The sequence below is a fragment of the Heloderma suspectum genome, chromosome 4, assembly GCF_057233095.1.
Source record: "Heloderma suspectum isolate Gila_16-S chromosome 4, 16-S_ref, whole genome shotgun sequence".
Classification (NCBI taxonomy): Eukaryota; Metazoa; Chordata; class Lepidosauria; order Squamata; family Helodermatidae; genus Heloderma; species Heloderma suspectum.
The window spans coordinates 139,262,617-139,320,571 of record NC_139461.1 but is presented as its reverse complement, the minus strand read 5'-3'; the positions used below and the strand labels follow the sequence as shown (position 1 = coordinate 139,320,571).

General features: G+C 46.6%; 1 protein-coding gene and 2 long non-coding RNA genes across 5 annotated transcripts; all 3 read right to left on the bottom strand.

Annotated features, from left to right (window-relative positions):
• Positions 1 to 868: 868 nt before the first annotated feature.
• On the bottom strand, positions 869 to 22,161 carry LOC146347451 (uncharacterized). 2 transcript variants are annotated; one of them, XR_014790307.1, is made up of 4 exons: positions 21,673 to 22,161; positions 18,107 to 18,198; positions 3,181 to 3,307; positions 1,030 to 2,303 (listed from the first exon to the last, which is right to left on the bottom strand). It is a non-coding gene; the product is annotated as an uncharacterized LOC146347451 (long non-coding RNA). The 2 variants fall into 2 exon arrangements; XR_014790306.1 differs by lacking the exon at positions 18,107 to 18,198 and having other exon boundaries at positions 869 to 2,303; positions 21,673 to 22,136.
• A 5,720-nt stretch (positions 22,162 to 27,881) lies between these two features.
• Positions 27,882 to 34,360, bottom strand: IRX1 (iroquois homeobox 1). 2 transcript variants are annotated; one of them, XM_084850668.1, is made up of 4 exons: positions 33,659 to 34,360; positions 29,800 to 30,808; positions 28,679 to 28,751; positions 27,882 to 28,340 (listed from the first exon to the last, which is right to left on the bottom strand). In XM_084850668.1, exons 1-4 carry the CDS (start codon positions 33,938 to 33,940, stop codon positions 28,310 to 28,312), a joined length of 1,395 nt encoding a protein of 464 aa, XP_084706794.1. In that variant the 5' UTR covers positions 33,941 to 34,360; the 3' UTR covers positions 27,882 to 28,309. The 2 variants fall into 2 exon arrangements, with proteins under 2 accessions (XP_084706794.1, XP_084706795.1); XM_084850669.1 differs by lacking the exon at positions 33,659 to 34,360 and adding an exon at positions 32,812 to 33,495 and having other exon boundaries at positions 27,922 to 28,340.
• Positions 34,361 to 36,290: 1,930 nt separating this feature from the next.
• LOC146347449 (uncharacterized) lies at positions 36,291 to 38,767 on the bottom strand. Its single transcript, XR_014790305.1, has 3 exons — positions 38,358 to 38,767; positions 36,627 to 36,779; positions 36,291 to 36,516 (listed from the first exon to the last, which is right to left on the bottom strand). It is a non-coding gene; the product is annotated as an uncharacterized LOC146347449 (long non-coding RNA).
• Between the last annotated feature and the right edge of the window lie 19,188 nt (positions 38,768 to 57,955).

The following is a 57,955-nucleotide window of genomic DNA, read 5'->3' as shown; positions in this document are numbered from 1 at the left end:
GGTGTTCTAGAAGACTCCAAGGAGTCTATTGCAGCCGTCCCTGACCTGGAATGAGTTGGACTACAACTCCCATCAGCCCCAGCTGGCATGGCAGTGGGGAAAGCTGGTCTGTTCATTTGCAAAAATGTTACATAGCACTGCCTTGTGATCTGTGCCCTTGTGATGACTTGTGTGTGTTTCCACCTGAGCCTGTTCCTAGATGTCTGACTCCACAGCATATATCCAGTTGGAGCAGCTATTCAGCGTAGCTCAACTACGGAGGGCAGCCAGGCACTCTCTGGAGAGAATGTCAGGGCTGGAGCACCTTGCTCCTAAATGCGGGCTGGGTGCATTGGTGACCCTGGCTCCTCCAGGCCTGGAGAGCAAAGGGCTTGCACAGCTTCCAAGGTGATCAGATGACTCCACAATGCAGTCACAGAGATGAGATCCCACTGGCTCAAGGGCGTTCTTGACTTCATGGAATATTTGCCCACCAAATAAGAGGCAGTTGACAGGTGTCCCAACCTGAAGTGGGACTTAAGATGCCCTTAATTTTAAGTACAGGGTGAAAATGGAACACATTGCTCTGGGATGTTTAGAGGCATCTAAAATAAAGTTGGATACATTCTTAAAGGATTAGGAATACTGGAATAGTGAATTGTGTGAAGTGCAAAGTTGGGTCAGGTAACTTTCAAGTTCCCTTTTGGCTTTTGTGCTGCTAGAACAGGGGACGAGCAATATGTGGCCCCTGTGATGTTGCTGCAGTGCAACACCCATCACCCGTAGCCTCCAATGATGACGGATGATGGGAGTGCAGTCCAACAACATCTGGAGGGATACAAGATGCCCACCTGTGCTCTAAAATTAATTTTTGTTCCCTTTTCTTTATATGCTACTGTTCTTCCAAAATTAGCCCCAAAAGCAGCCACAAAAGCATTCAGGATTAGGGCTGGATGAAACTGTCAGTTCTGATTTCTCTCAGTTTCTTGTTTTTCCAATCTTAAACTTGATTCATCTCAAACTTTGAGGGTTGTTTTTTTTTTTTTTTTTAAGTTTGCATAAAAATGCCTGCCTGAGGACTGAGATCTGTTAGAGGGGCCCTCCTCTGCATCTCACCAGTGCAAGACATACATTATGATGGGATGTGGGAAAGGGCCTTCTCTGCTGTGGCACCCCAGTTGTGGAATGCCCTCCCCTTGAAGGCCCAATTGGTGCAGACTTTGGTCTAATTTCGGCACCAAGTAAAAACATGGCTTTTTACCAAAGCCTTTAAGGTCTAAAAATACATTCCCTAAAGTAGCACACTGTTTTAACTGTGTTATTATTTTAGATTTTAATTGATATTAGTTTGTTTAATGGTTTAATATGTTTTAGGTGTTTAAATTATTTATTGTTTTATAGTGCTTAAATTGATTTTATCTGTACGCAGCTGTGAGATCTTAATGATATAGAGTGGGATAGAAATGTTTTAAATAAATAAATAAATATTTTTTGTGTGCAGGTTTCTCCTCATACATGCATTTTTGTATGCATTTTTGCCTAATGTACACTTTAGGTTGAAAGCAATTTCCCCAACATAATGCATGTTTTAATGTTCTGTTTGCATAGTGATTCAAAGGTATGAGATTAGGTACATTCGCATTATAATGTAAACTGAACAAATTTCTCCCTCGTCCCTAAACAAGATATACCATACAAATAACACTTTAAAATCCCAGGCATCTAATTCCCCCAGGTCTAAAGGTGCATTATCAGGATGCCCATGAGTTTCCCAGCCTGAACATACTAGCTTTTCATTCAGCTGGAAGTTTCTTGGTAGGCTTTCCACTATTGTTTGAGTCCTGAAAATAGCAGAGAATGGCTTTGCTGAGAGAGACTGGTGTCTGTCTCATGGTACACATTCTTGATTATTGAAATGAGGAACTTGGATGCCTCCTCAAAGTGAGGATGGGAGTTGGGGAGCAATAAAAAAGTTGTTCTGATTTTGTAGTGACCTGAACTTAGAATTCCACATTAAAACGGAGACATGAAAATTTTGGTTGAGAGATAAAAGCCAGCCCAGAGAGAACCTGACCACATGCCGGATGATATTAGTGGCAGATGGGACTGTCAGAAGTGTGATGGCATTTCCTCTGAATGTGCGCGTGTGTGCTTCAACTTTGATGTGAGCATGATTAGCAAGGAAACTATGCTTTGTTCCCTTGCCTTCACATGGACTCAATATCAGCAGTTATCGCTTACTTGTATTTTTTGAAAATAAAATATTATGCTCTCTCTCCAGTTCATGCGTAGATGCATCACACAATGTGGCTTTTTTGTTGAACCTTTAAAAAAGAAACACAAAACAGTCAATCAATGGGCTGAATACAGAGCCCGAAGTGCTAAAAATAAGTCTCCCCCTCCCCGGCTTTCTTCTTAATCCAGATCTTTACATTTTCTCTGGTTTTCTTCTTTAAATCTGAGTACCACTTTTTTTCATAAGTGACTTAACATCAGTCCCCTTCTTGCCCCCAGACACCCATGAAATCACTGCAAATGCCACTTTATTGCAAAATGACTGCAGCTTTATTAAGCAGCAGGATTTACAGGCAATAACACAATCAATATTACATTAATATATCACATTATTACAGAAAGCTCCTAAAAGGCCTGCCTCTGGCCTGAAATATACATGGAATCATTGTTTCCACTGACAGAATTTAAGCAGAAATGAATGTAAATGGTTCAAAACATTTCTTCTCTCCCTCCCCCATCAAACCGGAGAGTCTAAGCAATGCTTTCCTTCCAGGTTTTGTCTGAATTATAAGGGCAAAGTTCTCTCCATTCCTATATCGCATGCATCGTTGTCCCTATATTGCATGCATATAGGGATTATTATTGCATTAGCTACCCTAATGTCACATGGAGAAGGAACAGGCAAAACATTCTCTGGCCATGATTGGCTAAACTGCTCAGATCCTAGAGCAGGCAGAAGGGCCCAGAAACTGAGCAGACATGGGGCTAAGAACAGAGCAAGCTCAGGGAAGCAGTAAAGCCCAGGATGGCCACTTATGAATCACCAAAGAAGAGGAAATGCATCACCCCGAAAGAGGACCAAAGATGGCACCAATTTGCATAGCATCTGCATATGCTAACTTATTTGTACAGATGCAAATTGAGAAATAATCTTTATAATTTCAATAGATATACAGCATATCTCACCATAGCATAGAGGACTGTGCCCAGGTAGCCTGTGTGCCTTGCTCAGTCTGCTCTCCAGGTGCTGTTGACAGGCAACGTCCTCCTGATGGTTCCTTACGGTTCAAACAGGACTTTGGACTGGACAGCCCTTCAAATAGAGGATGCTTTCAAAAAGGAGGACAGTCCTCTGGCAGCCTTTCAAATAGAGGACTGCCCTTGCATAAGAGGACACATGGCCACCCTAAGCCCAGAAGGGTTGGAACAAGGAGGGGTCCAGTAGCAGGGGCATTGCTAGGCACTTTCGGGGCTCAGGCCCATAGGACACAAATCTCCATGTGCTAATTTATATTTATTTATGTAAATTTAGAAATAATTACTAGGACTTTAGTTTTCACAGGAGGCTAAGCCAGATAATTAATTTCTGAAATAATCTCAAATAAAATAAATTCTCCAGTTCTTTACCCCCTGAGCCAGATCATCTTAAACCAAGAGGAAAGTTTTTTTCCCCATGCTTAATCGCCATGTAGGGGAAGATTGGGGGCAGGGGAGGGGGCTGCAGGATGTGGGAAAGGGAGAGTTAATCTTTCCCTCCCCAATTACAATCCCCCTTGAAAATTGTCCCCTACATGGCAATTAAGCTGAGAAAACAATCTTCCATTGCTATCAATGGACACTCAGGGCTCTGTGGAATAGATTCAGGGCCCTGGGGAAAAGATTTGGGGCCAGGCCTTGCAATGCCCCTCTCCAATAGAATGAAGGCAAGAAAAGAAGAATAGTGGGAGGCGCCTGAGAGGAGAAGGAAAATCAGAAGCGAGAAAGAGGAGAATGGAGATTGAGGAGAGATGCACGTGGGCAGAGCGGGAGTGGTAAGGAAGACTGAAGATTACATGTTCGATGTATCCAATGAGAGTCCTATTCAGAGCACACCCATGGAAATGAGTGGGACTTCAGTTAGACTAACGTTGGATACAACCCATTGATTTGTAGGAACTAGGCAAATTGTTTAGGAAAATATGCTGTGAATGGTGGCCCTCTGTCTCTAGGGATCCCACTACATTTTGGGTGGTGGTGGTAATGTTTTATTTTTCAAAAGAAAATACAGAAACACACCCATATTGATTCAAAATCCCTCCCCAATGCTCCCACCTCTTATGAAGTTAACAATTGCAATGCACTTCTACTGCATTAAGGAAACACAGCCAATGCAACCCAGAACTACTTACTTGGGGTGTTTCTACATTAAGCAACCCCCCCCCACACACACACACACACAAAACCCCACATCCTTTCTGGAGCTTCCTGCTTTCGGTCTCTTTGCAGGATTAGGAAGGGCTTCTTTGCATGGCAGCTACATGGTTTGAACTGAGGGAGTGCCTCCCTCCCTCTCTCCCTGGCATGTGTGCAAAGCAGGGGGGGGGAGTCTTGTTTTCGTAGCTGAACTTCTGCTGTACTGTTTTCTCGCAGCCCCCAGGGAACCTCTGACTTACTTCTGAGTAGACATCAAATGTAAGATTGCACTGTAAGTCTGCAACCCTCGGCACACTTACTTGGGAGTAAGCCCCACTGAACTCACTAGGGTGCTCTGAAACAACAGAGGACGTTGCTTTTGAGCTTGGTGGGGTGGTGGATCAGATGTGTCTCCCTTCGTTGCAGGGAGGCATTTTACCCTCTTCTCCCTCCAACTGAGAGATGTGGAGGCAGGAGACGCAATCGGCAGGCAATTCTTGCCCTCGCTGCTGTCAAATCTCATCCTGACCACGCCCCCAACAACTGAAAACAAATACGCACATCAGGCAGACACAACGGTTTCTTCTGCTACTGGAGAATTTCCTAGGGAGGTCATGGCGCTCCTGTTCCATGGGCTGGGAAAAATACCACATTTTTTGCTTTGGGGGAAAACATGATATAGGCTGGAGGAAATGGCAGGAGACAGCCTGGAGGGTAACAGCGTCATCTAAAGAGTCCACAAACTTCCAAGACATTTCAATAGCAGGATAAAAGCTCCGTGTGATGAACCCATTGGTGTCACATCCCTGCTTTTCTTTAACACACCACAACCAACAGGGTGTCCCAAGCCATGAAAGGCTTTATAGGTAAAAAACAACACTTTGTTAGGGATGTCAGAGAATTCTGCCACGGATCTCGGTGAGACCAAATGCCAGTGCATTCAGCCCCCCAAAATCCATGGTGGAACGAAGCCCCCCTGCCCCCCCACCCTGCGAAAGGCACACAAAACAGGACACCTACCTGGTGCCGTTTGCGCTGCTTTGCGAATGGTGGCCGCAACTGCGGCCACCATTTGCTTCTTCATTATAGCCGTGATAGGCTATGTAAATACTTATGTAGCCTATCACGGCTAATGCAGGGATGCCATTTGCGTCCCTGCGGAAGCCGTGATAGGCTGCATAAGTATTTACGTAGCCTATCACAGCAAAAAAAAAGGAACGCAAATGGTGGCAGCTACAGCAGAATCGGCAAATGGCGGCCACTACACCATTTGCACCCCTCTACGTAAATATTTACATAGCATATCACGGCCAAAAAAAAAGGGAATGCAAATGGTGGCCGCCGTAGCGCCGCCATTTGCGTTCGCTGTTTGTTTTTTTGCCGTGATAGGCTACATAAATATTTACGTAGTCTATCATGGCAAAATACAGGGATGCAAATGGCGGCGGCTATGGCAGCCACCGTTTGTATCCCTGTGCAGGTTGCCCAGCGGCCGGATGTCCGGCTGCGGGCGGCCCCGGCCAATGGCTCTGCGGAATCGCCATGGAGTGGAGCCGGCCAGAGAGAATTTCAGGGGGAGGGACGGAGCGCCTCTCCCCCACCGCGAATGTCACCCTTCGAAAAGATAAGTGACTTTTGTACATCCCTCGTACTGAGTCCAGAAATGGACTGGGAACCAGTGCAGCTGACAAAGTGTTGTCATTGTTTCTTCCACCTTCACTTGAAGGCCACAGTTATAATTCTCTTTAATAGGATAGGAACAATAAGACCAATCCACCTGGAAGTTCTCCTTCTTAGGCTTCAATAAATCTTCCATCGGACTTTTGCAAGACAACTTTCTGGTGGATTGGGCCCAATCTAAATAAGCCATCAGAACCATCCAATGCCACATCTTTCTGCATTCTAAATATACATGTTTCATTCCTACAATAATTGTGCCAGGCAATTTTTAATGATCAATTATTAATAGTGATATCATTAGATTAATAAGTTTGCATTAAGGAGATTTGCCTGGAGTCAAAGCTGGAGTATAGAAGGATGAAGACGAATGATAAAGAATGATAAAGAAGAGGACGGCTGGTGTATTTGGGTGCTGTGAGGAGAGATTTTACTAACTTTGGTCTTTTCCAGATGGAATCAAGGGAGCATATCTAAACCCAGGAGCTGGGTTGGGGCTCCTTGCAGCTCTTCTTTATTGACTGAGGAGTTGGTTCACGCTTGACATCTTTGCGCTTGATTCCTGAACTTGGACCTGGTTCACACATGAATGTTCAACACTTGGCAACTGTAGAATCCAGTGATGTCTTGCATGTGTGAACAGACTGAAGAACTTTTGTGTCTTACATCACTTCAGAGACACAATGTTCTTCAACAGAGCCAGTTCATGCATCATGCTATGCTTTCAGTGGTGGTCATCTAGTGTACTGCAATCAAGTATCAGGAACCTGGGTGATGTAGATGCACATGTGAATTGGCCCTGTGTGACTGGCAGCTGACTGTGTGAACTAATTCCATTGAAAATAATTGTGTCTGAGGTGCTCTGAAAGATCGATCCTTGGTGTTCTATCTGTGATGGTAGTTTTCTTACGCAATTTCCATGGGGCTTGCGCAGAAGATCTTCCTGGTAGACTGCAGCCTTCTAAATGTTGCTGTTCTTCTAAAGACATGTCTCTGGGGCAGATTCATGCCTTGAAATGTGGGTCTGCTCATATTAGCTGTAAAGTTAGGGATGGGTCCAGTTAAAAGCACAAAAGAGGTTCATGAGCAGAGGGTGCTGCCCCCCACGCCACCCTCCCCGTCCCATCCAGGTGACCAGGGTGACCAGCCAGAAGGGTGATTAATAAATTTAATAATAATAATTTAATAATAATAATCCCCCCAGCCCTTCCTCTCACCTGCTTTTATCCTAGATGTGCTCACTTCTGGATTCAGAGCCTGGTTTGAGGGGACATTAACTTGGGGTCTATCTGTATGGGGGGGGCAAAGCAGCAGGTGAGAGGAGGGTTTAGTGCACCTGCCTCCTTTTTTGTTTTGCTTTCATCCCCCAGGATATAATCAGGTCAGAGCCACTTTTAAAGACACGGGTCTATTACTGTCAAGTATCCCTCAGCTCCCGAACACCTTCGTGGCTGTGCAGATGTCTTTGTTTCTTTTGTTTTGCAGTGGGCTTTTGCTAGATCTCCGCCTTCCCCAACCTGATGGCCTCCATGCTGGCTAGGAAGGATAGGACTCACAGCCCAACACATCTGGAGAGCAAGGCTGGGGAAGGCTGCTGTAACAATTGCTTTAACAAGCAAGGGCTTGTTTTCAGTGGCACCATAAAGAATCAATATTGATGCTGATGTGCTGCCATTAGCACTTGCCACAAAGCAAAACATCTGGAGGAAATCTGCACCAATGCAATTAATTTACTTCTGTTATTATTGTTATTATCATCATCACCAGGAAGGGGTGTCTTAATGAAGCCCACTGGAGCCAGTGATTCAGATTGTGAAGGCTGTTTGGCTGGTTTAGGAGGTATCCCAATACTAAAGCCAGAACTACACCCTACATTCAATGGGTAGCTGGTGCCAAAAGCAGGAATTACACATTTAATTTCTTCCCCCTCCCATAACATCCAGGGGCAGGTAGGGGAAAGCACAAACCATGAGTCATGATGTCAGGACATGGGTAAGCTGTCCTAGACGTTACAGAGGGAGAGAGTGGAATCAAAATGTATCGTTGCCATTTTCAGTGGCAGCCATACGTTTAATGTAACTTGTCATTCCAGCCAAATTGGAAGGCTTGTTGAAGAGAATTATCCAAACTGAAAGAACACATAACTGAAGGGGGTTCCTCCACCAGAATTGGGCACAGTTTCCATACATTTTCTAACAAATCTGTACAACAACCCTGTAAGGTAAGACATTAGTATTTCCATGTTAAAGATTGAGGGGAGATTTGCTGAGGCTGAGAATAGCAGCTTGACTGTGGTGAGCTAGTATACTTATAATCTGTGATTGAAGTGAGATATGGCTTTGCAAGATCCTGGCTTACAACTCATACTCTTAGTCACTATGCCAGCTCAGGAATTCTGATACCAGAATACATTGTTCTAGATGACCTTTAAGGTCCCCTCCAAGCAAGCATGAAATTAGATTTTTTGTGGTGAGAGTACACTGGAAAGTGACCATCATAATGTAATGCAAAGCAGCAAAAACTTAAGTACAAGTAGAGTAAGGGTACAATCCTATGCATGTTTAGACAGAAAAAAAGGCCTACAACTCTCAGCATTCCCCAGGCAGCATGGCTGGCTAAGGGAATGCTGGGGGTTGTAGGCCTCTTTTCTGTCTAAACATGCATAGGATTGCACCCTAATATGCTTAAGGAATCTAACCTATTAAATAATTTTTCATAAAATTAAGTTTTTACATTAATAATTTTTAATGTGCCAAGTGTCCAAGAGCATGTCAATCATCCCATTGCCTTTGTTCCCCATTGGCCAGAATGCTAGAAGCCCAAAGCAGGTTACTTCTTGCAGAACCATCAGGTGCAATACTCTCTGCACATTTTCCCTTCTATCTCCATCATGAAAAGGAGTAGAGATCTCCCATTTTAAACAAGAACTGAACATTTTTGGAAAGTAGCAATGACAAAATGACAACATTAACCAGTTTTATTGGGATCGGAATAGGATGCCAGACAAGTCATCGGTTGTGTGAAAGCTTACCAGGGTTCAGCCCCGGCATCTGTTTTTAATGCCAGGACTCAACCCCCAAATCTAGGAAATATGACCTGATTCAAGTGCGCTTGAGCAGGCACAGAGTACATTTCCATCACCACCGGGGGGTAACCACACAAAGGGATTTCCAGGTGCAGTTTCTGGGCAGACTTGAACCCTGGTGTCTCTTTGTCTAGAAATAAAGCACCAATGCCAGGTAACAATAGGCTTACAGAGAACTGGGCCTGGTTTGCATATTACTGGAATAAAAAGTTGAGTGACATGGGACAATCTTGGTTACAGTTAGTTGCTGTAAAACAACATTTTAAGATGGAAAAAATGCATAAAAGAAAATGGGGTCGAATATCAGGGGGCCACATGCATGCTCTGCTCTGCCCTGCTCCTCCCCCGCCCCCTGCCCCACCACACACACACTGGCCCTGTCTCCACTTGAAACCTATCGCTGGCATTCTTGAGCATTTGCGAGAGTGGCGGCTGAGGTGAGCATCCCAGTGGCCTGGTGATAATCCACCCATCACAGCCTTCCTGGCTCAGGACCATCTGCCAGGGAGGGGACCAAGAAACTGTCAGAAAGCAAACACCGCCAATGCAAGGAGTTGATTAAGGCAACTTCGCCTGACTCTTTGCTTACGGTTGCGAAAGCAGGAATGTTTCAGCATTACTGTTTCCAAAAGATTAATAAAGATGTTCAGGAGGCTGAAGTGCTGGGAGATTTGTTTAATTATTCCCCACAGTCTTGGCCCAGCAATCTGCTGACATTTCGCCCCGACCTTGCAAATCCTCAGCAAATATTAATATATCAACTCAAACAGGGGCTCTTGTTTTATTGGTTCACGGAGCTCAGAAAGATTCGCCACAGCAGTGAAAAAATAATGTGCAGAACTGAGGGTGAACGGCTCCTTTGATATCACCTTCTGCTGCACACATGTGCTAGGAGCATCAACAAAATGGAAATACCGCTCCTTTGCCACAGCTGTGGAGTGACACTTCAGATGCCGCGGCTTTCCTTTGTGCAGACCGCTGGAACGGGCCCAGAAACCACGGTGGCAAGAGATTAGAAAACACATAAACACAGAGAGACAGGAAGAAATTACATTTGATTATCTGACACGGTAGAAAATTTTTAACAACGGGCAAGTTCTCCTCTTGCAGCTGAAGCATCTTGGCCTAGAGCAATCAGGAGAACTGAGAGCTGGGTTCACACACATGCACAGTCCTTGCTCACATCGAGCGATAACTTGCAAGTGTGAATGAGCCATCTCGGATTAACTGCCACAGACAGAATTTTCATATCACACCCAGCGTCATCACCAATTAATGACAGCGCCGTGAACAGATTATATACCTGAGATCGCACCTTCATATTGCCTGATGCTGACTCCTCAAGCACAACGTGTTTCAACAGAGACATGTCACACTTTCAACTGAACACCATTCAGCTCACCCCTGCATGGTCCTTGCTCCTTGGCTGCCGCATCAGGTGAGGACTCTTGCATGTAAAGGAGCCATCACAAATTAAGAACATAACTGTTGATTTGCTGGATTAGGTGAAAGGTCCATCTAGTCCAGCATTTCGGTTCCAAAAGCTGCCAGCTAGGTGCCTATGGGAAGGCCCTGTTGTTTGTCTCTAGCATCTGGTATTCAAATATATACTGCTTCTGTACATGGAAGTTCCATTGAACTGTCACGGCTAATGGCTGTTGGTATACTTATCCTCCATGCACTTGTCTATGAATATGGATCACCACAGATATGTGATATTCTCCAATGTCAACTCAAATACAAAAGAAGTTCACACGTTCAGATGGGAGTCACCAAGAGCTGGCCCACACAAGTGTGATAAGGTAAGTATCACTTAATAACTCACAGCTGAATTAGGGAAGTTTTTTTTTATTATCACATTACATCCGTTAATTGGCTTATCTTGTGCCAGGTTGTTTGTGTTATCAGAGGCCAGTTTTGTGAGCAGCCACTGTTAACAAAGTGATTAGCACTGTTAGTACTTTCTGCATTTAATTTCCTTCTGGCCTCACTGTTTACAATCTCCCCCCACCCCCCAACACACACACCACATATAGGGTTGGATCCAGGATCTGCCTTCTACAAGAGGAGAGACTTTGCTCACAGAAGGTCCCCCCTCACATCCCCATTCAGCAGGGTCTCCAGACACTCCGTGTAGTATTTCCAGGGGGCTGGAGGGGCTGCTGTGGGAAAGGTGAGGCGGGGAAGTCCACTTTCATCGGCATTGTTGATCCAGCATAAATCTGAATCTAACCCACTCTGTATATGAAATTGCAACTCTCAATAATATTTCATCCATCTGATGAGGTGGACTATAGTCCACAGAAGCTTACGCCAGAACAAACTGATCAGTCTTCAGTTAGTCACAAGACCCTGGGTTGTTTTTGCTGCGATAGACTACCCCTCTGAAAGTTATACGAAGAATGTGACTTGGTGTGATGCGAGGCAGTATTGATTGGTGTCTCATGCAGGTCAGACATGCAGGTCACCCACAGATTGTGTTCATCACTTGGTGATCACAGATGATGTGTGAATGAAACACCACAGATGGAACTTCTGTATCTCCCCCAAATACCATGTTCCATTCACACACTTAGCTACAAGTCATCAAGCAATGAGAAAATAAGTGATGTATATGCATATATGAACCACCCGCAACTGTTAGCTTAATCAAATGAGGCCAAGTGTGCTTCTGTGTGAACCCAGGCCTAAAGTTTCTCTAGGTTCCTTTGTTTTCTTTCTTGCCGTTTCTCTCCTGTGCAGAAACTTCTGCTTCCCTCCCGCTCCCTTTTGGATCTTGCCCATCTTTGACACATTTTAGGTATCTGTCAAAACACAAAAGCTGCTTGTGCATGCAAACCCCTTCCCTCACTTTCACTCCCTCCCCACACGCACATTTCAACCTAATCACTAACTCACCCCAGACCACGTGGCAGAGGGTGGGGTGGCCTTCCTGAGCTGCCATTTTTGGCATTCAGCTGCTGCACTGAGCTGTGGAGTTAATGTGTGATTAATTTGATTCATAAACATGTTAATCACTTCATTGTGTGAGTTGGTTAGCATTCTCCACAGCTAGCACCTTTCTTAAAACTTATCTCTCCCCGCCCACCTGCCCTCTCACTCTCCCCCACCATCCCTCCCTCTCCCACTTCCTCCCTCTCTCTCTCTCTCTCTCTCTCTCTCTCTCTCTCTCACACACACACACACACACACACTCACACACACCCCTCTCAAACATAGTTAATATTTTTTCAACATTTTTTCTCTAACTTGTCCTTAAGCCAAGGCTTAAATTGTGCCGCTGTTGACATGATGGTTGAGCCCTGGAATCTGTTTTCAGTGCCAGCAGCCTCATCCTGGAACATATTAATCAGTTGTCTGTTTATTTGTTTATACTGCACCATCAGTGAACATGGTATCTTACGAAGTTACATAGGCCACATGGCCAGATCCCCACTTGCAAAGAGCTTACATTACAATCTAAAATAGACAGTGGAGAAAATGGGGGGGGGGAAGAGAGAGACAGAGACAGAAAGACAGAGAATAAAAGGGGGGACATATATGGGCAAATGCTGCTATACATACTTCAAACATGGTTAGAGTTGAGAAGGAGGATACGCCAAAGGCGGATGAGAAAGGTAGGTTTTGAAGGAAGGAGGGGAGGTGGTACCACATACATGTTCTGGAGGGCAGTTCCACATATAGGGGGCAGCAGAGAAGAAAGGGCATAATGGTGAACCTAGATTAAAGTGCACCAAGTTAAAGTGCAGAGTGCATTCTGTGTGCCACTAAATGACTGTTCTTCCATACATCAAGGATCCAGTGGGGGGTGGAGTGGGGGCTGAGCTTTTTAGATAGAGTTCTGTAAAACAGAAATTAAGCAACAAGCACTGTGGAGGAAAGTGAATAGAAGAAAAGGAATAGAAACCTTACCTAACTACAGCCTCTGGGCTTAAAGTGGCCCGTTTCTTTCAAATGCCCTTGTATTCAAAGATGATGGTAGGTAGCTAGCTCATTAGCTTCTAATGCTTTATAAACAGGACTGTTTATAAAGCATTAGAAAAATTAACAGAGGATGGACGGCTCTTTCCATTACTGTAAGCCATGACAGGTAAATAAAACCTCCATAGACAGAGGTAGTTAACCTCTGAATACCAGTTGCTGGGAACAAGTAGCCAGAGAAGGTCATCACCTTTATGCTGGACTGGATGGACTTTGGTCCAACTGAGCAAGGCAAGTGTGTGTGTGTGTGTGTGTGTGTGTGCGAGAGAGAGAGAGAGAGAGCGGAGAGAGAGAGAGAGCGGAGAGGGGGGGAGTTGCTCTTGAAAATATTGGTATACTTAGACCTATTACAATCAGTGGGACAAGTTAGTCATGACTAACTTAAGTCCTACTGATTGCAATGGGTCTACTCTGAGTATGACTATGCCAGGATCCAACCCATAATTGCCTTCCTGGATCAGACCAAGGCCCGTCTAGTCCAGCATTTGCTTTCTAACAAGTGGCCAGTACAATGCCCCTGGGAAGCCCACAAAGGAACAACCCACCCCTTCAACTTCCCTTCTCTTGCCCTCCCACCCTCATCTCCCCAGCAATTGGTATTCAGAGGTATACTGCTTTTGAATATGGAGGTTCCATTTAGCTTCCATGGCTAATCATTATTGATAAGACACCACGAATTTGTCTAATGCATTTTTAAACCAATCTAAGAGCTTTTCTACAGGAGGCTGTTAATGCGCTATATCTACTTTTGGTTTTGTTGCAGAATTGAGATCCGAGCATTTCATGAGGTAAGGAGCATTTCCTTTCCTGCTTTCCCCCTATATAACCTCTAGATGGCACTGTGGTATAGTGGAATAGAAAATATGCAAGAGAAAATTGTGCTTTCTTTTGCCTTCACAATTAAATGTGGCATTTTCCATGCTCTAAAAAATCTTGCTGAAAGTGCTGGCTAGACACAGAGGTGAAACTGGAGGGTCACAACCTGTCTAAATAACCTGTTAACAACCATGAGTAGGGAATGACCAGCACAGGAAAAATGCCTCGTGTAGAAAGGCCTTAAGTCAATCTCCATCACCGCATCTTGTGGCAGTGAACTCCACCGGCAAATGTCATGCCCAGCTTTTGTTTATGTCAGTGCTGAACTATTGCTGGTCAATTTCTTTGGGTAACTTGAAATTCTAGTAGTAGGAAGGAAGAACGATATCCCTCTTTCCAAATCCTCTCTTTTTTTCCTCTCCAAATCTGGGTGGGGAGGGGAGGAGAGAGGAGGAGGAGAAGCAGCAGCAGCAGCTTAAAAGGATCTCCTCTGCCCTCCAAAGGTTGTTGTGCCTGCTCCTGGACTATGTCATCTCCCCAGCCAACGCAACTCCTGAAAATGGATAAATGGATTTAGAGCACAATTCTGTGCATGCTTAGACAGGAAAAAAAAGCCATGATACCTGGGGCACGCTGGGAATTGTAGGACTTTTTTCTGTCTAAGCATGCATTGGATTGTGCCCTTAGTGGATGAGAGACCCCCACGGCATCTTCGAAAGCAGTGCCCCCAGGGCTGGGGAGGGAGGAGCGCATCTGTCTAAGCTGGGCCACCTGACAAGGGGCGTGACTGCTCCTGCCACTGCCAGCGAGGACAGCAATAAACTCGCCCCGACCACCGCTGTGGTTTTGCGGCTTTTGTTTGGGAGGCAGCCCAGGGAAATGGCTGTGGCCAAGGCTGCAGACAAAGGCAAGAGGGCTGTGTGGGGTCAAACACTCCGAGACCACCACCCGCCCCAATCCTGAGCAAACAAGTTTAACTTCCGGCAAAAGTAAAATTGGGTGGGTGACTACTACCATCCCCCACTCATGATCATCTGGTATCCTCGAAGTACTTAGTTTTTTTACAAGGTTAAAAAAAAAACCCTAAGCGTCCCAAGGACCTTACAATCTAAACCTTAGATTCTAAGGGTACGATTCAGCCACATTACAATCTAAGGATATGATCCAGTCCAATTAAATATGCCCCATTGATTAAGGCATTTGCTTAACTCTCCGATTGAAATCAATGAGGTGTGGAAGGGCTTAATTGGGTATGGATCGTGCCATACATTTGGGAAAGGGAGACAACTGCTCAAATGCAGTTACACCTGGTACTTCTCTGATAGTGCAATCCTATAGGTGTCTACTCAAACATAAGTCTCATATCAGTTCATTCTCAGGTAGTGAGTATAGGACGGCAGCAGCCTGAATCAATATTCATAGATGAGTCAAGTCTATCCAAATCCTGATACTTTAACCCCTCACCCCCACCCCCACACACTGTCATTTTATTTACAGGAAGGTATGGTTGAGTCTGTAAAGTTTTACACTAGCTGAGTCTTCATTTAATCTCAAGGCTGATCCTTGTGTTTTCTGTCTCCCGGGATCTTCTGATGATGATTTCTGCCATCATGGCAGGTTTTGTGGGGTCCTTAAGAGGCATCCAAAGCCAGCTAAGTACCTGGCGTACTGAAAGCCTGCTTCCCAGGGGGCGTGCACGAGGACATCGCACTTGTGAACTCAACATTAAAATTAGTCCAACGGTGAATGCCTGTTCATGCAGTATCACCAAGAAGGAAGGACTCAAAACACCAATGAAGCCATCGTCCTGCTGCAATGACAAACTGGAGGGAGGGATCGGCCCTCATTCCACAGGGGGTTGGCTGTTGAGGTATGTTGACGAGGACTTAACCTGTGTAAAAGAACAGCAACGAGTCTCTTGCCATGAGAGGTGAAATCTCACACCCTTTTACATGGCGTTAATCAATCTGGAATTACCACTAACACCTTTTCTGTAAATCCTGGGCATTGATATCCATTACATTCACCACTTCACATATCAACAGACAAGTAGTGAAATAATGAGCAGGCAAAATTCACCCATTACTACTTTTTATTTCCCCCACCTCCCTCTCTCATACACACGTGTGTGTAGAAAAAGTTGGGACACTTAATCTGTGATAATTATGATTAAATAAATAAGCTCTCAGTCAAGTCTCATTGAGGCCACTGTAACTTACTTCCAAGTAAATATGCATAGGATCCAGCTGCACATAAATGTATTGGGGTTTCAGAGAACCAGAGAGCATAAAAACAATAGAAACGCCACATACATTAGAATACTCTGTTGTTAGTCTGTCTAATCACATGCTATATTATGATTGAGAATCAGAAGACAGACAGTGGGATTTGGATGGATATAACAGACAGATGCCACCTGAGTTGGGCAAAGAACTGTTTCTCTTACAACCGGATCCTGCCTTGGAAGTTTATATGGAAGTAAGCCCTACTAAGTCCAATAAGACTTATTCCCTTGTAGATGTGACAATGCATGCACACTTGCTTGGAAGAATGCAACGCTGGAGAAAATGGGACTTATTTTGAGTAAACATGCATAGGTATGGATGATTAAATTCGACCACCCCACAGGGTTGTTGTTTTGACAGAACCAAAATCAGGATTGCAAAGCACTTTGCAAGCAGAAGGCCCATATAGCTGAAGGAAATTTAAGGGATTCTTGTAAAGGTTGGGGGAAGGGAACAAAGGCTCCAGCAACCAAACCTGCAGCCCAGACCTCTTCATTGTCATCACCACCACCATCTTTTCTGTATAGTGCTTAAAACAAAGTAAGCACTTCACAGAAATCAAAAAAGAGTTTTCTTACTCAGAAATTAGTCCCCTTGGTTTCCATAGGACCCACTCCCAACGTCCCAAGTAGGTGTACAGAGGTGCAGCCCTAAGGATCCATTTGGGTCAAGGTGCTTGCTCTCCTCCCCTTTAGGAGTTCTATGGCTGGAGAAGTTTGAAGTGGTGTGTGTGTGTGTGTGTGTGTGTGAGAGAGAGAGAGAGAGAGAGAGAGACAGACAGACAGACAGACAGACAGACCTCTTCATCATTTCAGAGTCTAGGCTCCCTTCAGGTAGTATCCAACGTTAGTCTTATGAAGAGTAGACCCAATGAAATGAATGGGACTTACGTCAGTCATGACTAACTTAAGTCCCATTCATTTCAATGGGTTTACTCTATGTAGCACTAACATTGGATGCTGCCCTTTGTTATGCAGATGCCTTCCAGGCTACCTCCCTTCAGTCTGGGAGTCCTGCAGGTAAGGCAGAAGAAGCCTTCACCATCCATTCCAATGATGTCAGTAGCACAGTTACGCTAACCAGTAAAAGCTTCTGGACTTGGCCAAACTCTTGGCTTAGTCTGAAGCAGGGATGGGTGAACCCCCCAACATCCAGGGGGGTCTTCCACAGGGAAATCCAGGCCACTTGGGCCCCTGTGGATTTCCCTGGAGCCCTGGTGTATCCACTGGATTTTGTGGGGTGGCTCTCCAGCATTATAAAAGGTGTACAGCCATAATTGACATATTTTACACCATTTGCAGCCGTAAAGCACTTCTACGTAAGTTGCAGCCATAAGCTGCAATATACATAGAAGTAGGTGCTTTACAGCCACAAATGGCGTAAAATAAGCCAATTATGGCTGCAATTTTCCCACGATGGGGTAATGGCAGCCGCAGTTAGCCTATTCTGCCTTTTATAGTGCTGAAGAGCTGCCCCGTGGTAAATCCGAAGGAGTCAGAGGTGAGTGGAGCCAGTCCATTGCGGACTCTGCAGGTTCGATTCTTGGGAATCCAGCCTTATTGGAGTCTGCAGTAGATTTCTCCAGCATCCCTAGTCTGAAGTGATCCTCTCAAGGTTGGTTCATAGATGCATGTATACACCTGATGACTGACAACTGAATACATGAACCACCTCCACTGAAAAGTGGCAACTTAGAGGTGACATGAGGGTTCCATCTGCACTAGCATTGATGATGCGATTCACACATGTACCTCCATGTGATGTTGCAGTCATCACCATCACATCAATCTCAACTGGATTAGCAATTGAGCTCAGGATATGTGAACGGAGCCTTGTCTGGTGGTGTAGTGGTCAATTCTGAAGTGGAGGAGCTTACCGTGACAGCCCCCATAGCCACACACCCAAGGACAGTCCACCAGGAGATATGTAGTCACGCTGCCAGGAGACACGTATTTATGTCCTGCTTTTCTATTATTAATATTAAAAGGAGATAACACTTGTAAAAATCTCCATCATAAAACACAAACTACTAATAACATTTCACAATTAAGTTTAACTTCTGTAAACCACCCAGAGAGCTTCAGCTATGGGGCAGTATAGACATGTAATAAATAAATCAGGGATGCTTTGACTTAGATTCCTGCATTGAGCAGGGGGTTGGACTTGATGGTCTTATAGGCCCCTTCCAACCCTACTATTCGATGATTCTATGATAATAAATAAATAATATTTTTTTTTTAAAAAAAGGACATGGCTGCAACCCTTCCATGGTTACTTCGTAGCAATGGATAAATATATCAATTTTGGTTTCTCTCAGTTTCTCATTTTTCCATTCTTAAGTTCAGTTTGTCCCTCATGTTAGGATTTTTTTAAAAGTTTTTTTTAAGTTTTTTTTTATAAGTTTGTATAAAAATCTGTACACATTCTGTGTACATTTCTCCTAAATATGTGCTTTCTTGGGCACACAGTTTTGCCTAACATACACATTTCTGCAGGCAGTTTTCCTAATATACTGCATTTTAATGTTATTTTTACGAATATATGCATTTCTGTGTTAACTTTCCACTAATATACACAATTTTGTATGCAATTTTTGGATCAGAGGACTCCATTGCAAAATTTGGAGAAGTGCAAATGTTCAAGTACAACAGAGTTTTGGTTCGCATAATGGTCCCAAAATGCAAAATTTTACAGAAGTTTGCAATAAAATCCAAACAAAATGAATTTCTCCTGCATCCCTATTTACCTGGGATGATGTCATCACTCATAATCTGAAAAAATCCCAGGGCTGCACTCCCCTGCATTCTCCCTCCATTACACCACTGCATACCACACCTAAAAATACAGTTACAGTGGGAAGCTTTCCTGCCCACCCCTTAAAAACCTGGACTTTAAAAAGTAGGATATATGGGTGGGGCCTTCCTCCCCCCTCCCGCAACAAAAGCTTTGCTGTGTAGAAACTGGGATGTAAGGGTAGGAGACGGAGTAGGAGCCCTCCTTTAACCCTCACCCCTACACACTTGATGCTCTCAGTAGCCTGCCTGTAGCAAACCAGGCAGCAGCCATCACTGGCAAGCGTCTGTCTTTCCTTCTTTGTCTCTCTTCCTTCCTTCCTTTTGTACCAACCTCAATTGTTACCCTTCAATAATGCAATATCCAGGGCATCTGGAGGGGAGTGGGATGTAGGGATGTATGGATTGTGTAAAAGCCATTCCTTCTGTGTTTTGCAGATGGTCAGGCGCCTTTCATTCTGCCATCCATCCCTGGACAGAATTCGTCTTTTTCTGAATTTGCACAAATGTGCACAAAAATTACATGTGCAGAAATGCACAAATCCCCCCAAATGTGCATTTCCGTGCTTTAGCCTGTGTGTGTGTGTGTGTGGGGGGGGAATGTGAATTCTTTGCCTTTTTTAATTTTGTGAATTTTTCTACAACAAAATGTGCACAAAATTCCCAAAAGATAGAAAACTGGTCTGCAAATCTGTGGAATCCTCCTGACAGGGGGACAGGCTGGTCCACTGCAGAATTTGCAGGTCGAATTCATGACAATCCAGACTCCTTCAGTTCCATGGCAGATTTCTCCAACACCTCTAGTGGGATGGTGTCAGACGGAGGCAGCCACCAAAAATGATATCTGCTGTCATTGGGCAATGTAAACTTCTCTCACCCCAAACAGGGTGCCAAATGGGCACAAATGAAAAACAATGAACCCACTTGGGAGTTACTGACAGCATTCATGGTGCAGCAAATGAACACGGATAACACCCTCATGTGGCCCCAGACCCAAGTGGAATCAGTGCACACATTCAGGTGCCAGCTGAAAAGTGATGGACAACCGTGTGTGATCCAGCCCTGGGTTCCTAGCCAGTCAGGTGATGATATGATGATGACAACACAGACCAAACGAACACCACTGCAGACAAAATCTCCGCAGCGCATTTTCAAAACATTTCAGCTGAAATGAAGTGATGGCGTGGATCACCCCGACCACTGCTGTGCTGAGCAGGGGTGGCTTTATGGAGAGAAAATAAGGCTGATGGGGGAAGAGGGTGAGGGAGAGAAAAGGAGATAATGGGTCAAGCTGTTCCTGATCCTGTTGTGTGTGCGCATTTCGAATGCTTTGATGCAAAACTGGGCATTTCCCTTGATTCAAACCACAGGTGGGCAAGTTGTGGCCCTCCAGAGGTTGTGGCCTACAGCTCCCATCATATCTCACCATTGGCTGTGCTGGTAGGACTGTGATGGCTTTGTAGGCCAAAGCTCCTGGAGGCCCACAAGTTGCCCACCCCTGAGCTAAACAGTATCAGTCATCGGCTTTCTTTGCCCAGCCTCCAGGAGCTAACAAGATTTGCACCCATAAATAGATGTGCACAGGGCACAGGCCTAAAAGACTTTCATGCCAGTCTTATTTGCTGCGCTGGGAGCTACATACGTGAAAGGTGCTAAGTTGCATGGTATAGCTTTAAATGGATTCACATTCTGACGTGCATTCACATACACATCCCCATCTACATTTCATAGAGCTTTAGAAGACCGTCATGGTGTGTAGAGAAAAAAGTATCTGCCTCTCTCACAACAGGAGAACTGATGCACATGTGTGTTGCTCAGAGAAATTGACTAGGGGTAGATAAAGGGCAGACACAATGGAATATAATTCTTCACACAAGCTGTGAGTAAATTAAGGTACAATCCTCTGCATATGTAGACAGAAAAAAGTCCTACAACTACCAGCAGTGCTGGCTGGGGAATGCTGGGCGTTGTTTAGACAGAAAAAAAAAAGTCCTACATGTATAGGATTGCACCGTTATGGAATGTGCTGCCCCCAATATGTGGTTTCAAAAGCTTTAAATGCAAATGATACAAATCCTTGATTTATCTGTTGGCATGACAGATAATGGAACCCCCATGTTTAGATGCAGCATATCTCTTGAATACCAATTATTGGGGTGTGGCCAGTGAAAAGAGGATGTGTCTTGTGAGTTTCTGACTGGACACTATTGGAAAGAGAATGCGGAAGGACCATGGTCTACTCCACCCAGCAGTTCTCCTGCTCTTACTTGGTGGATTTATGGCACCTTAACACCAGAGAAGAGGGCATATATGTTCCCCCCTCCTTCTCCCCACTCCCAGCAGTCTTATGTACACTCTCTTTGTGAGAGTCTCTCATCCAACAAGGACGATTGAAACTTTATAGCGCATGATTCATAGGCCGGATCTGTTCTTGGAGCCAGGGGGGCGCGTATTACATTCATCAGTGTCAGGCCGCTAAAAGAGAGACGTGCATATGAATTCTCCATATTGCAGAGGAGAGATAAATGCACTTGGGAACCAGCGGATCCGACGGCGTGGAAAACAAAAATAAAAATAAAGCAAATGTGATCACGGCACGGACACCCCCCAGACGAGTCATCTGAGCGGCTGAACTCTCGCGCACCCTTACCTGGGAGCAAGTCCCGTTGAACTCGGTGGGCCTTACTTTCAAGTAAACTCAGCAGGATTTACTTCCCAGTATCGGATCGATTTCTCCGGTTACATCTTACTGTGTCTCTCCTCGCGAAGAGGAACAACCAGCCGCCTCGCCCAAGCAAATCTCTCGCTCTCCCGAGCACCTTCCCGGGCAGCCGAGCAAAAATAAAACCGCAAGGCGAGACGAGAGAGGCCAGGCAGGCAGACTGAGAGGCTGACCAGGGTTAATTCGGAGCGGCGGCGGCGGCGCGCCTGGCCCGTTTCGAAGTAGCCGAAGTTCTCCCAGCAAAGAGCCATAAATAAGCAAATGGGAGCAGCTGTTCTGTCGGCAAAAGTAAACGCCACAGAGGCATTTCTCTGTTTAATCTGGGAACTGCTCGTTCTTTCTGGAAGCGAGGATTACACGCGCCTCTCTTTCCTAGCCTACTGGAGGAAATGGTTTCCCATAGAATTGCTCTATCTCAGACAGATAGAGTTTAAACAAAGGGAAGGCGAACTCAAGGCACCGCCCCGCCCCCATGATTCAGGATTCACTGGCACCCATTGCTAAACGCATATGCTTGAAACGAAGCGGAAGGGGTCTTTCCCCTGTTCATCGTTTGCTTATAGCCCCCGCCCTCACTGGTTTAAATGTAGATAATAAGTTCCTGGGGGGCAGGGACTTTATGGGTGCTATAAATTGAAGGTACGCTGCTAAATTTGCTGCTACCAATATAAAATACTACCACTAAATAATAATAATAATAATAATAATAAATGCCATTAAATTCCGAAAAAAGCAAAGGTAGGCTCACTGACCATCAGAAAAATTCCAAAATCCATGTTGCTGTATTACCTTTATTAGGCCAACCAAAAGATATCACACACATACACACACCTAAATTGTGCAAGCTTTCGAGATCCCCAGATCTCTTCTTCAGGCTAGATGTTATAAAAGGCAGGTTAGAAGGGGAGGGAAAGGGGAAAACATAACTAGATTGTGTAGTCACATTGTCTGCCAAGTAAATATGTGTAGGGTTAAGGCAGACAACTTACCTACACTTAAGGCACAATCCTATGCATGTTTAGACAGAAAAAAGTCCTACAACTCCCGGCATCCCCTAGCCGGGGGATGCTGGGAGTTGTAAGACTTTTTTCTGCCTGAACATCTATAGGATTGCCGCCTTCACTGCAAGACGCACCGTGAGTGTCGCTTCGAAGTATCGTGAGAAACGAGCCCACGCCCGTCTTGCTCAGTCGGTCCTGTCTACACTGACCAGCAGCAGCTGTCCTTTTGGACAAGGAACTTCCCCAGTTCTACCTGGACATTCCAGGGAGGGAACCTGGGACTTTCTGCACATGCTCTGTCGCTGAGCCACAGCACACACACCCCGCCCCCGCATGCAGGGGATGAACGCTCATCTGGGAGTAAACAATATGAGGCTTGCTTCGGACTAAATGCATTTAGAATCGCGCTCCAAGAACCGGTTGCATGTTAACGCCTGCCAGCCTCTTTCCTTGGGGAGAGTTCCCTTGTTTTGCCCCTACGTGCAAGAGTGTAGCAGACAGTGACCCTCCTTAGAATCTTTTTTTAAAAGCGAACTAATAAAGGGGGTTGTTGAATGGGGGGGGGGATTGAACATATTAAAGCAAGGAGAAAAAAAATGTTTATTGAGCTGCCGGTGGGTTTACAAGAGGAGGTGCTTGGGGCTTTTGTGAATGGCCCTTTCCATCCTCGATGGAATTGAATGGAAGTTTTTCACTAGATCAGCCTTCCGCACCTGGTGCCTTCCAGATTGGTTGGGCTACAGCTCCCATCGTGGCTGGCTGCGGGAGATGGGAGTTGTAGTCAAACCCATCTGGAGGGCGCCAGGTTGGGGAAGGCTGCACGAGAGACCTCAAACGGCTGACGAAGGGACCGGTTGGTCCAGTCGACTGTTCCCTTCTGCACGTTGCCTCAAATGGAGGCGCGCGCCTTACATTTGTCTGCACGGATCTCTCTACGTTTTGCTGTTTCTGTGTTTTGTTTTATATGGAAGGGGGTACTGGCTTGCAAAGGCATTTCCCGAGGAATCCAGGACCACCTCAAGTTTTCCCGGAATTACTGCCGAAGGTGACCTGGCTGGAGAGAAACGGAGCGAATACGATCCAGCCGAAGTTGAGTGCTTGCAGCCCACAGCAGGGTCATTCGGAAGTAACTCTCGCTCGGTTGAATGGGGCTTACTCCGAAGTAAACATGCATAGGGTCGTGGCCCGGAAGCCCCGTGAAGTTCAGCTTGTGGTGAGGAGGAGACGCATCTAATGTTAGCACTACTTAGAGCAGATCCATTGAAACGAATGGGACTTAAGTGAGGCTAACATTGGATAGCGCCCATTGGGCATCATACACCCCGAGAGAGACGCACATGCTTAAATCTCTCCCACTGAAATCAGTTCAGCCAACTTAACTTTGGCTGAACTGTTCCCTAAGAACATTCTTCCTCGAAACGTTCAGATGAACATGTTTGTCCTACTCCCCAAGGGCGGGCTTTACGAAGGTACGTAAAGGTAAAATACAACGTCTCCATCGGAATTCTCTCCCTAGATGCCCAAGTCAAAAGTGGAGATGGCGCTTTCCCCCAGTCGGAGGTGTCCGCCCCCCTCCCATGCCTGGCTGGATCTCAGTTCCGGTGGGGGCTTCTAAGCAAGCAGCGTAAGCCCAGGCTGGGCGGGTTTGTCCCCCTTGAAATTAGGGGGCGGGGGGAGAGGCAGGCGCGCTTCCCTCTGGATCGCCCCCTTCGTTCGCCGCTCTCCGGCGCAAAGACGTCCCCGAACGAAGGCCGGGCTGAACCAAGCGCCCCGCACGAGCAACCGCACAGGCGGACAACGAGGAAGCTTCTCCGGGGCCGCTTTCGCTTTCCCGTCCTCCGGGCGGCAGCGCGGGACGCAGTGATCGCGCCCGGGGCCTGCAGAGGGCGCTGCGAGCCTTCCCAGGGAGGGCCGCGAGTGAGTCCGGCGGCGTCACCGACTCCAGCGCGCCCCCGTCCCAGACGGGCAGAGGCGCGCGCACACCCCCGAGAACGCCTCGCGGGCCCCCCCCCCCCGGTTTGGCTTTCACCCACGAAGGCAGCAAGGCGATCCCTCGTCCCTCTCTCGCTTGCTCCCCCGCTCCGCCCCGCCGCCCCCCGTTCTGTGCTGCTGCTCCGTCTTAAGAAGGCTCGGGCTTTTCGACAGTCGAGGCTGCGTGGCAGCTCCGATTTCGGTGGGGCTGTGAATCCATTCTGGGTTTGAGTCCAACCGGGCCAGAACGCTAAAGGAGCTCTCCAAGTTGCTGGACCTATTCTGGGAGATGGGGCTCAGCACCTTGGAGAGCTCCTTTAGAGTTCTGGCTGGCTCTGACTCAAACCCAGAACGAGTGCACAGCCCCACCAAGATCGGAACCGCCAGCCGCCACCGCTTTTCGGACTCAGCCCGTCGCCTCCTGGGAGGCGGGAGTACCAGCTCGAACCAAGAGGAAGCCCTGCTCGAGGGGAGGAACCCCGCTGCCTTGGAGGAGGGAGGGGGCAGGCCGCCTTGAGAATCGGTTCTCGGCCCCGAAGGGCCGCCAGCCGGGAAGTGGATTATTCCCCGGATTCCCCCTTGGGCGCCCGCTGGGAACTGTTTTTCGCTTTGTCTCCCCCTGCTTCTCTTTCCCTCCTAACTCACTCATTTTTTCTCGCACGTATCCTTTCGTTTGCAACGAGATCACTTTCGTAGTCCCAAACCTCTGTTTGTTGAGATTTTAAGCCGGCGAGAGAAAGAAGAGGAGCAAAGTTTGATAAGGATCGCTCCTCCGCTCAAGGAGACAGCCAGTTTTAAACCGTTTTTTAAAAGTTACACTTACACACACACACACACACACACAATCCCTTTTTGGAAAAGGCAGCCCTTTACAAATCCAACAACAGAAAACCCAACAGTCTTACTGCTCGATCCTAACGCATGAGTACTCAAAGAAGTTAGATCCAATGGGAGCGGGGAGTGGATTTACTCCCAAGTAATACTACACATCGATTAGAGTTCAGTTTAAAGCAAGCCTTGAACTGCAGCCCTTAGGCACACTTACTGGGGAGTCTACGTCCTAAGTGAACCTGCTTGCTTACTTCTGAGTAAACATGCCGCGGATCGCGCTACACCTCTGTGTTGGATCATGATCACCCCTCCACCCCCAGTTTTAAATAATGCTGCAGCCTTGGCGGCATTTCCAGGGCAATCCTACCTAACCCTACTAAGAAGTAAGCCCCGTTGAGACTTTTTCCCAGATCCATCCGTTGCGTGGACGATTGCAGGCCTTATGTGGGAAGAGAAGCCCTGTTAAACTCCACCGGACTTTCCGCATCTACACGCAGCGGATCGAGACGCAGAAGCAAACTGGACGCGCTTAAAAGGGTCAGCCGGACAGAAGTCCCTGATCAGCCCTTGGTTCTCATCACGGAAATCATTTTCGGCAGGAAAATGCAGCCGCTTCTCCCCCTTTTCAGGAAAATGCAGCCGCTTCTCCCCCTTTTCCTTTGCTAAGCTAAATAAATAAATCGACAGCAGCCGCAGATTCACCCAAGGTGGCGCGAGGGGGGGCGGTATCTCCCCCTTTGCATTCAGTGTTTTTCCGGTTAAAGGAGAGGGGGGAAGGGGGGGGGATTCCAGATCAATATTGTCACCCTTGATGGGGAATTTATTAATATTTGATTTCGAATCTCGTCCTGGTTTCCGACAGGTTCTGCTCCGAGGATGCCGCTGTTTGGATAGGCTGTCTCCAACATGATTTTTTAATGACTTTCCCAGCTGCTTCTCTCTATTTTCCACCGTCAACAACCATCTGGTATCTGATTAGCACCTCAATGCGCATTTAGCATTCTCATTTAGGAAAGGGAGAAAAGTCCGGGGGGGGGGGGGCGGCGGGAGAAGAAAAAGTGGACGCCACGCCGGGGGGGGGGGGGACATTGCAACTTTTTCAAGGGCTGGTCTTTGGAAGATCAGCCAAGCTTTTCCAAACGTCTCTCCTTCCCTCGTTCCTTTCCTCGTTAAGCAGGGGGATCTGAGATGGGCATCCTCCGTGCAGGCCAATGACCTACAGTGTCCGTTTCGGCGTTTCCCTTTGCTATAAGGATTTTCCACCATAACTCCACAAAGAGAGGGGGGGGGGGGATTCTAAAGCTACACCTTTAACTAGAAACTCAATCCATTCCATGAATCCCAGTTTTGTTTCCTGTTATCTCAGCTTTCCTACCTTTATCCCTCGGACTTGAACAATCCACAACTTTTGCAAGAGGAGATCCGCTCAATAGTATCATTCTATATACATTCACAGTAATTGCACATGAAGCCTGTTTTTAAAAACAATTACACTGCAGTCTCTCTCTCTCTCCCGCCCCCCACTTCTTAAAGCGGGTGGGTGGGTGGGGAGAGAAATAAAGATAATCTCCCTCTTCAAAGAAAGAGTTAATTTCCATACGGCGAAACAGCAAAAAAGGAAAAAGGAAAAAAGCATGCAGGTACAGCCAATTTACAACTGACCTGGATGTTATGATAAATAAATGAATAAATAAATAAATATAAAAGCACAGTTTGATTTGAGAAAGAAACCTGTCTTCTCGGAATCAAGACAAAATACACAATCTGAGCAAGTATAAGGTGCAATTTGCTATGGGAGCTTTCATAAATATTTAATTCTGGCAACCATTTCTAAAGAATTTTTAGTCGATTCCTATTTTGCCTTTTTAGCCAATTAATTGATTCACTGATTAAATTTAGTGATTCACATTTGCACTTTACTTAGACCTCAGAACAAATACCTTTTTGGAATACTGAAAGAAATTTAAAATAGCTTAGAATTGTGAGGCTGTAGCCAATGTTAGTCTTGCTTAGAGTAGGCCTATTGAAATGAACCCGTCTTAGACTTGCATTGGATACAACCCTTGGACACAAAACGCTATCACTCATTGTTGGAAGGAAAAATTATGTAGTAGCCTCTTCTTTCTAATTCCCTAGTACAGTAACACACCAGAACCAAAGTGGCCTCAAAAATAAACAAGCATGTTATTTACTCACAGACACAGCAATTTAAATTTTAAATCACCCACTTCCCTCATAATTAATCAACCAAAGCTTTGGTTGATTAATCTACCAACTAAACTGATTAATGCTCACAGCCCTACTAATATTGGAAGGATGACAATAAAGCCTCTTGAATGATCTTGTGCAACACCAAAACCCATTTGTGCACAGAGAGGTCATAATTTCATTTTGTTTATTAGACAAAAATATACGATTTAGACAAGTTTTTGTTGTGGCACTATTTACAATTTTAAATCACTTTATATACAGAAAAAATAACACAAACACATGAGAAATCTTTACCAAAACAAATAATCCAATCGTGGTTAGAATTACACTTTTGGGAAATGGAATAACGAAAAAAGGGGAGAGTCCAGTTAAGGAGTTGGAAAATCTTTTTTTTTAATGGATTGGTACCACCTTATTGCAAAAAGAGATTGATGGGAGTCATTTAGATCATTTCCATTTTTTTGTTTTGTCCTTTAGACCAGTCTGTGAAATTTTCTTTTCCACCAAAAAACCCCCCCATTTAATCAAGCAGAAGGGAGAGTTGTTAAAATTCACGATGTTCCCTCTTGCTGAGTCAAAGAGCTGTTGGGAAGAAAAGACAGAACCATCTATCAGTGAAAGCTCAGCTACTGCTTGCCCATCTGCATTAGGGAACAGACTAGGAATATTCTTTTCTTTTCTTTTTACACAATAGAAATGCAACGTGACATTGGTGGTGGGGGTATTCAGTTTTTAAAAACACACACACACCAAACGTCCAGGCTAAAGTATATAGTTTGTAAGTTTATGCCACTTTGAAAAGCTTTACAGAATTGCTTGATTGTTGCTTTGATTTATGATAATGAGGGTGTGCTTGGATTAGTCTGCATTATCCAAGCACTTTCTTTCCTTTAAGTAAATTTCACTGAACAAGAACTCACTTGTCCCGGACAGGCTGAAAGGGAGATTTTAACTGCTGAGGCGGAGAGTCGGTCCTTGGTACGTTTTCTCTTTCTGCAGGAAAGACAGTAAGAGAGAGGGAGAGAGAGAGAGAGAAAGGAAGGAAGGAAGGAAGGAAGGCAGGAAAGAAAAGAAAAGAAAAGAAAAGAAAAGAAAACTCTTAGAAAAGTTCACCTATGTGGACACACACCGAGAGCCAAATATGTAAACACACAAGATAATTATTCCAGCATCTCAGCAAGAATCATAGTAGACGACTTCAAAAAAGACAAGGCAGGAAAAGTATGATGTAGTGGCTGAGCTACTGATCTGTGTACCAGGAGGTCCCCCATTCAAATCTTGCTTCTGTCTGCCATCAACTCTCCAGGTGGCCTTAGAGAAAAACCATCCTGCATCAATCTACCTATGGAGTTCATAATACCTTTGCAGGGCTGTTGAAAAGACAGCTAAGAAAACGTGGGTGAAGTATTTTCAGCAATCAGAAAGTGCTACATGAATGTTAAATTCTTGCTTTTTTTACTTGGCACCTGCAACACACACACACATGCCTGGGGGCCCTGAGGAGTTTTATGATTTGGGTCCCTCCCCTAGCCCCAAAAGACAACCCAATATATTTATGTCACCATCTCTTTTTTTCAGATGATAAATCTTAAATAAATCTTAAAAGTCATGATAAAACAGAAAGGCTGTGACAAAATGATGGGAATATCAGTTAGAAGAGTCTTAGTATGTTTTGCACCCACCTTCCTGAACTTGGGGCCCTCCAGATTTGTTGGACTTCAACTCCCATCATTCCCAGCTAGCATAGATGCTGGCTGGGGATGATGGGAGTTACAGTCCAACACGTCAGTAAGGCGCCTGGTTGGAGAAAGCTGTTTTGCCCTGTGCTACCTTCCACTGAAAAGAGCAGTGAGGCTTCGGAGGGACTATAGTAGTCAATCAAATATATCTCCATTCAAGGTCCCACAAAAGTTCTTTGGGAGAGCCAAGTGTAACCACGCAGCCTGCATAAGACTGACTAAGGAAGAGTGGAATGTCCTTCCAAGGAAGCCCTCAGAATCCAGCCTGCCAGTATCTTTGTCCCTCTGGTTTTAAACATTACCTATGTGTTTGGGGCTGGTCCTCTCTGAAGGCTTATCAGTGCCGAGAGCTGTTAACACTGAGGGCTGCTGCTGCTGCTGGGCCTGAAGGTGGTGGTTGTGGTGGGTGGCATGGTGATGATTAACTCCCAAAAAGGACCTCACATTTAACAAGGAACTCTGGGTGAGGAACGCCCCATTTGTCCAGTTGTGAAATTTGCCAATCTGGCAGGTGTAAAGTCCATGGCTGGGGAGGAATGCCGGGTGCTGCAGCTGGGGGGAAGTGTGGTTCACCTGGGCTGGCGGCGAAGGGGGAGTGGGCTTGCTGAGGGCCCCATCTGGACTGGTTGCTGTCTCTGCCAAAGACCAGATCTTGGGTTTGTTGTGAAGCGGGCCTTGGAGGTTGTTTTGTCTGCTGGGACTCAGGATTCGGGTGGGGTTGTCGGAGGCCTCTTTCACCAGGGCCAGGGCCTCCTTGGGTTTAAGTCCCTCAGGGCCTGAAAGTGGCAAGGCCTTCTCTTTCTCCAGATGCTCCTCTTCACTTCTTTGCCTGAGGAGCTCAACCTTCTCCTCCTCCTCCTCGTTACTCTGTTCCCCATCGTTCTCATCGATTTTGTCTATGTCAATACTCTCCAGGTCGATCTCTTCATCGTCTTCATTTTTCTCGGGGTCCCCCTCATTGTCACTCCCAAAGAGGTTCCCATCCTCTTGATCCTTGCTCCGTGATCCCCACGTGACCTTGTTCTCCTTCTTGAGCCGCCTCCGGGCGTTGGCGAACCAGGTGGAGACCTGCGTGAGGGTCATCTTGGTGATGATGGCCAGCATGATCTTCTCGCCCTTGGTCGGGTAGGGGTTCTTGCGGTGCTCATTCAGCCAGGCCTTGAGGGTGCTCGTGCTCTCCCGGGTGGCATTCTTGGGCCTCCCTGGGTCTCCATACTGGAACTGCCCATACGGATAATAACCAGGAGTGGTGTGAGCAGCAAAGGTAGCTGGATGGACCCCAGGGTTGTCCTTCAGCTCGTACTGGGAGCCCTGGAACACATTCAGACAAGCAGAAAAGAAGAGAGAATGAGGAAACTGATCAACTGCTCCCTTTCCACAAGCTCTGCCTTCATATTATAATCCAAAGCTGTCCCAAGTGATTTTCCCTTCAGAGGGACAGAAGGAGAGGGGGATGTTGCTTTGCACTCACTTCAAAACATTTGCCCATCGAATACACATCCAGCCTCATCTTCCAAATCCATGTCCAAGAGGCAATATTTATTGTGCCGTTAAAAATAAGCAGGCATGCTGAAAGAGGTGCTGACCCACATTGAGAAAGATCATATCAGTGCATCACAGGCTGCTGGGGCATGCATGTCTGGTGCAACAGACAACAGGGCAGATTCCTGCTCAGCCCTGCCACCAGCATTTTAAAGAGCAGCTCACCGAGAAGGAGAAATGATGGGGAAAGAGGGCAGCGTTGCACTGAATCTTTCTCTTGTGCTCCCGCCTCCCACACAGGCAGACAACAGGAAGGCACAAATCAATGCAGCCAGAGTTAAGCACATTGAAGTCACACTGATTTCAATGGGAGTTAAGCACACATGCTTAATTCTCTCCCACTAGAATCCATGGGACTTTAAAAGGCTAAACTTTCTCTGGCTTTTGTCCATACATTTCAGCCATATCATCCTCTTGGATACCATGAGACACACAGATTGAGAGACCCTTTTCTATTTGGATGTATGTATTCCATTGCTTCTCCTCCTCAATAATCCTTTCATCCAAGGAGAACAAAACACTTCCTCTGCTTTTTTGCAAGCCTTTAGGAGAGGTGATTTATTTTCAATCAATATATTTTTTATCATCAGCAGTAAAACAGAGTGAAGTCAAATTAGCCCATCAGGTGTTTTGGTAAATAACATTTTATCATTCTAACAACCTCATTAGGCCTCATTATTACTGCAAATTGTGCACACGCACACACAGGGAATTTTATGACTCAATTTCTCAAACTTCCTCAAAGTCTAGGAACCTCTTCAGAACTGGGCCATGCTTTCTAGGAACTGCTGATGGGTACAAACATGGAAAACCTACTAGTGAGAAGCAAGAACATCTCATCTTATTCAAATGCATCCTCTCCTTTTCTTCCTGTTAGTGTCCATTCATTTAAAGCTCTCACTTGAGGTTTTATCTTCTTTTTTTAACATGGCAGAATGGCATGCTAGGTTTTTAAAACACCCACACACACAAAGCCATATAAGAGGAAAAGCATGAGATATTTTTGTTTAAAAAACATGATTTCTTTAGAGCAGGCTCACAAGAGAAATTGTAAGGAAAAATAGTATGCCATCTGGAAAGGGCAACATGCAATTTTTAATGGTAACTCTAACACGGCATGCTTGTTACACTCCCTTAATCTTGTTGAACAATTTTTGTTCTTGTCGCTGAAATGATAAATTTTGTATTCCCCTGCTGGGAATTCTTTTGAAGTAGCCACTTGAAAATCATTACTGCTTCTACTCATCATTTACTGGTGCAGAGTAAGTGAGAATGGACAGCCCGTTTTCAGTCTCTGTCTTATATTGTTCTGTTCATTCAACGTTGCTCTGCTTCAGAATTCGATTTTTTATATATATCATATCAACGGATAACACAATTCCTTTTTTGAAATAAAAATATTTATTTGGTTGAAAAGTATGACATATCCTTCCCAAAGAAATCTACTTCTTTCTAATAAGTTTAAAATAATCTGTTCAAGTCACAAAGGGAGAGAAAGCCTCATCTGCGAAGGACAAGATGCAATTTAAAAAAACAAAGAAAAAAGAATGACTGTAATAGAGGAAGCTTATTGTCCTGCCTTTATTTAGTTAAGGTATTTTTGTTTGTTATTGTTGCTAACATCAAAACAAACATTCTCTTGGGAATGCATTTGAAAATACTCCTTTGAAAGTCGTTTCTGCTTCTCTATTAGCATCTACGTTCCAAGCAAAAATGAGCAAAAACAATGAAGCTAACCAAATCTATTTAAACCATTCTTAAAATAGTCTCACCACAGAACAGACGACGACGACAACGACGACGACGACAACAACAAACAATAATATCCTGCTCATTTCATTTAAATAAAATGCCAGAAATATCTCCATATAGTTGATCAATAGGCTATTCTGAAAGTGGGGAGAATCCAAAGGGATTTACAATTACACTTAAATAAGGAGTGGGGGGAACGCAGATATACACCAATAAGGCATTTCCAGTCAAGTTCGTGGCACTGAATGAAAAGGAAGAGTCCTTTAGCAATCACTTCCAATCCGCTAGAAAAAAAGATCTGGGAAGGACACGCGGGGGCGGGGGCGGGTTGCGGAGGGCACAATCCGGTTTTGTTCGGAGAGTTTTAAGTGGCGCCACTGTTCAGTTGCTTTCACGCCTCCGATCTTCAAGGCGCTTTAATTGCTGCAAATTAATTAAACCCTCGGCACGTTCCAGCGGCAAGCAAGAGGCGACCGAGCCTTGAACCGCACGCTTCGAGGGAACAACGACCGCGCCCGGAGGAAGCCGGCGCTCAGGGCCACTGGAGAAGCGGCTGCTTTTCTGGATGATGGTTTTAAAAAAAAAAAGTGCGGAGGCGTGTGTATTTGGGCGCAGGGGTGCCTGCTTGCGGCCCTAAGACTCGCCGCAGGGCTGAGGGGGGCACTAGCTAAGGTGGCGCGAGAAGCAAAAACCCAGCAAGTGGTATCGGGGAGGGAGCAAACGCGCGGGAGCCGGGCGCCCCCCGGAAGAAAGCGAGCAGGAGTTCTGCGCCCGAGCGGGCAGGCGAGCCCTCCCCCCCGGGCCGGGCTGAGCCGAGGGCCCGCTCGGAAGCCCCCCCCCCGGCGAGGGGCGCCGGGGCGAACTCACCATCTGCGAGAAGAGGCTCAGGTCGGCGGTGTAGGGCAGGAAGGCGCTGTAGTTGGGCGCGCTGTAGGGCCCGGCGGCCGCGGCCGCGTACATGCCCAGCACCGAGGTGACGGCGGCGGTGGAGCCGCTGTTCAGCTCGGCGCCCGCGGGACGGCCCGAGGCGGCGGCGGCGGCCGCGGCGGCGGCGGCGGCGGCCGCCAGCACCCCCGGCCGGTCGCTCCCGCCGTAGACGGCCTGGCTGGCGCTCAGGTACTGCGGGTAGCCCAGCTGCGGGAAGGACATCCCGGGCGCGCGGGCGAGGAGGAGGGACAGCACGCCGCGCCGGCGGGCAAGGGCGAGCCAAGGGTGGGCGCCGGTCCGCGGGCGAGCGGGCGGCGGGCGGGCGGGCGGCGGGCGGCGCTCTCCTTCGCGCGACTCGGGTCAGGCTGCCGTGCCGGGAGCGGGGCGCCGTCTGGGGAATTTTCTCGGGGCTTCGGCTGGCGGGCTCTCCGCGACTCCCTCCCTCTCAGGCGGATCTTGTAATCTGCATGTGGAAGAGCAGGAGGAGGAGGAGGAGGAGGAGGAGGAAAGGAGGCGGCGGCGCGTGTGGATGGAGCCGGTGGGGCGTCTTCCCTCAAATCTCGGCTCGTCTGCGCTCCTAAATCCCTTAGATGTGATCTGATCAACAATTGAGCTCCGACTGATGCGCCTGCCCTAAGGTCCTCGGCTGATCTTTCAGATACAATTTGAAGTTGATGCTTTGATTGGCACCCACTTGAGCGCCAAGCCCCGCCCACCTCCCCCCGTCCTCCCCCCCCCCCGTCGGCGGAGCACGTGGTTTAGCAATCCTGCCCGGGCCACTTTGCCTTGATGTGTCTGCGCGCGCGCGCGCAGCTGCTATGCTGTGTGTGTGTGTGTGTATATGTGTGTGTGTATTTAATGTTTAGCAATGGGCTACTTTCAGAAAAGCCCCCGCTGCTGTATGACAAGCTGTCTACACGATTTTACAGCTGTCCAACATTGGGGTTTTGCTGTTTTGCAGCCTTGGTGTGTCCCCTTCATAAAAAAAGAAAAGAAAAAAAAAATCCACGGGATTGGTCTTTTTCCACCATTAACACGGGCTCCTCGTTGCAACAGCCCAGATCAGGGACGATTGCAAGTGAGTGGTCCAGCAAGCACATGGGACTTCTTCTTCTTTATTGGTAGGCGATGGTGGTGGACTGGTAACAACTTACCCGTTATTCCTCTAGAATTCTTGTTTGTTTGTTATCTAATTAGAGCAACAGACCCACAAACACAATATCACGAGCACAGAATTAAACTACTACCAGTTCTTCCTAGAGACCTGTCTCTCTCCTTTGTGTCAGCTGAGACTACACGCTGATAATATAATACAAAACAAAACAATGTAATGTAATGTAATGTGAAATGATATAATATAATTTAATATAATATAAAGACGATCTCCCTCCCCACCCGTGTTTGCACCAAATAAACTTTTAAAAAGTATTTTTTCATTCTCTGGGGTGGGGAAAAGATGAAAGATCTCTCTCTCTCTCTCTCTCCCAGTAGCCTTTGGGCAAAGCCTTCTATACTGCAAAGCCTTCTATAATTTTGTGTTGCTTGCAAATGAACGCACAGAGGTAGGTCCGTCTTGGAATTTGGAAAACACCTGAATCCATGTGAATCTGGGACGCGTGGCTGGACGGAATTCTGAAGTAGCACTGTCTTCGGGAAAACGCACGCAAATATGTCAGCTGGTCTTCGGACGACCAGGTAAGCGCTGGGCCATGGGCCATGGGCCGCTGTCTTCGTCTGGCATCCCACCATGCGTTGCCTTTTGTTCGGCCCAGATGCGGCGTGGACTTGGCACCGCTCAGCTCCGGCTTGGACTCGGAGGCTCCTCTGAGACCCTTTTGCTGCTGCCCGCTGGTTTCTTCCACGATTCTTGCTCCTGGCCTCCTCCCGAGGGCTGGGGCCAGGCCCGCCCGCGCTGCTGCTGCTACCCAGGGGAGGATGCCCCGGCCCCATTTGTCGCTCCCGCACCTGGAGAGCGTCCCTTGCGCCTCCCGGATAGGGTAGAAAGGGAGCCCGAGAGGCGCCGCCCATTCTTCGCGGTGGGTCGACTCGGCACCACCTCGATGTTGCCGGGCAGCCGCAAAGAGCACAGGGGATCTCAGGCCAAGTAGGGGTTGGGGCGGTGCGGCCCCAAACCTGTGAATGTTTACCTGGAAGTAAAACCCGCGGAATACATGGGACTTTCTTCCAGGTTTGCGTGCATCGGATTTTCATTTTCCGCAGCCCTCGGGAAGCAGAACACCAGCGCACAGGAAGGCGAGCACACGCATCCCTCCGATTGTACACACCTTCAACTAAGCCTCGAACTCCATGCGCACAGTATTTTATCCTTTATTTTAAAACACATATTTCTACCCGGCCTTTCGGCCCTCAAATGGCTTCTGCGGTGGCTTATACCCCTAAGAAGTCTACAAATATTAATTATTATTATTATTATTATTATTTTTTAGAAAAGAACCAAAACAGAGTTGTCTTCCTTATACAGTAAGATTTACTTCTGAGTAAAGTGCTCAGACGCACTGTCTGTAGCCCCCACCCACCCCCACACACTCACTCAAAAAAAGAGGGTGGGAAAGAGGTTAACAATATGGAGGAATATTTATTTATATTTTATTTATTTACAGTATTTGTATACCGCTCCATATCTAGAAGAGATATTGACCACAGCTCTGTCTCCTTAGAGCAATTCATATTTCAGGTCCTGTTTTTTCGTTCTTTATTCCCTCTCATTTCTAATGTGCGTGTTTCAAACACCAGTGATTCTTTCTTACTTGGTTTCTCAAGTGCTCTTCACAGGCCACCTTTAAAAAAAAAAAAAAAATCTCAAAAGTCGACGCCTAAAATGTGAGGTGTGAATGAAGCAAACAGGTGTATATGAAACACGAGTATCATACGGGTAGATTTGCCAAACCTGGGTTTGTGGCCGTACTGTGTATGGCACAGGCCTTCCTTAAAGCGCGCCATAACCTTATCCAAACACTTGGTGTGTTCACCGTCCACACTGGCTTTCTTCCGAGGAATTTCTTGGTGCTTCCCTCCTCCATGAAAGAAACCCACACCTTTCCTGTAGTGCCAGAATCCAAGGGGAGAAATAAAGGATTTGGACCACAATCCAGCCACTCTGAAGCGCTTTCCAGTCTCGTTCATTTTAATAGACATACTTCATTTCCTCTTCTCGAAATAAAATAAAATAAAAGGGAAATTAAACGTGGCTAGATCGTGGCATAAAACGTGGATATATATATATATATATATATACACACACACACACATATACATATACACACACATATATATATATTCGTCTTTGCCTATATATATATATATATATTCGTGTGAGCCACGTTTTATACCACGAGCTAGCCACTATATATCTATAGCCAAGACAGAGCTTTTAAAGAATTCCCATTGGTTTCAACTGGAGGTTTAAACATACGCCTGACCCTCGCCTATTGAATTCAATGGGACGTTAAAAAGATTCCCCGAATTTATAGTCTGCAGCGTCCCAAGAAGCACCCTGGAAGCGGCAGTCACAAGGCGGCCTGTACAGCGAAGCTTTTTATCTTTCGATGTGGAGTGAATCCAATTTGGCCAGACGACTCCGTCTCGATCCCTCCGTCCACGCAGAGAGCCTTTTAGGGAAGCCGTGCCCCTCGTTCTGGCACGATCCCTCCGGGGAGAACTTGGCTGCCGCCCCTCATCTGAATGCCGTGGCCGTGTCAATCGGGATTGGAACGGAGAAACGGGATCCGGCGGAGAGCGCTGGGAAACAATCGCCGGGTGGGGAACAAAAGGAACTTTCAGTTCTCAGGGCGATGGACGGGAGAGGGAGGGGAGGAGCAGGCGAGGAGACCGTCGGTGCTTGACAACTTCGAAGGGCGGCGAGCGCCGGAGCGGGCCGTGGCGGATTCACCCGGCTCCTTTCCCTGCTGTCCAGAAGAGTTACACCCACGCGCGCCCCGAGTCCCCCGTGTGATTTCTCCCTCCTAGGCCAGGCAGGGCTCCCCCTCCCCCCGCTGACACTCCTCATCCGTTCTGCTTTCCTTCCCCGAATTTTAGAAGACCTGACCGACTGCGGGGACTTGTGGGTCCCGATCCGCCCTCCCCTTTGACTCCAGTGAGAGGGATTCCAGCATATGCTTCACTCTCCTTCTGAAACCGAGGGCATTTTAAAGTGCGGGACTTTGGCTAGGTGCGTGTTCCCCTGTCCTTTTTTGGGATGGCTCTCCGTGCCTGTTTACTTGGAAGGAAGTCAGTTCCCCTTTCCCAGTTCAGTGGGCTGGGCTCACTCCCAAGTAAGTGAGTATACCAGTGCAACCTAAATCGGTTTCGAGAAAGCCTGGATTTCCGCCTGCTTCACCAGAGAGCCCGATTTTCCCCAGGACTTGGCGTGCTTAGGGTTTTAGCTTTAAAACAGTTTAACAGCCTCCCACACATACACTCCACCCCCCCCACACACACACACCCAAATAGGCAAAGCACTATGACAAAACACCATCCCCTCTTGGAGTAAACAAGGAGCACGATCCAGCCAAAGCACCGTCCCTTTTCAACCCCATCGATTTCGCCCGCGCTTCCAATCTCTTCTGCGGAGATCAGTGGGGGGCTTCAAAAAGTTCGGCTTCGGATGGATCGTGCTCACCCAGGGTTTCTCGTGGGATGCAGGTGGCCCAAGTGATGTGTAAAGTTTTCTTTTCTCTCTCTCTCCCTTTCAAATGATGTAGGAAAATCTGTCTGTCTATCATCTGCTTTCTAAATATTCAGCCTATTTCTGGAGTCCCAAAGTTTTAAATTCCTGAATAGTCTCCATTAAAGGGAGTGCAACCGATGCTACCAATCTATTGGTTGAGCCGCATTTTTTTTTTTTTTTTAAGAACAAGCCGCCCCATCAGCCGAGCAGAGGAAAGAAACAAGGCTGGGATTAGAAGGCGGAGGCGCAGGCGAAGGAAACGAGCGAGGGCGAAAAGGGAAAGCAAAGCGGCGGAGCCGGAGAGACGACGAGAGGACGCCGAAGTCGAGGCACACGATCCAGGCCGAGCGGAGCACTGCGCCGGCGGGATCCGATGCGGGTTCATTTGGAAATACCCTCCCCCCCGCACCCCCACACCCCCACGGAGTCCAAAGGGACTTACTCCCCTGTAAGTGTACTTAAGGTTGCAGCCGTGAACACGCCCACCGATTTTAATGGAGAGCGGAGCATTTGCTCGTCCGCCGCCCACTGAAAGGAATGGGGTTTCTGAGCTCGGTTCCTGCTTTCAAATCAGTCGAGCCCCTGTAAAAAAAAAAAATGAATGAGTGAATCTCCCCCCAGTTAAGAAGTATTGAACGCTGAGAATAAGGAGGCAGTAAAATAATAACTATGAATGATAATTCGTTCCCCAAAGGCCTCCAAACAGCTTCTGGAGAGAAACAAATCAGCCCCATCGAACGGGGAAAATCACCCCACGAATTTTGGCGAGGGTTCGACAAGCCGTGTAAATCCAGGCCTAGGGGTCGCTGCTTGCTTGGTCGAGTTTCGGCGTGGGGCGGGTGGGGAGGGGGCGCTTCGCAATGGACTGGAAGGTGCCTGGCGCGGGGAGCAGGCGAGGGTGCGAAACGCTTGGTTCAGAGCACCGGTTTTGCGGCGGCGGGGGTGAGGGGCGATCGGAGCGCGGCGACTTGGATCGGCTCCAGATGTTTTTCGAGAACGGCTGCCGCGCTGCGGGACAACCCGCCACGCCAAGTCCGGCGGAAGACGCCGGCGAAGATCGCCCTGGCAGTTGCGATAACCTGTTCAGAAGTACAGGGCTGGAGGTGGCAGTGATAAACCGTGGTTTAAAAGAAAAGGAGAGCGAGCGAGCGAGAGAGCTGGGCGGGGGGCAGAGATGGAGAAAGGGGACACCCACCCAACTCGGAAGAGAAGCGGTGGGATCAAACCAGAAGCGGGACACGAACCACGGCGGGATGGCCGGCTCTCCCTTCGGGTTTGGTCACCCGCACCACGCCTGCAGGCCAACACGCGTCGGATCGCGGGCTGCGCACACCCGCGCGTGGCTCGACACAGGCCCGGCCCGGCGCTCCGAGGTCCCACTGATTTCCACGGGAGACTGAAGCGCCCCGCTGCTCGCCCCCCCCGTGAAATCAGTGGGAATCGAAGGGGCTGTATGGCGCCCCTTGTTCGCCTCTTTGGGACTCCTAAGGAGAAGTTCGCTTTTCGGCCTTGGGATCGACGTCGACACGCTCTTTTTCGCGACCATTTTCGCCCGGGTTTGCGGGGATTTGGGGGAGGCGAGGGCTCCAATGTTTAACAAAACTTTTTCTCCCCTTCCCCTCCAGAACGTCCGGGGGGGGGGTCTATTTGTTGTTATTTTCCTGCGAAAGAAGAACTCTGACAAACTCTGAGAAAGGTATATACGTGGAGACCGTTTGCAAACTAACCTTAAACCAATCCTCCAATAATTACTGCGTTGAGAATAATACACACCCATTTTTACACTTCACAGTAGCAAACCTACACCTTAAGCTTCTTCTTTTTTAAAATGCAGGAAACGATTCGTTAGATCCACAGACTTGATGTTATTGTGAACCTCGAGGTGAGCCAAAGGTCCAGCAGTCTCACAACAAGTCCCCTTGACTTCAGTGGAAGATGTATCAGCCTGATACGCTTTCACCCGATGGCTGGATCGTGCCCTTAAATTTGGGTAGTGTGGGTGAGAGCGTGGCGAGTGCCCCCGTTTTACCGGGAGCAGACTGCCGTGGACGGGATCTCAGTGGGGCTTGCTTCTCAGGGAGTGGGGCAGCGTTCCCGGGTTGGGTTTGTTGGGGATGGTGTCTGTCCGTCCCCCTTGAGGCTGAGTATCTTTCAGAGCCGGCGCGGAGGAGGCAGAGCGGCCGATCTGCAGCCAAGTTTGGGATTTCATGGGTTGCATTCGTAGCCCCCGGAAAACAATGAGCCTGGACCCAGCCAGACGTAGGCTCTTTCCGCGCCGTTCGGAGCATTCCTCAGAAGGAAGCCCCGCCGAGTTCAGCCACCCTTCCAGCGCAAGCCCAGGGCAGGCGCGTCTGCCCAGAAGGAAGTCCCACTGAGTTCCACGGGACTTTCTCCTGGGGAAGCGGCGATAGGAAGCACAGCCGTCGCCTCCAGAAAGCGCTGAAGTGTCCGCCCCTTTGAAGCCCCAACCGGTCCAGGGGAAGAGGGAAGGGCGGGCTTCGTGAGTAACTCTCTCCTGCGGAATCGACGGGCTCCGCTTGAGTCGAAGGAGGGCTCCAGCTTGAGCGCGTGGTGGATCGGGCCGTATTTTTCTCGCTTTGACGTGCTAAATGGGTCTTTAGCCGTGGGGGGGAGGGGGGTTCCTTTGGCGTCGGTGCCTGAGCTGGGCTGAGCGGAGGGCGCTTCTCATCAAGCTCGGATTTATGAGGCTTGTTAAATACGCATTATTACTTAACACCTCCCCCCCCTCCAGAAGGGGCTGAGAAACACCCCCCCCCCCCCCCGAGACAACAAGGCGTGTGTCAAACAATTCCCCGCGGCAAGGCGATACATCTCCGCCACTGTCACCCACACACCCACTTTTCAGTCCCCGCGCGGGTGCCTTTCAACCCCCAAGCAACCCCCTTTCTACGAAACTTTAAGGACGGCGACGGTTTAACTAGCTGCACTCGGCAGCCGCCCAAGGAAATTCGGGCGGTGGTTTCTTAGAACTTTCCTTTCGGGCGCACGGAAAGCAGGAGAGACTTTGGGGAGTTGGGGAGGAGAAGGAGGCGGGGGGAGGTGTCTCTCGGTGTCCGGTGGATTTTCTACGCCGGGCAACACGTTTAAAATATTTTTTTGCAACAGCAAAGATGTCCCTCCCTCCACGCCCTGGCTTCGCAGTTCACAACTAGGAAAGATAAAGAAGTGTGTGTGTGTGTGTGTGTGTGGGGGGGGCAGAATGGGGTGTGGCGAGAGGGAGAAGGAGGTCTTCTTGGCCAAAATAAATCTATAATGATATGGAGGCCACGATCCAGCCAAAGTCGGGCACTTTTCACGCCCGTTTCATTTTAGCAGGAAAGTTATTAAAACACATTTTCTCCCATTCACATCAATGGAACAGCTATTTATTTTTTAAAGTGTCCGCTTTTGGCTGGATCTGACCTCAAACAGCACACAAACAAACTTCAATCTAAAACTAAGAATTTAAAATGAGTATATTTAGAACATACATTTCAGGGGAGGGAAGGGTGTTTTTTTTTTAATATTTTCTTTATTGTTAATGCTAATTGATTTCTTTAATGTCAAGGGTATTTAAAGTGGCGGTATTTATTCACAGCCTATTACAAATTAATATATTATCTCAATAGCGTTAAAGACACACCGGAATTCTATCCACCTATCTATCTTCCCCAGCCCAGTGACGTTTATAGAGCCACCCTTAATTAACAAAATGATTTCCATTCTGTCTCGCGAAGGATCCTGGATCATTTTCGAGGCGACTTTTGCGGTTCTTTTGCCCCCCCCCACTCCCCCCTCTGTCTCGCTCTCCCACCCAGCCTTGCGTTATGCGTCTTTGGGGAAGGAGGGGGGCAGGGGAGACCCAGTTGCGGCGCCAGCTGCACTTGCATTTATTTGTTCTGCTGCCTTGCTCCTGCGGGGCTGCATTCCGCCGGGCTTTTAGAATGATCATTATTTTCAGGCGGCCGTGTTTGCATTGCCTTTGCGGCCGACCGAAATGCGCGGCGTCCCGGAACAAGGCGACGTCCGCGGCGCAGGCGGAGCCCTAGCGCGGGTGCCACGAGCCAGCTCCGGCGGCCTCCCGCGAGCAAAGTGCGCGTGTCCTCCCCCGGTCGGGAGGCCCGAGGCCAGGACTTCGCTCGACCGCCGGTGGGAAGCGCCGAGAGGAGGCTGAGGGAAGCCCCCGGCGCTGCCAGCGCCCGTCCCCCCCTCGAAAGCCCGTTTGGCGCGGAGGGAAGGGAAGCGGCCAAGAGAGGAGATCGACCACGTGGAGACGCGAGAGGGCCGAGCTGCTGGGCACACACCTGGGCGGAAGCCGAGATCCTTCCTTCCTTCCTTTCTCCCCTCCAAATCCTCCTTTTCCGTGGAGGTCATTTAATCTCTTAGTCCTAATCCCTAGCTGCATTTGCGCCATTCGCTCCCTGTTGCCCTGGCTTCTTCCTCCCTGCTGTCTCTCCCCCTCCCCACTCTACAATTAGACTGTGAGTTCTTCGGGGCAGAGAGTTGCCTTTTGCTTGTGTTACTCCATAAAGCACCAGTGGACACTGATGGTCCTGTATGCCTTTCTTTCTTCAGAGTCAGAGAAACAGTGAAAGAGAGGATAAGAGAACGCGAGAAAGACACACAGAGAGAAATGATTTGGTGGTTTACAACCAGGTCGTTTGCCAGGAGTTAGCAGTTTATATTTAGAAGGATCACGGATGTGACAGAAATGGGCAAACACAGCTTCGGAGAAATTCATGGAGGACAGGTCTTTCAATGCTTATTAGGCATAGTAACTAAAGGAATCTCCAGGGGCAGAGGCAGTGCACCTTTGAACACCCACTCCTGCAAAGCAAGCAATGGCCCCGTTGCCTCTATTTGTTGGGTTCTGGCTGTGGCTGGCCACTGCTGGAAACAGGACATTGAGCTAGATGGACTGTTGATCTCACCCAATCTGATTTTATGTCTTTATGACCCTTGTTATTGTTGTTGTTCAGTCGTTCAGTCGTGTCTGACTCTTCGTGACCCCATGGACCATAGCACTCCAGGCCTTCCTGTCCTCCGCTCTCTCCTGGAGTGTGCTCAAGTTCATATTCATTGCATCAGTGATGCTATCTAGCCATCTCATCCTCTGCCGTCCCCTTCTCCTGTTGCCTTCAATCTTTCCCAGCATCAGGGTCTTTTCCAGTGACTTTTCTCTTCGCATTAGGTGGCCAAAATATTTGAGCTTCAGCTTCAGTATCTGTCCTTTCAATGAGCAGTCAGGGTTGATTTCCTTTAGGATTGACTGATTTGTAGGGATGTACGAAAGTCACTTACCTGGTCTCGCAGCTTGCTTCGCGGTGGGGGGGAGGCGCTTCACTTCTCTCCCTGAAGTTCAGGGCTATTTGCGTTGCCCTTATTTTTGCTGTAGTCTATGTAAATCTTTACGTACACTACAGGGACCAAATAAGGAACGCAAATGGCGGCTCCCTATGGGGGCCGCCATTAGCGTACGCGCTTTTTTTTTTTTTAAGTCACCCGTGATAGGCTACGTGACGATTAACGTAGCCTATCACAGCTGACTTTGCAAATCTAGCCGTGATAGGCTACGTTAATCCTTACATAGCCTATCACAGGGGCGTTTTTTTTTTTTTTAACTTTTCTTGTAATGGTGGCGGCGGCAGCCGGTCGAAAGACCAGCTGCCGCCCCCGCCCCTGACGAAGACCTGCCGAACCGCTGCCGGGACCCGCCGCCGGGAGCGACATTCGTGAAAGGTAAGTCCCATCCCGGGGGGCGGGGTGGCGGGGGGGTGGCGGGGGGTGGTGGAGAAATTTCTCCCCGAACCTTCGGAGGACCGAATGCGTTGGCACTCGGCCCCCCGAAGTTTTGGGGAGAAATTCTCCCCCATCCCTACAGTGATTTGACCTCCTTGCAGTCTGGGGGACTTGTAAGAGTCTTTTCCAGCACCACAGTTCGAAAGCATCAATTCTTCAGCGCTCAGCCTTACAGTCCAGCTCTCACAGCCATACATCACTATTATGACCCTTACAATGAGCTAAATAAATGACATGTTGCTGCTGTTTCCATGGACCCTCAAAAATCCACCTCTTGAGGCAGGCCAATTCACCAAAGGGTCTGGAGCGGCACAGGGACAAGTGGTGAACATCAGCAAATGTGGGTTGAATTTTGTATTTCTATCACTGCTGAATACTGATAGCCATTCTGAAATTTTCTGTGCTTTTAAAGAATTTGAGAAGTCATGCTTATACAAATACAAATGGTGGATTCTTACAATATTTTAACTTTTCTGCATCAAACCATCTGCATTCTTACAATATGTCTTCCTATTTTGGGCTCCCCCCATTTGTTTTGCAAATAAAACACATATGCATGAGAATGCTGGGTTTACTTGTCTATAAAACTACAAAACCCATGATGTGGTGTAACTGCAAGTGCAACATGCTTGTGTCTGCGTGTGGGTGGATGGGGGAAGAGAGTCCATCTAGGGCTGTTGCTTAAAGTGAGGAATTGATATACCATCAGAACCTGCCAAATGCCAAATTGGCAGCCAGAGTTTTCCACATAAACCGGCCTGTTCATCCTCAGTGTCATAGTTCGAGGCCATGGGACTTAGCACTACGAGCAGCTGAAGGGAACAGGAGCAAGACCAGCCCTTGTGATTAAAAGGGCATCTGAAGCCTCTGGACTGAAAGCTCCCCTTCAGGTCTAGATGTAGCCATGGTTGCCCACAACCTCAGCAGCAGATGCCTCACGCATCTATTTCTGCAACAAGAAGCAGGATCTTTACTGAATGCCAGAATGCCTGTTTCACTTTGCTCTCTAGGACACCTCAGATGCAGGATGCGTTCCCACTCTGCCTGTCAAAGTGGGGTCACAAAAGCTGTTAAGTGGCTGGATTGCACTTTTGGCTTGACTTACTAGCATTGTTATCATTTTAAACAATGATCTCAAGTGCTGTGTTCACTGATTTATATGGAGGTCTTCAGTGGGATCCCGATCCCTTCCATTATTGTTCTTTTCAATAGGACTGCTGATCGCAGCATTGCCATTTCTGCGATTTCTCCAGAACCCACACAGTTCTGGGCTTGGGCAGTCTCATAGGGCATAACTGCGGCCTATTTCTAATTGCACAATCTTTCTAGGTGCCCATCTTCCTGGAAGACATCTTAGCGCCCTGCTAATATCTGTCATGGGCATCCTCCTCCTGTAGATCTACTTCACAGCTTGTACTTCTTTGTTGCCAGTAGTGGGGACATCCCTGTGCTATGAATACCAGGCAACTGCGATTCTTGTTGCACTGATCAAACAGGCTTTATTCACTTGCTGTAGTATTGCTGAGTTGTTTTCCCTCTGGTCACTTTTCTCCAGTGCCATATCAGTAGGGATGGGCGACATTTTGTTCAGTTTGTTTTCTGATGAGGACTTTCCAAAATTTGCAGATGTCTCCATAACTGCACTGGAAAGAACTAGATTTAAAACAAAGAAAAAACATTAAATGCGGGAGAAAGCGAAACTGACCGATTTGTTCATCCAGGCCCAGGGCTTTGAGTGGTTAGTTCCTAAAAGACTGGGTTTGAATCCCTGGGTATTCAGCCATGTTTGTGGTGCTGTTAGGGTTGCAACCTCTTTTTTTTTTTGGCAGACTCTTCAACTATAACAGCTGTATGGCAGGCAGGTACAACATGGTCTCTCCTAAGCTGGGAACAGCTGTATGTATCGAATTTGGTCAGTGCAGATGGGTCAGAATTTCATTTGGCTTATTTTTTTTTTATAAGAACTTAACAAAATGTGTACATTTCTTTAGACACAGGATGGAAAGAACATGAGATTAAAAAATTCAAATGTGGGAGAAAGTGAACCTGACAAATTCATTAATACCTATGGAAATGTTACTATTTGCAACATCCTTCGTGTGTTCTTTCAAAACCCAGGAGCCTACCCTTCTTATTAAAGATGCAATTTTACAGCATAATCCTATGCATGTCTTCTCAGAGGTAAACCCCATTGAATAAGTGTGTATAGGATTGCAGCCTTAATTGGTTTAATCAATAGATTACGGAATAAAAACTTCAGTGGACTGATCTATGCACTGGTGGTTGTGAATTTTAATCAGCAAGGACTAGATTTTAATTGGAGGAACTGTGACTTAAAGGAACACTTGTTTCTGTTTGAAGTCTATTTTGGTGTTGGTGTGTCACAATAATAGGATATAAAAATAACATAAAATGTTAAAGATGATCTTTTTGTTTTTAAAATTACAATTTATCTCACATTTCCCAGTATCTCAAAAAGGCACTTACATATCAATGTTTTGGCAACAGATTTGTTTCAATATATAGCCTGAACTATTCATGTTTGCTTGGGAGTAGGTTCCATTGAGGGCAATGGGATTTACTTCCAAGTAAATATGGGCTGGATTATGGCCTTAATTAATCAATTGATTAATTAGTTAAAAGGCAGGTGATCAACTAAGAATTCTTAACAACAGTTCTGTTTTTTTTAATCAGTTAACACTGATTCCCCAGTAGCCATTTTAAGGAGAAATGAGAATGAAAGGCCCACTGAGCAAACTGGTCTCCTGTGCCAGTCAGTTGGGAATGCCATGTTTTGTTTTTGAAAATCTAATCATAGTAACCAGTAACTGTAAGCACAGGTGGACACTTCCACCTGTCCAGATACGTATTCGGAGGAAACATTTTTCATCCATACCATTTGCCCTTAGTGATGTCATCACAGAGCAAAATCTGATTGGCTGCACAGCGTTGTGTTATCATCCTGTCTAGTACATGATACCTCATTAGATGGGATTATCCATGTGTCTAATTCAGGAAGGTTGAAGGTGGAAGAAGAAACAGCCAGGGGAAAATGTGATGCTGAGGCCATCACAGTGCCAGACAGGATAGAAAAAAATGGTGAATATTCTAAGTGTTTTTCAGGATCAACTTCCACCTCTCTAAAGTTATGCATTTCAATTTGAAAGTCAAAAATAGATAATTTTTGGTACCACTCTAATCTAATGGAATTTGGGCGTGACTTTCTCTAGGGCCAATATATGAGAATAGATGTAGTCACCATGGATTTCCATTGATCTAGAACAGATTGCCAGATTCATAGGTGACAGCCCATGCTTAATCCAATGCTTGATTTCAATGTAATATATAGAAATAAACATTCTTTTAAAAGGGAGACATAACCAAGTGGCTAGTTTCTACCTAGTGTGGGCTTGTGGTATTCTTGAAGCTTCACTTCCTGAAGTCATGAACTCAGTGGCCATCCACAAGCCACTGTAAACCTCACTCCCCTATATATAGCCAAACTGGACTACCTTACAGGGTGATTATAAGAATTACTGAGAGAATGCAGGTGAAGTTCTTTGAGCAATTCGGAAAATGACTATATCAGGCCTGCACAATTTGTAGTGACCCACCACCACAGAATGCATCACAGAAGCAACACATATGGCTGCCATGTAAACCTCTTTTTTTTGCTGCCTGACTTGGACTGTAATACAAGACAGGGGACTGTTAAGTATCTGGCAGGCTACAATACATGGCCAGCGGGCTACCTTGGGCTGTGAGGGCATTTAGTTGTGGAGGTGTGATGTAAGATTGTCTTCTGAAGCTCTTCTCTGGGTGCTGCTGCCCACAATGGTGCAACGGGTGGCTACCAGGGAAAGATCCTTCTCTGTAGTGGCCCCCCATCTTTAGAAAGCCCTCCCCAGGGAGATCCGCCTGGTGTCTTCACTGTATACATTTAGATGCCAATGCAAGGCCTTCCTATTCCAGTAGGCATTTAATATTTAACATCTTGCTCTGATTATTAACTTTACTGCTGGCTCTTTAACATATTTTATATTTTTAATGTCTTTAATGTTTTAAAATTTGATTATGTTGACATTTGCAATGTTGTATTTACAGTTTTAGCTGTAATTTTATTGCTTTCAGCAGGTTTTATGATTGTAAACCACCCCAAGGGCTTTTGCCAGTTGGGGAATAGATAAATGAAATGAACAAATAAGTGAATAAATAAATGCTCGCCCTGCCCCATTTTATAACCCCATTTGGGGCACCACTTTGTTTCTGGTGGAAGAATATTTCTTGGTAAATATGAGAAGTCTATCACCAATATAACTTCATTCATAAATCCTAGTGCATCCCTCAACACCCCCCCTCCGGCCCCATTTAGGTTACAGATTTTTAAAAGAGTGATTGAGACATAGGTCTACATCTCATAGTAACAAATGGCTAATTTAAAAAATGATACCAATTGATATGTGCATAAATTGCTTCCAGGAGTAGATAGGGACTTGGATTCCTTTAGCATCTATGATCCATCCCAAGCACAGTACTGGGCTCTTCTAATCAAATCTGATTTATGGGGCTTGTTAAGTGCTCATTATGACTTAACACTTTTTTTCCAGCAGGGGCTGCAAAACAGGCCCACTTTGAAACAAGGCATGTGGCAAACAATTACAGGCAGGAGAGACATGGATCTCCACAACTGTCACACTTACCAGTTTTTCCCTTGTCCGTTTGTGTCTGTAAGCCTTTAAATCCAAATGGGATTCCCTCCTGTTAAACTTTGGGAGTATTCCGCTGCAATCCTATACACATTTACCTGTGAATAAGTCCTGTCAAAGTCAGTGGGGCTTTCTTCTGAGTGGACATGTATTATCATGTTGTCTGAAACCAGCCGTGATAACCACCCATGGGTTGTTAACCACGAACAACCCACAGTTCACAACCCAGCAACAAATCATGGATTCTCTTCATGGATTGTTCATGGTTAACAAACCATGGTTTGCTAGCACAGCTGGGTTCAGACAACGTGTTTCAACAACCCATGGTTCAACAACAACCCACACTCAATCCTTGAGCGTGGGTTATTGTGTTGACTGAATCTAGTCACTGTGTGGACAAGAGTGGTAACTCAGCCTTCCTCCATCACTGCCTCATCACCCATCATGAGTTGGAGGCAAGCGTCTGCAGTGGGCAGTCTTTTCTACACATGTAGACTCCATGAGTGATTTAGAATCATGATTTTCCAGGATCCTAAATCATGTGGTGGGGGGGCTATACAAGTAGTGAGGGGATTCCCTGTACAAATGGGGCTTAGTCATCCCAGCTCTCCCTTGTCGCTTGAGTAATTTGAAGTTTGAGCGCCTCAAGAGGGCTCAGGTCATTTTGTATTCTCCAGTTCAGATCAGGAGATTTTCATGGAGGGTGGCCACTTATGAATCGCCAAAGAAGAGGACAATGGTTTGCATAAAATGTGTGTGTGATAATTTATATGTGTAGTTGCACATTTGGAAATAATTATTAAAATTTAAATAGAAATACAGTATACCTCAGTATAGTATGAAAGACTGTGACCGGATGACCTGTATGCCCACCTGTTCAATCTGCTGTTTAGGTGTTAAATGTTAATGGGCAACTTCTTATGGACTTGGACAGCACCGCCCATCAAACAGAGGACACTTTGAAACAGAGGACTTGCCCTCTGCCAGCTTCCTAAAATAGGGGATTGTCCTCTGTAACAGAGGACACATGGCCACCTGACACTTTCAGGAGCATCCCTAATTTTGGTTGTCCATTTATAGTAATAGCAAACAAAAAAGGAAATATTAAAAGTGGCCTTTCCTCCTATTTTTTTAGTTCATTATGTATAAACAATATTTATACACTGCCCAATAACAAAGTTCTTTGGGTGGCTTACAAAAACAATGTGTAGCTACTTTTGTTTGTTCAGTTGCAGTGGTATCTCAAGCAAGTTCTGTTAATATGCACCTTTACTTAAATTTAAAGGATTAATTCATTGATTCATTAATTCATTAATTAAAGACTGCTGGTTAATCAACTAATCAACTTAATTATTTAATTGGTTGACAGCCCTACTATCTATTATTTAACCATGAATATTTTATAGCCTGGTCTTAATTAACAAAGTAATTTTCATTCCGTCTCTAAAACAATATTCGAAATGTTTGGGCCACTTTTTATGTTTTGTTTTGTTTAAAAAATTCATCTGATGTCCCCAACATCTTTCTCTTGCTCGGGGCCAGAGGCGCACAATTGTTGTACCAGCTGCGGTAAGCTTTTACAAAAATAATAATTGTTTTGCTCCATAATTCCAATTGGCTTCCTTATGTGCTTGTTTTAATTAGTTTGCATTGCCATTGCAGCGATCCCAAATCAATGCCATCCTGAAGCAATGTGACATAAATTCCTGCAGTACAGGTGTAGCAGCTAGCAAGTTGCCAAACACTAGGAAGCCCGTGTCTTACACATGGAAGGGGCGAATGCCATTCAGCCAGACTGTCAGTTTGAAACAGCCGAGAGGAAGGAGATCAAAGCCAAGAGCTGGAACTTCTCCTCTCCAGATTAAAGTCTTTATGGTTTGAACTCCTAATGCTGTTAAAGGGAACCAGGACATAGAGCACAACACCGGCTACAAAGTTCTTCTAATTTCACTGAAGTCCTGCTGTATTTTGGCCAATGTAAGCCCTTCCAAGCATTTCAAGGCATGCCGTTTCTTCTGAGGCCTCGTCGGCTACTCCTTGGAAATCACGCAGAACTAATACCTTCAGACATACATTTCTGTTTGTGAGCATATTTATATAACTTATCGCCTCTGGAGAGATAATTTTGATTCCCTCCTAGGTTCCACAAAGTCTTTTAATAGAACTCTGAGCAATAAAACCTGAAATTCTAGTATCTCCAGACATGAAAAGTCTCTTTTTGTTGCGTTTGGTGTCTCTCCTTTCTTGCGGTGACCTCTGCACAGTGGTGTATAAATCTATTATTCCAGTCACTGGGGAATTCTTTTAAAGCTTTCTCTCTCCTTCTGTATCTGTCTCTCTTTTTTGTCAGGAATAAGAGATCGTTCATCTTTAACTAGGCCACATAGAAATTATGATTCTACTGCAGTGTATATTTAATTAGAGTAATCTCACTTGAATTTAATTACCTAATGAATTATTTGTTTAAAAGGTAAAAAGACTTGTTTGCCAAGCACAGTGCAACACACTGATAAGAACTTCTGCCATAAGGACATTATTGTTCAAAAATATCATTTTATATTTTTTAACTCTTTAGTTATCTTAACCCTAAATGCAGTTGTTTAGTGTTGAATTCCTTTTTTTTTTCTTTTTTGTACTTGCCCCTGGCTAATAGGTGTTCTTATGTGAGTAAGGGGAGGTGAAATTACTTCAGATCCATTCTTGGTTTTCCAGAAGTTCAGATCTCAAGTTACTACATGCTACGGTCCAGTTCAGAAACTTACTGGGCCAGTGATTAGACTCAAACCAGGGGACTAAAGCACCCCACCGTGTAAGAGCATTAAGTCCAGGGTCCAAAATGACCTCGCTGCATCACTGATTGGGTGGATGGGCCTCTTACAGCCTGGTTCACAATTTAGTTAAGGCTTCAAGCCAAGGTCTTCTGCTTTGTTGGGTTATCCCAGATCACACTGTTAACTTCGCTTTAGAGAGTGTTCTCTCTGGCCATGATTTAGTCTTTCTTAGTTACTTTAAAGGCCATGGCAATAAAAACAAAAGATGACCAGCACCTGACCTTGACCCTTTGTCACACTCTGCCCAGTCCTGCTCCTTTTATCTCTAAGACACAAAGCAAATGGTTCTCTTGGCTGGTGTGTTTCCAAGGGACGCTTGCAATGGGGCTATTGTGGGCACAAGCCACAAGTGCTGAAATCAATGGGGACTTTCCCCATTAACTTCAGACAGCGAGATGTGCGTGCTCTCCTTACTGACCCTTGGCAACAGACTGATTGTGCATCACATAAACAACACCTGCTGCTTTGTATTGGGAGTATGTAGTTTTGATTGATTGGTTTCTGTACCTTTCTCCCTTAGATCACTTGATGGTGTTTCCCCATATTAAAGTGAAGGCCCCGACCCTAGGATTTCTGGAAGTATTAAAATATAGATGTGTACCTGGGAAGCACATTACACCCAACGTCTGCTCAGTTCTTTTCTTCTTTTCCAGGAACAATTGACGGTGCATGTTATAATTTGTAAAGCCCTAAACAGCCTAAAGCAGCAGCACTACACATTAAGAGGCAATAAGGGGGGCTCCCAAACCAATGTTTGCCTTGTAATGTTAATGATTGCAGAGGCAATTGGGGACAATGAGAGGGAAGAAACAGGGGGCAGGGAGGACTTAGTCCTCCCCCACCTGCCAATTCTGTCACACAACTCTTCCTCCCAGCTCCCCACTCCTTCTTTTCCCCCTAGCTGGCCTCTGAGCAAGGATGGACTGATCGGACAATTTCAGTTTCTCTCAGTTTCCCATTCTTCCAATATTAAGTTCAGTTGTCCTGGACTTTGACAATTTTTAGTTAAAAGTTTGTGTGAAAATGCATAAGCACTGTTGTGCATATTTCTCCTAATAATGCATTTTTGTAATAAAATCATTTTTGCAAGCAAATCTCCTAATATAATGCTTTTTAAAAAAAGACTATTTCCCCTAATATATGCATTTTCATATGCATTTTTGGACTGGAGAACTCCATTGCCAAATTTGGAGAAGTGTGGATTTCAAAGGATACCTGGGTTTGGTTCACACAGTGGTCCAAAAGTACAAAAGTAGGTAATTGAACAAATGTTTTCCCCCACCCTTATCTCTGAGCTTGGAAATGAGCCTACCAAGAACAAGGCATGGGGGGGGGCGGTTCAGGGGTGACTTACCCTTCCACCCATGGTTTTTACTATGCAAATGCTACAACCCCCCCCCCCCCCCGCGCCATTACCTCAGGTCTAGGAACCTGTGGGTACCTCAGAGTCGGTTTCAGCCCTCTCCAAAGGGAGGTGGCGCACTAGTGGCCACACATTTGTATACCTGTGCTACTCTCCCTGTTTAATCTGGGGCCCAGTGCTCCTCCAACATGCTATTTCGTTGGCATATTATAGGTACCGACATGGTGGGCCGCCTCTGGAGGATCAGCAAGGCTTGGCTGGACCTACACCAAGGCCGCCTGGAGCAGAAGCATGGGTGATGTGTGCAGTCAGCAGGGACTAAGCAGGCCGTGAGGCGGTGGCCGGGCTGCAGGCCAGTAGGCAGGAACAGGCCGTAGCGGGCATGCTGGGGCTGCGGGGCAGGGATCAGACCAATCTAGCAGTCAGAGCAGACAGTTGCAGCAGGGGCACAAGCGAGCAGGGCCTCAGGGGGAACCTTCTGTGGTGGAGGTGTCCTGTGTGGGTGGTGGCCTGGGAGTGGCCCCAGAGCAGGGAGGAAGCCAGTAGGCCTCATATGCTCCTCAGCCACATGGAGGGGACTGCAAGGGAAGGAGCAGGGACTTCCCTTCTGGGGGCATTAAGTAAATGGCATGGTGCCCCCCAAAGGGTGAGGGAACAATGGGAAGGGGAAGGCAAAGGAAAACAGGCCCACTCACAAGCATAAGGACCTAAAGGGGCCTTCCTCAGAGTGTGGCGGGGCGCGTGTATGAGGGAATCATGGCTGATGCCATCCTTGCCGGCCTGAATTCATTGGAGGTGGCCATAGTGCCACATCTAGATATGTAGCTCAAGCCAATCAATCCAGGGTGTGGGTGGGGTTCAGTCCTGCCTGCCCTGTTGGGGAGGCTGATCCCCAATGCATAGGCAGAACCAGAAGGAAGGGAAATGAGAAATTGAAGGATGGATTGTACAGGGGACTAGGAAGCTACTTCTTCCATGCTGCACCTAGACCGTAATGTTTGTCAGGAGAGGATAATGACCTCTTCCTTGGAGAACTGCAGGGGGAGGGGCATGTGACATGATCCTCAGCAGGTGGGATAAAAAGGACAAAGTGCCTTTCTGTGGTGGGGCAGTGTGGGCAGGGCACATAGGCATGGGTGATTTATCATTGAGCACCTGGCGGCATCGCAGAGGCGAAAGAGGCAGCCAGGGCAGTGGTACTCAAGGCAGGGAAAGGAACTCTTTTGGGGCCCAAATGGGACTAGGGGTGTACGGATTCCCCACCGTCTATTCCAGTGGGGGATCCATGGGGGGGGGGAGGCGATCCGTTTCTCCTGCCCGGAATCCTCCAGAGTGGTTCCCTTCCGCTCGGATTCTGGGGGGGGGGGCGGACTGGCTTGGGGGCGCTTACCTTCCCTCCTGCCAGCCGGAGCCATTCGCCTCCTCCCTGTCCCTGCTGATTGCCATGTCTCTCTCTCTCTCTCTCTCTCTCTATATATATATATATATATATATATATATATTAAATGGCGATCGGGAGGATGTGCCCATAGACTTATACACAAATGGAGTCATGAATCTTGTGGCCCTAGGCTCTCCAATGTCACATGTCATGCCTCTTTATTTCTGGATAAGGCCACAACCAGGAATGGGTGAATCTGTCAGCTTCACTATCTCCTCTAGGGATATCCAGATTTTGTGAAATCCATCCTGTCTGTGTTTCATGGATGTCATTCATTCCAGCACCCATTCACAGAAGGATATGATTTTTTTTCATTATGCGGAAAAATACACAAATAATTCTGTAAGAGGTTTTGCAACAATTGACCACAGTAGGTAGCATTTCGCGTATTGTCCCCCATTCCATTCAACGTTTCCCCACGTATATTTACCAGTCTCAGCAGAAACTTGCACATTTTCCTATGAATAAATTTGCGTAAATTTCAAAAAAGTTTAAAAAAGAAGGAGATCCGAAATCCACAGACTCCGCGCAGCCTGAGGGGGCTGGTCCACAGTAGATTCTGCAGCTGGATTCTTAGAAATCTGAGCTCCTTTTAGTCCATCTTGAATTTCTCCAGCATCCCTAATTTCCCCCATTCGAACTTTTGAAATCTCAAGTTCTTCCTCTCCCAAACATGAAGAACCTTGTGAATTTTGATAACTTCTTATTAAAAAATGAGCTGAAATGAAATACTCACCCAGCTGCACCAGCCAAATTCAATAGGTACAGCTATTCCCAGCATAGAGGGGACGATGATGTACTTGCCTGCCATAGAGCTGTTAAAGATGAGGAGCCTGTAGGGATGTCAGAGAATTCCGCCATGGATCTCAGTGAGGCTGAATGCACTGGCATCCCCCGAAATCTGTGGCGGAATGAAGCCCCCTGTCCCCCCACCCCGCGAAAGGTGCACGAAATGGACCACTTACCTGCTGCCGTTTGCGCTGCTTTGCGAATGGCGGCTGTGTCTGCGGCCGCCATTCGTTTCTTCATTATAGCCGTGATAGGCTACGTAAATATTTACATAGCCTATCACAGCAAAAAAAGGGAACGCAAATGGCGGCTGCCGTAGCTGCCGCCATTTCCGTTCCCTTTTTTTGCCGCGATAGGCTACATAAATATATACGTAGCCTATCACGGCAAAATACAGGGATGCAAATGGCAGCGGCTACGGCGGCTGCCATTTGCATCCCTGTGCAGCCCACAAGCCGGATGTCCAGGTGCGGGCGGCCCTGGCCAGCGGCTCCACAGAGTCGCTGCGGAGCCGGCCAGGGAGAATTTCGGGGGGAGGGACAGAGCGCCTCCCCCCCACTGCGAATGTCACCCTTCGAAAAGGTAAGTGACTTTCGTACATCCCTAGGAGCCTGTCAGAAAAGAAGAGCTGGCAATGCTTTCAGCACAAACATGGTTGAATACAGAGGGATTCAAACCTAGATTTTTAAGAGCTAAGCATACAAAGTCCTGGGCCTGGATGGACAAATCTGTCTGTTTCAGTTTATTAAAATATCAAGTTCTATTTGTCCTGAACATGAGTACTTTGCGAATTTTGGTAAATTCTTATCAAAGCTGAACTGAAGTGAAATTCTCACCCATTACTAGCCACCATTACTAGAATTCCCTCCTAATGATACCATTTCTGTGTTAGGGTTAGACAGCAAGTAGGAATGTCAGATAAATCCACAATGGAGTCGAATGAGTTCATATCTCTATGAATTTGACCTGCAGATTTTGCTGCGGGCAGGCTTTATCTGAGTCACATGGGTTCCATGGACTTGCAAAAGTAAAAAAAAAAAAAGTTTTTACTTTTTGGAGGGATTTGCACATGTGCATTAGCACTAATATGCACTTGCACTAATGCACATTAGCGCAAGTGCAAATTAGAGCAAATGCGCATTAGTGCAAGTGGAACGAAATTCTCATACAGTCCTAAAAAAAAAATAATCTAATTCTGTCAATGAGCGGGCGATGGAACAAAAGACACTTGGCAATCTGTGCAACACATTCAGAATGGATTTAACAAAATCCGTACATCCTAACAGCAAGGATGTGAAAAGAGGCATTCTTGATGGCTGCCCCCCACTGATAGACTTGCTCTTACTGCAGACTCACCAAGCCAATGCATTGCCAGGCCTACCTTTGGGGGCTCAGCTTTGGCAGTCTGAACATGATAATATTCTATTCAGTTTTGCTTATTATTTTGTGTGTGTGTTGTCGTTTTGCTTTTGTTAACTTCCCCAAGCCTTTGAGATGGAGCAGGCAGTGCACCTAAAACAGAAGCATGCACATTAATAAGGCATTGCCATAAGATCCTTAAGATACGAATGGTTAGTTTTTAAAACAACAACACAATACTGGCTCTAATCCAGCTGAAGTTAGTCAAGGCTAAGGGAAGAGGTGCATGTTGCAGGTAACCTAGCCATGACGGCTACTTCTTCCAGCCTGGGGGGTGCAATTTGGAGAGGAGGAGTGGGAATGTGTCTGTGTGTGTGTGCATGCGCGCACACGCCCATGAACTTGTGTGTGTGCTTAATCATTCCCCTGTAGTAAGAGCAAGTCTATCAGTGGGAGTCTTCCACATGGCATCCACTTTTAATATTTTACCATGTTAACTCCTGCTCTTCTCTGTGTTTTTTCCTCGGGACATATCTACACTACGCTGACTGAAATTAGTTTAATAGCTATTTCCTCTCCCCAAGGGACCACAGGAGCTGTAGTTCTGTGAGGAGCACTAGGGATCTCTTCTCTAACATAATTCTCAGCACCCCAATGAAACTATGATTCCCAACATTCTTTGGGGTGGGGGAAGTCATGGCAGGTGAACTGAAAAGAACAAAACACCAATATACGTTTGTAGTGTACGTTTGTCCTCTGTCTCTTTATTTGTTTTTCCCCTCTTGTTCTTTCTACTTCTTTGTTTCTCTCCCCCTCCCCCTCCCCAGGCTCTCTTTCTCCTTCTCTTATAAGAAAATTAATTAAAAGAGTAATTGTGCCGGTACTTTGATCTTCCTTAGTTTGATCCCTCTTGGGTTGGGGCATGGCCAAGTAATGGGCAAGAAATCACCAGTGGAAGATCAATGGTCTAGATTTCTACTGCAATGTGACCTACTGTTCCTCTCATATCCACTCCATGTCTTTATTAGTTAGTTAGTTTGCTACACTGGCTTCCCATCAAATGGTGCATAAAGTGGCCAACAACCATAATACAAATAAATATAATAAAATAAAACAGTTGTTCTATTACTTTCACAATAAACCTGGATGCCCCATTGTGTGTTGTACACCAGAATCCATTTGTTCACTGCGTAAGTCTTCAGTGAAATATGAAGTAGCTTGCCCAGGACTTAATTATGTCACAGTGCAGTTGTCCTCCACTC

Excerpts from the sequence above, each read along its gene's own strand:
- IRX1 (XM_084850668.1), bottom strand. The coding sequence starts at position 33,940 with ATGTCCTTCCCGCAGCTGGGCTACCCGCAGTACCTGAGCGCCAGCCAG. Across the intron at positions 28,752-29,799 it reads GACCAGCCCCAAACACATAG|AAAGAGAAAACGTACCAAGG; the intron begins GTAATGTTTAAA and ends TCTTTCCTGCAG. Across the intron at positions 28,341-28,678 it reads TTTCAGCCTGTCCGGGACAA|CTCTTTGACTCAGCAAGAGG; the intron begins GTGAGTTCTTGT and ends TCTTCCCAACAG.